The sequence below is a fragment of the Dufourea novaeangliae genome, unplaced genomic scaffold (assembly GCF_001272555.1).
Source record: "Dufourea novaeangliae isolate 0120121106 unplaced genomic scaffold, ASM127255v1 scaffold96, whole genome shotgun sequence".
Taxonomy (NCBI): domain Eukaryota; kingdom Metazoa; phylum Arthropoda; class Insecta; order Hymenoptera; family Halictidae; genus Dufourea; species Dufourea novaeangliae.
This window is the reverse complement of record NW_015373974.1, coordinates 1,109,989-1,182,077: the sequence shown is the minus strand read 5'-3', so window position 1 is coordinate 1,182,077 and position 72,089 is coordinate 1,109,989. Positions and strand designations below refer to the sequence as shown.

Genomic DNA, 72,089 nt, shown 5'->3' with positions numbered 1-72,089 from the left:
CGAACAATTAGAGTCAGTGTTTTATAGTGAATATGATAAAATATCGCGATCATTGAGTTGTTCTTTCGATTTTAAATATTCGACGTGGAGTTTTTAATGTATTTTTCGATATTTTTCGTTTTTATTTGAAGTCGCGATACCGGTTACGAAGTGCGCGTAGAAGCAGTCTTTTTTCAGCGTTTTTCGGTTTCATTTTTCGAAGACAACTGCTACTGCTTTTTAATTTGATCGTGTGGCAGTAATTTTTTTGAATTTTCGTTAAAATTTAAACACTTTCGATCGATGTTCGCGAAATTTCGACGCGTATCAGATGCGTCTATTTCGAAGATCAATTTTAATAGTCTTTCAACAAATTCATCGAATTTTCTGCGATTAGAGCGTAAAATTTTATACTTTTATCCCAATTTTCCGACAATTTTGACCAGGATTTCGTAAAATTTGTGTTCTCGGAAAGTGAAGTGAATTTTGTGCCGTTGAAGTGACGCGTAGTGGAATAGGCCATATTTGCTTCCGCTCTGATTTCTTACAAGTGCATCGTCTCAAAAGACGCCATTTTGAATTTATCATTCCTCTAACGGTCATTGTTCGGTTAGCATCGTTCGAAGCTTGCTCCTTTGATTTTTGAATTTTTTTACAATTATAATAAATGTATTGAAGTAATTGTGATAGAAAACAGTGAACAGTGAATTGCTTTCCTGAATATATTATTGTTGGTGAGGATTTTTTAGTATTTTTCTATTTTTTACCGTTTTTATTGGACGCTGGGGGAACGGCAGCGAAATGCGTGTAGAATGTTCATATATTTCCATTTTATTTTAAAAAACAGTTGATTTTCCATTTTATCGTGACGACGTTACAATAGTTTAATAGATTTTCGTGGATAATTATAAATTTTCAGGTATTTTAGCATAATTTCGGTCGGTATGGGATAAGATTATTTCTACAACAGTTTTTAAAGCAGGTCTTATTGTTTTTTTAATTGGAATCTAATTATTTTACTCGATTTTATTAATTTTTCCCACATTTTCTGGTTGATTGGTTGTGAAATTCGAATTTGTAAAAGTAATCATTTCTGTCCGTTAGAATAATGCGAAGGGGGCGTTGGCCATTTTGCCTGCTCAACGACCTGTTCAAACGGATCACCCTCTTTGGGGAAGCCATCTTTACTTTTCCTGCTAGCAGTCAACGGTCATTCCGCAGCATTCGAACAACGCTCTTCGAAATGTAAATTATTTCTGCAATTGCATTCAACACTTTGATATCCTAATGAATAATTACGAAGAATATGAATAAATTTTAGAAATATTATTACTAGTTCCAGGCAATTTTAGCAATTTCTTCGATTTTTACATTTTCGAAAGGGAAATGAACATACAATTTAAAACAATTTGCATAAATAAATTTAATTTTTCTTGTTATCAATTTTAATGTTTATAAACATTATTTGATTTTTTTGTTAGTTGCAATAGACATTTAATAATGTTAATTGTTTTTATTAAACATTATTGGAATTGTTTAATTTTAATCTTTTTTAAATGAAACTTTTTAAAAAATTTTATTTTTTTTGGATTTTAATTTTTTTTAATTTTCATTTTTTTTAGATGCTCAACTATTGTGTTTAACTTAGTCTATTTCAATTGATTATTCAATGGCCATTAAATTTATTAACAGCTATTGATTTTTCTGTTTATATTGCTATTACTGAATCAGTTTATATTTTTTTTTTTCATACTTTTGTAGATTTCTCAACATTTTCTTTTGTTGCTGAACCATCAACCAGTCAGTATACATTCACTACATATGCAGTCTTAGAAATGATCATCTAGATAGAAATATAAACATTTTCCAGTAAAAACTGCAGAAAATCATGGAGGTGAGTGCTATTCTACAATTATTTCAATGCTAACGTAATTTTATTTATCCTTCTTAACATATAATAAATTCTTGAACAGTTTTTTTAATTTGAACGTTTTCTACAATTTTGCAGGATTTCTGAATGAGTGCTTAGTTTAACTTTGTAATTTTTATAATAACAATCACTGATTGGACTTGAAAAATAATGGGGTATTATCTTTGGAAATACTTCAGGATTCTGTTTGAAAAAGTAATTATATTCATGTTATTTACTTTTCTTATATTTGCTATTACTCTTCTTACATACAATATCCCTTTGAATCTTCAGAAAATATTTCATTTGTCTCATTAAATTATTAATAAAATTTATAAAATCTGACTGTTATTCTGAACATTTTCTAATTTTTATTACGATTCGCAGATGATGACATTCAACGTGAACAACGATTCCTCGACTACTTGCAACACATCTACTACATGCAACACATTTACTACATGCAACATATCTACTACATGCAACATATCTACTACATGCAACATATCTACTACATGCAACACATCTACTACATGTTGCAAATCTACTACTTGCTGCAAATCTACTGTTTCAACAAATTGTCTTCGTTGGAATAATCAGCTGCTACTACAACTTCAGGTATTCGACGGTTTTGAACGAGAGATTCATCGACCGGTGAGTCCTTTCCATTACGCTTTTGTAGAAGTCTCATCAGGGGAAAAGAAAATTTATCGTATCAATTTGTTTAAATGAATTTTACATATACAAATTTTCTGGATTTTATTGATTTTTTATTGAATTTATTGATGTACTCATTTGCTGTGATATAAAGTTCAGTCTCTGAAATATTTGTGAAATGATAAGTATTGAAGGAATAAGTAGATTAGGGACTTCTTGGTCAGACCTTAAGATTTGACGAAGAATAGTCAGTTTTATTATATGTTTGAATATAATAGTTGAAGACATTCTATTGTCGAATTTGTAGTAAATATTCAGTCAATAAATTGAATTAGAAAAATTTTACAGTTACATGTAACTATTGATTTTCTTCACTTTTTTAGAATTTTGCTCTTGAAATATAAGTAGTCTAGTTTTTTAAATCTAGTTATTTAGATTTAGATTATATATAAATATGATTTATTAACAGACATTAGTTAAGTTACAGTAATGTTAATATACATTACCAATGATTAATTAAGAGAAATGAACATGCTAAATGAGTACTTCAATTGCATGTCTTGATAGAAGCGAAAAAGTTCGTTTCACATATTATTTACGGTATTTATGTATTATTTGTGACAATTTCAGCATGTGTTTATGGAATTTTTATATGTTTATGTTTCAATGTTGTGTCTATTGAATGATTTATTATGTTTTATATGTGCGAAATGATTAATTAACAATACATGTAACATGCATCAACAGCAGTAAAAAGACAGATACATAATTAGAGCATGTATTATTAGTCAATCATTATATTATCATGTCTATATGTATAATTTAAGGAGATTTCCACACACATTACATTCTCTCTTGAATTGATCAATGTAACTTCCAAAGAGTCTTGTCACGTGTACGATAAGATACAGAATATTTGAATTTACGATCGATGCAAATGGAAATTTAAATCAGGTCATAGGATATTAACATTTATTTAGACGTTTTAATTTAAAACGGTACAGCTATTTCCGTGGTCGTCGTAAATAGGCGTTAATAGTAGACAGAATTGAAATTAATGTGTCCAGAGATCACTTCACTTCTATTACCTGTGCACTACCTTCGATGCATTAAAGCGTGCAAACAAAACCGAGAGCACCAGGTGTAAAATATTCAACAGTTTCTTTTACGTCAAACAACGCTTCCTTGAAATACGCATTCCTATGTATCTCTCGTTTAGAACATAAACTTTAGCACAAATTTCAATCAACTAGCTAGGAAATAAACCACAAATTAACAGAAAAATTTATTTAATACAACAATCTTAAAAAATATTAATTACTAGTAACGATTCATGGTCCATCGTTTATCTGTATAGTACATTCATTTTATGAAATTACCAACTTATGTAGTAAACAAACATTCGAACAATCGACGTGTCAACTTTATTTTAGAAAATTTAATTTAAATTTTCTTCTGATTAAATGCTATAATCAAATACAAACGAATTCGTGTTGCATTCATCATGGAGCTAACTGAACTAGAAACCGTACACGTAGAAGTATTTTTGCTGTTACGTGACTGTCTCCTGTAAGGAGAACACCTACGTGACTCCCATTTTCCGCGCTCAGACCCAACACCTCGTTGGAACCAGCGTCGGTTCGAACAAGACGGTCGCGATTTTACGAGAAAATATATTCCACAGCATGGAATCGCTGGGAATTCTTGATAGACAGGGGAAAAATTGCTCAGAACTCCTTCATGATTGAAGTCTTTTCATATCTTCGTTGTAACTAACTCAAGTTTCTTATTATACAGGATTCACAGCTACTTGTACAAACTTTGGTTCACTTTGTCGATCTGTAATATTCTGGCGAATACAAACTTGCCTAAGACACCTGTTACAGTACGGAGAATCCTTGGAATTAACATATTTCTGATGAGTGAATTAAACCCTTGCCTTGTAACATCGGGGCAGACACGTGATGACGATTCCAATGTGGATTTAATAAACATGTATACTCTTCAGATGTGAAATTCCGTTTCATTATTATCAATATTTAATATTTAGAGTAAATGTTACAGTTGTCCAGAGTAGAAAATTCGTTTTGTATCTGGGAAATTATTAACGATAAATTAATGTTTGAGAGTAGACAAAAATCGTAAGGCAAGGGGTTAATACTGATGACTATACTGCGGATTTATGCATTATAGCAGAGGTCTTTAAAATTCAACAAAAGACATAAATTTCGTCAGATTCAACGAATTTTTGATTGTCTTTTTAACTCAATAAGATAGTAAAAGCAAGATAAAAATTCCAAATTCGGGTTTTGTGTTTATGAATTACTTTCGAAAATGTTATTTTGCATAAAAATCCACAGTCTACTGACGACTGAAGCATTTCAGAGGATTCTTGGTCTACATGTGTCAAATTTTCCTGTAGAAATCTTCAATTCTGGTCTTTTTTTGTAGAGATTAATTCCTCGCTTAGGAACGAATCGGTTTTGGATAGATCCATCCACTGGGCTGGTAAAATGGCTTTTGGGGGACTGGATAGATGGTGATAGCACCACCAGGTGCTGGTGTAGTAGCTGGTTTAGCATTCGTTATCGTTGCAAATATCGTTAGAATCGCTATCGCGATGCTAACTATCCTTTTCACTTCAACCTGAAACCATTTAAAGCTTTATTAAAAGGTGATTTATTTTTCGAAATTGGTACTGAGAAAATAGAACTCTGTTCAGTAATTTGTTCATTAATAATTCAAAACACTATGTAGATTCTGAGAGCGTAAGAGTAGACTGCAGATTTTATGCATTTATAGACTTTAGAGGTCTGAGAAATACAGTAGTAAAAGACAAAACTATCGTAGGATGCAACGAGTTTTTTGTTTTATTCTTAACTCAATAAGATGCTTAAGTGAACATAGAAATTCCTGATTTTGTTCTTGCCCATAAGAGTTACTTTATAAAATTTTATTTTGCATACAAATCTGCAGTCTAGTGATCCTAATCTTTAGTAAAAATCCACATTTTTTATTCACATCACGTTTTGATAAATGTTCTCGAGATTTATTAATATCTGGTTTAGATTTAAATAAAAATTATTTTTCACTCCATGATTTTTTTCTACAGAATGTTTCAAATAACTGTTATTTTTGGTCTCTGGTAATGACTTAGGGTATGACCTCGAGAATCGAGGAATTAGAAATGTGTACTTCAGTAGTCAAGGAGCGTTAGTGGTCAGACTTGAGGAGCATTCAGTGATTATCGAGTTTAATTCCATTAAGTATCTTCTGGAACAGGGTTCCTGGAATATATATACATTTCAATGTCCTAATTTCACGGTCCTACGTCCAAATGGAACAATCGTTCGAAGTTTTACAGCAAAAGGACTCGCGAACTGCAGAAAAATGCAATGAAACAGAGGCTGAACAATAAATTGGATGACTTATTGTACAGAGAGGAATGGAAACTGCAACTTTCGTGGAGTAAATATGTAAAAGAATGACAATCGAGAAAATAGAAATATATTTTAAACTCCCTTTCCACGTGAAATTTACATTTTCCATTCTGTCGGTGATGCAATAAAATTTTTATTACTGTTACCATAACGGTGTCAGGATCCTTGATATTTTCAAAATGTTTCCCAACTTCTTGCGTTGTCAGAACGTCGTGACAAACAGTCCATAGTTACAAAAGGCTTTCAGACTTTTATACCTGTCGGGTTTTTAGGAGGTGGACACCGATTTGGGTCAGAGTGGCGATGATGTACGTAGTAAGTGGAATTCCCATTTCGCTTCGTTTGGGTGTAGTGGCTTTCATTTTCATTCACGTTTGTTCTTTCACGCGGTATATCTGGCCTGTTCGGTAATTTAAACGCAAATAATCTCCATTCGATAACATTCACCTGTGTTGAATATCGATAGGATCGAATTGGATTATCTGAACTGTATAGATAACGATTTTATTCAATAATAAAATAAATCAATAATAAATTTATCGTTTGTGGCTTGAGGTGTGATTGAAAGAAATTTAGAATTATCAGAGGGTGTCGCTTATTTAAATTAGGCAAATAAAGATACAATTAGTTCTCGATGAGTGTAACGTACCAACTCTAGTCCACTTTGAAGCGTTCTTGGCAAGGCAGAAAGGTTTTCAGTCCCTTAAAAATTAATTTTTTGTCTGAAACCCAGTCTCTGCTTACTTTGTTTTGTTTGGTTTCATATGGGCTCTTCCCCAAGTATCACATTCATCCAGGGATCGCTGTACAGACTCCTCGATTATTGTCTTGAACTTGGATCCCAGTCAGGACAATAATCTTGTGAGAGGAAATGCTTCAAATCCTCGTAAATTCGACTAATTTAGATATAATAATAATAATAAGACACTAATTTCGACAATAATCGAGAGGAGTCTGTATGACGAACAATCTAGACAGATTCAGCAATCTGTTATCGTATTACTTAATTTTTTTGACAGTTTTATTTTCTTTTTTGTAAGGGTTTATTGTTTCACCAGATATTAATGTTTAATTTGTTTTAGGGCAGACGTAGTCGGTTGAAAATTCTGAACAGTAAACAATAATTCGTCGGTTGGGACCTTGACATGCTTGTCCACGACGGTCGGTGAATAACTGATCAGTCGGTCGAAAGTCAATAGCTTGGTGAACGTGATTTCGTATACGTGTGACGTGGTATTGTAATGCCATCTTTAAATAGCACAAAAACACAGCTGTTTGTTGATAGACCTGACACTCTTCCGAATGGATTAATTCGTTCTGCAATGAGTCATTGTAAACGCCTAATGAGATGTACATCTTAACGAGTAATCGTTAAATTGTGATTCATAGGTTTAAAAAAAATGTAAATCTCGGTCTGACGTGGATGGAAACTTGTGTAACCGGGAATATAACTTCTTGTAATCGGTGTCAGGGAATTGGAATTACACCTGTCTCAGAGGAAATCAAGCAACACGATTTGTAACAGTTTTGTAATACTGTATTTCGTCTGAACTTTTAACAGAGCTCGTTCTGAAATAGTATAAACATTGCCAGTGGTGATCTGAATGGTACAAATGATATACAAATTTACAATTCTTAACGTTATAAAATTTTCATTGTACATGATAGATTATTTTAACTGTTGTTATTTAAGTATAAAGTCTCTATTAAGTAGTTAAATAACGATATATAAACAGATGGAATGTAATATTCATTTAGGGACGTTCAGCTTGATGAATCCTTGGAGTCTGTCAATGTGTTAGGCTCTGATGAGGAAGACACATATGGGCAGTCAGCATCATTTGAAATATACTCTTCGTGAGTCATTACGTTTCTGTTCCTCAGGGTAAAATGAATTATTCTGAAAAAAAAAAAAAATTCAGACAGTTTGTCACTTACAAAACCAGCAGGAACACTGACACCTGAGTGGAGAACGTCAGCCAATAGATAGAACTGGGTGCTGTGTTAATAGTAGCATTGTAAAGTTGTGAATACAATATGCCACTGAACAATGGCACAGCATTGTCACAGACTGACAGCATCGCAAACACTTTTCCTGTAAATACAGATTGCGTAAAGATTGAAACAGCTGTTTCTAAAATGAATGTTAGTAAATTTATGTAGACGTATGAAGTCTCTTATAGGCAAGATTAAGCGAAAGGAGATTAATCTAGTAGCTTTGGTAGTGATATTGACCTCTTTCTTCAACTGGAACCAATTTCGAGGTCATTGATCTTAAAACCGGCGCCACTATGGGACCCAATGCAGCTACGGCAGCACCTAAATATATTATTTAAAGTTTGTACTTTCTGTTAAACGTAATGGAGTCAAAGATTTTTTTTATAAAGTTAATTACCAACGTAGAACATTTTTGGTATCTCTGCTAGCACGAATATTACTCTTCCGGCTGCGTGTGCGGTTGCGCCAATTGCTACAATTATAGTGTCCTTTATCCCCATTAATTTACTCATCAGTGGCACACCGATTAACATCGCTGAAATATAAGGTTTCACATTACTCTGGGTGGGAATTGTTTTTTCCTCCAACAGCTCGTTTCTGCAGAGAGATATCTCTTTGGCAGAGTGAAAGTTTCTGGTATCGTATAGGATTTCTCCTTTCACCTTAAATCACTTGGAAATTAGCGATACAGGCGAACAGTCGCCTGACAGCAGTTAGTAAATTCTCAGAATATTTTTCTCTCGATCACAGAATTTTCCAATTTTTTCTCAATTGAAGGTTTTTCAAATTTCAAATCATTTGTAGATTGGAATTGGATTTTCATCCTTTCGTTGATAACATGTACTCTTTATATGTAATAAGTTAAATTATGTTTTTAATTTAACAGTATATATTAACTTTGTACATTTTCTGTGTACTAGTAAGATACCTCTACACTGAAAGTATATACTGTACTTGTATGCTAAATATTTCTCAATTTAAAATTACATAGGAAATGTAGATGTTAACGTATAATATTAAATTGAACATATACATATTAAAAAATATACACCTTTCAAATAATATTAATTAATATAAATTTAGCGAATAGCAAAGTTCAACAATTTTTAAAATTCTCAGAAATCTTATGAAGTGGAATAACCCATCGTCGAGGACATGTATCGCTGGTGTAACGAAAGGATCAAAATCTGATTACTAGACTGCGGATTTTAAGCACTTATATCATACCCAATTGTCTGAAATCCAGTCTAGTAAGGAGTTTAATTAATTCTAGATAATAGAAACTTTAATATAATTAATTTTAATGTTTCTCTGTTTCTAGTTTCCATAAATTAATCTTTAAAGATTTCTAATTGCACAAAGATCTGCAGTCTACTGATTACTAATTAGAGGATAAATTTTCATAGTTCTATTTCTATGAAACTGACCTACGACAAACGTGATCGACTGGAACGTTCGGAAGTTACTGAAGTTGGTTACGTCCCATTTGAACTTGAGCTGCGTGTACAGGTAGCTCATCGGTTTCTCGTCCCTCTGGAATGTGTAGAGCATCATGATGACCAACAGCAGCCATAAATGTAGCTTACCGTGATTCGGCCTGGGCTTCGTAATTGTCTTCATGGTTGCGACTACGTGCTTCTTATCGAAGAAGTCCATTAACAGATTGGTGCCTAAAAGCGACTGTTGTCGCGGCAACGTTTGCCACTTTAGTTTGATCAGAGAGTAGAGGATGGCCAGGGCCAGTAGGCTTGTGTTTATGATAAACATGATTGTGAACGACGAGTTGGCCACGTTTGTGTACAAATAGGATCCTAGTGCCACTCCTGGAAAACGGAAATACATTAAAAATAACATCCTAACATTAAGAGAAGACGACAACGTCGTAAAGGTAAGGTATCTTTGGTAGTTTATGAAAAGGAAACTACTTAATGAATTTTTGCCAAATTTTCAGGGGTTTTAATAGATATACAAGCTTTAAGAATGCTTTAATCCTATCAATTTTTACAAATGAACTAACCAAAACTATTTTCTTAAAGCTTATATGTTGAATAAAAACCCCTGCAAATTTGAAAAAGATTCATTAAGTACTTTTCTTTTCATAAATTACTAAAGATACCTTTACTCTTCGGACCATTACAGTGTTGCCTTTCCTCAAAGGAGAGAACTTATTACAATAATTGTTGTACAATTCAAGTAAATATTCTTTACGTACAATCTGTCTCTTGTAAACAATTTCTATTATCTAACATCGTCTTTTTACCAACCTTTAAATTTTAATTTAACAAGATTGCTTTGTAATTTAGCTTCTAGATACAGTAATTTAATTTCTTTTAAGTCTCGAGAATGATTAGAAAATGTACCAGTGGGCATAGTGCTGAGATAAACAACGTCCAGAATAGTGATCCTCAGAGTTCTCTGTTGAACCGAGGAAATGTCTGATATGTACGCGAAACAGCTGCCAAAAATGGCAACATCACCGCCTAGCATTCCCATAGGGAGACTGGCTGTGTACACCACAGTATTCAAATTCCACGTGTCCATCATGGAATTGACTACTATCATGAAAGAATAAATAAATTTTCCGATTAAGCCCATAATCATGGGCAATTTTCGACCATGTCTGTCGCTCCAGTTTCCAAAGAACAGGGCCAGAATGATAGGCACCACGTGGCCAGCTATGTTGTTCCATTGGTGGAAGTCTGAGACTGTCACCTGCAATGAATTTCTCGAATTAATATATCGAATTTTATTTATAAATCGTCACGAAATACATATCAGGTCCGATTGCTAGATCTTCAAATGCAAGTGTTTTCAAGCACCCATGTGCTTATCTTGAGCATGGAAGTAAACATTACGTCACTGTGTACAGAGTACATACTCTGTTATTATCAATTTTTTTCTGTACCGTTTAATCGCTTCAGATTTATTTTTTGTATTTCTTTTAAGAGGAATTTAAAATTGGCAACATGGGAAGGTTGATCAGTGATGAATGGAAATGTTGTTGGTGTGTTAGGATGTGTGTTTATTACCTGTACTGCGGACTTGATGGTCTCATTGTCGTTTAAATTAGAACAGATCTCTTCGGAGTATCCGTGGTCGACGCGACAAGATTTATAAACGAAGAACGCTTGCTCGACCACAGAGGTTACCATGTATGCCATCATGTACAGCCACATAGTTGGCTCCACGGATATATCTCTGATCCATCTCAAGTATTTCCTGCACATTCTCTGCATCAGGCTCATGTTTATGTTTAACTGGAAGATGAAGGAAATTTATTCATTGCATTAGACATTGTTAGTTAGCTACTTTCAATTAGAATTATCTGAATATTTTCAATTATAATTTAAACTATTCCTCGTAATTCTAATTTTAAACAATGAAACTTTTAGTAACGAATAATAGTAACTAAATATTTTCTAATCATATATTATTAAATTGTTCTGAATATTATGGTAATATAAATTTATTATAACTTAAATACTACTTATAATAAATTTATTACGATTTATATTATAATATTTGCTATATATTTTACAATTTTTTAAGTAAATAGTGGACAGTAGTAATTTTTTATTAATACAATTATTAATTACTATCTGAATGATATTTGTTACATAATTTAGAATTTTTCAGTTAGTTAGTCAGCATAGTTGGATTAATAGGCTTACCTCGTCATTCATTATCGTTGTTTCATTTTCATCAGACAATAAAGTTGATCTGGTTGGCTTTCCGCGCGCTTTTTATCGATCATTTCACGTGATCGTTCTCGCCTTGTGTATAGGATCTTATGTTGTTCGAATTTATATCTACAGTTTCTCACGTGGCCGAGTCCTGCTGCGATCTGCAGAAATAATTCGCAGAGATTGCGTTAAACGCTCCCTCTAGCTGTAACAAGCAATTTTTCATAAATTCATTGTATAATTTTGTTTTGAAAAATGCTGCAAAGTATCAATGATTACTAAGGGAAAGTCTAGCGAGGATAATTTAAATTATAATAGTATTAATTATAAAACATTCAATTTATTCGTACAACTATTTTCCGATGATTCTTACATTTATTTTATTCGTTTGCAATTTTTCTATTTCGTTGTTTACTCGAATTAAAGTTGCGAAATCCAAAAGTAATTAGTTTTTAACATTACAAAGTCTTGTTCCATTTAACTGAAGCAAGGGCGAAATAATCTCCAAATAGGTGATTAGTTTGCTTCAAATCTCCGTTATAGATAATTCTGATGCAATCACGGAGGAAACCCGTTTCCTTCAGTTAACAGTCAAGTAACTATTGAATATAGTTTCATTAAAAAAAAATTAAATTTTCAAAATTTTACAAACCATATATATATTCTCCTCACTTTTAATCTGTATTTCTTAATAAATAATAATTAAAACAGTCCAAATTTTCCACAATCCTATTACTGAATGGACTCTTGACTATATATAGTAGTCATCAACGAAAAATTACCACCAAGTTTCAGTCATTATTATCATTCAAACAACCATTAACAAATCGAATAAATAAATCAGCAAAATGACGAAATTATTATCTCGAATAAAAAAAAAACAAGACTTCTGAATCGGTTCAAAAGATAACATTAACTGGGTCGCTGACTGTCTTGTGCAACTGATAGTCGATGGGAAAACAGTTTTTAATTATTCCTAAATAAAAGGTATTCTAACACAGCAATTCTCGAATTTCAGACCTTTGGAGTGTCGTTGTCCCTTGGCAGGTATCATTGTCCCATAAAGGATAGACGCCTTTCCCAGTCTTCGACGGTTCCATTGACCTCATCTCGTGGAAATGAAAGTTCAAACTGGATCGAGAAAAATCCTCGACTGGATTCCAGCTAGTCCACTGGCAATAGACACGGAGCAAACACACACACCACGTGCTCACTCGTTCCACTGGATTCTCTGCAATTCTGAGTCTGTTATTATCGACTGTACCGGATTTCAGTCAGTGGTGCCAACATTGGAGAAAAGATAGCGCTGAGATTTCGTCGATCGACGCGCCATCTATGCTTCTGGAGTTCGAATTTAAATCGTAGTGTTGGAATTGCCCAGTATTTTCCTTTTTCTTCTGTTACATTGTATCGACTATTGTATGAATAATTGGCAAGAGAATTCTGTCTGTGTTAGATTCTATTTTAATTTATCCATGGATCTGTACTGTCTATATCTGGAGTACGCCCAAAATTTGTATTATTTGAAAGTGAATCTTAATGGAGGATATTGTTCTTTTGGATCTTCGATATTTAACTGGAATGAAGTTCGTTAACTTATTCGGATATTTTGGTCTGTAGATTGATGGTAGTTTCTTGAACATGTTAGGGGATGTGACTGGGCCTGTGCTCTCAAAATTTATATCAGTAAATTAGACCAATTGAGGTATTTTTTCTTATGTTATAATTTGAAAATATTGTTCTGTGGAATATTGTGAATATTCTGTGAAATATTGTGTGTTGATTAGGTTGAAATTGTTAGTCGAAAAAAGAATTTGAGTCAGTACATAAATATCAGTAGAGAATATTGAGGAATCGAGGTGTTCTTTGATCTCATTATTTATCAAACAGTCCCAGTTTTTTCTTTTCATTTTTCTTTTGTCCCATAATATTCTAAAACGTGTTAAAATTACGAATATGTTTTTCGTCTTACTTAAATTTTACTTTTAATAGCAAATGCAAATTTTATTTCTGCAACAACGAGTAAACTTGTCATAAACATTTAAAGGGTTCAAAAATACAATATTAGAGAATATTTGAGAAATATTGGAAGCAGTTTTGGGAATGGTTGAGGTGTTCCACAGAGGTGTCTTTAAATAAAAATTTATTTCATATTATATCTGACAAATCACATTGCGCGGACAGAATTATGGTACAGTTTGCCAGTGTGTTTCATGTGCACTCGAAATTATTCCTTAGGCCATCGAAATCGCACGCGAAAATAGTTTCCAGGTCGTTTACGAGACCTGTCGTTCAGGAGTTGACGAATTTCCTGAAAATTCCATTCGCCCTTATAGACGTGTGTATGTTGGGAACAGCACGAAAAAGGACACTCGATATCGTTGTGACACTCGAGTGTTCCCCCTGTATTTCTTTCATAGGAGATCAAATGTCTGCTCTGACTCGACAAAGAATTTCCGCACAAACAATCACACCGGCTATATTGGCTCAGGATTTTTCCTTGAAACGATTATCGCTAGGAAGCTAACAATTTTTCGGTTAGGCTTATAATAACACTTTTTCACGATTAATTTGATATGACATTTTGTTTCCTATTCAGCTCGTTCGAGGAATACATATTTCCCAAAAAGAAATATTGTAGATGCTTCGAAGTACTTTAATCTGCGAAAGAAAACTGCGAAAAATTAAAACAAATCATAAAAAAATTTACTATTTACAGTTGGATATATAAAAGTTGTTGAAAAAAATTTGACAAAAATTGTGCGTTCACATATTTTGGAAATACACTTGAGCTTCTTTATGGTATTCCCTCAACAAGGAGTTCAGAGCAAGATAATATAAAAAATAGGATTGGTTTATATGTATATATGGATATATGTTTTGTGAAATAAATTGCACGACTGTAGATCGAAGCAACCACGATATTCGAGTTACATACCGGACTCGCTCGTATTTGATCGCTCATTTATCGTTTTTTATCACGTCGATTAAAACATCTATTATACCTGGACCTGCCAGAAACATCAAAATACTTTTAACATTTTCGTCGTGAGAGAGATAGAGAGTAAGAGAGAACATTTAATTAATTCGCCTCTATTGGACAAGATTCAATTGACTGGTGACTAATTGAAACTCTTTGGAAAGTTACATTGATCACAATATTATTATACGTATTTAGTAACTTTGTAATGTGTCGCTTGCTTGGTAACCATCTTTTGGAGCCAGGCAAAATAATCTCATATAAGCTTTTCCCCTGGTGAACTTAATTATGTAGTTGCAAAATGTGTGTGAGTAGTTAGATATTTTGTAGTTTGCACTATTCATCGGCGCCCACAATGGTACCCAAAATGGTACCCAAACTGGTACTGAAAATGGCACCCAAAATGGTACCCAAACTGGTACTGAAAATGGCACCCAAAATGGTACCCAAACTGGTACTGAAAATGGCACCCAAAATGGTACCCAAACTGGTACTGAAAATGGCACCCAAAATGGTACCCAAACTGGTACTGAAAATGGCACCCAAAATGGTACCCAAACTGGTACTGAAAATGGCACCCAAAATGGCACCCAAAATGGCACCCAAAATGGCACCCAAAATGGTACCCAAAATGGTACCCAAAATGACGCTCAAAGAGGCGTTCAAAGTTTGTGGAACCAATTGCAAGAAGGTTCGAAAATAAATCTAACTATAATTCGCGTTTTTTCAGTTCAATATTTTTTAAAATTTAAATCACGATAAAATTTTGATTAAATCCACGTTCAAGTCATTTCGGGTTTTCAGCTTAGAAAATTACAGAAATTGCGTCCAAGTCATTTCGGGTTTTCAGCTTAGAAAATTACAGAAATTGCGTCCGAGTAATATTTTTTCGTCGTGTAATTAAAATTTTAGGTCAAGTAGTTGCGTCGCGTGAGAGATCGCTTCGTTGCGTGTTGGATTTGATTTTCATTTGAGAAATGATCCGCAAACGGTATGTTAATCACACCGTCAGCGTCATTCGATTTTGCCAATTGCGTTAGAATCTCAGTTAAACCGTATTACCTGTTTATTTTAATAAAAAAAAAAATGATTTAAAAATTTTGTTCATTTGCGATGAACTACGAGTTGGATAGGGATCCAATTATTATAATAATCTAGTTGCGTCATTTACGATTTTTAATATCATTTTAAAAACAAATTTGAAAGCCAAAGATATTTTTATTTACAGTTTCATTTTTAAAAATACTATCCGCTTTAATAATAATGATTAAATTCGCGTGATACAACATTTAAAACAATTTTGCGGTAATTTCGAGTGAGAAAGTGTATGCCACGTTAAAATTTCGAGTTTTTTTAATAACTAAATTGCGTTAGCATACAGACTGCATCAGAGTAACTGCATTTTATTGAACCGAATAATTTTTCAAACCGTGAAACGCGCCCGTTGGTGTCGCGAATTTCCATCTTTTGGATATTCGTTCAATTTACATTTCACGCGACACTGATGTTTGTTTAATACGTTCACTGGTATGTATATAAATTCATCTGCATGTTCAGTATTTTCAGGGAAATTCAGACAAAAAGTCTGTGACAATATTGCATAAATTACGTAATCATAGTGGCAGAACAAAGTGTGTATGGTGTTCAGAATTAATTAAACAACAATAAGAAAGTTACCATTCCTATGAAACTTAAAGTACCCCATTTAATATTCCATATCTCTGGTAGACTGGATTTTACGCATTTATACGTAAAAGACAATAATATATAATAAAATAAAAAACAAAATTTTTCGATCAGATACAACGAATTTTGTATTGTTTTTCTGAACGGAATAAGATAAGAGTTCTTTCTTTTTTATATTTGCATGTCTCAGTTAATTGTAGGCTTGAATTATGAAAATTATTTTACCAGACTCCATTGAGAGAGTTACTTTACAGAAGTCTTCATCGTTATTGACTATTAGAACATCCATTTTTGTTATCTGTCGCATAAATCGCGTCGCTATATACAACTATTTGTTTGTCGAGATAGCTTACACGTGAAATATGTATGTTATGTACATACACGTGTCCGTCGCGCGTGCAGGTTTAGTCGATGCGTCGGATCAGGGTGAAATTACTTTCGGTACGTGCGGACTCTCGAATGCCATCCACGTAAAACTATACGCGTTTGATCGAAACGCTTGCGTAATTTCATATTCATCGTGTTCATTTTTAAGTATATATATACGCACACATGTATGTTATAGAGAAAATTTCTTATTGAGCGAGAGGTCTTCTTAGACATCCCAATTGAATTGATGTAGATCGAGGATAATTAAAAACGAATGGAAATATTATGATATGAAATGTAAATTATACTTCGATACCGAAGGAAATTATAATTGGGGGACACTAGGATTAGGCGAAATGATAATACCTAACGGTGTGCATAGATATAGAAGTTAATTAATTTTTGGATGTAAAATTATTTGAATTCTTGCAGTAAAATCTTTTTGAATTCTAGAAGCAAGATTCTTTGAATTCTTAAAGCAAAATTATTTGAATTGTAGAAGCAAAATTGTTCCAATTCTAGAAGTACAATTATTCTTAGAAGCAAAATTGTTTGTATTAATGAACGATGAAGAATTGAGGTGACATCTAGGGAATATTATGATAAACTGTCATAATAGAGAATGAAATTTTTTAGTCAAATGATTTTTTGAATAAATATTTGTTAACATCGCAAGTTAGGTGAGGGTGGTTCTGAGTACAGGACAGTTTCTCGAAATATTTGAAACATTGTATTTTTAATAAAAATTTTTTATTTATTTTTACTTTTTGCATTTGGAAAAATAGGGCAGTTGTGTAAATTCTGAGGATTTTATTATACGTTCATACATGATCCTCAGTTATTTACATTACCTTTCGTACTAATTGTTACTATTTTCTATACTCAGTTTCCTCATCATATTTAAAGATAAATTCCATGAGAGATTAACGTTCTACTAGATTTTCCATGTACTCAAAATAGGTTTCAGTACCTCATTTTTTGTTAAGTTATGAAAGTTAATTAGTAATCAATAGAACAAAAAATTATGAAATATTGGTAACCATATGTCCGAATATTTCTTCTAATTACAACATTGACATCTACATTGTCAATAGAAACCTGCTGTGGTCCCGTACCTTTCGAATGAAATATCAGGACGAACAGGAATGAAATGAATGAAGATTTTCATCGCGGTTTCGTTGTGTCCAGCATCCCTCGCTACGATTAGTCTCTCAGATTTTCTTTATTGACTAGAAATACTATTGACCACGCGTATCAATCGAACGAACAGTGAGATAAATGTATGAATTTTCCAGTAACTTAAACAATTCATTAATTTTATAAACATTCTAGTAATAATTTAAATTCCATTGGAAATTGTGCAGTTCAATTTTTCCTGAAATAATTATTTTTCAGAATAGCATTGATACCACTAATAATAACAATAATAATTCTATTTATTTATTAATCATAGAATAGTTTTTAAAAATATTTCAGAGTAATGTTAGTTATTGTAGACATTTTTTTTTATGTAAAATTTATGGGAACTCCATTGTTTCTCCCAAGTATTTTACAACTGTTTCCAAATTTCGAATTTCAATAAGTTCCTGATAATATCAAAGTTAGAACAGTTCGATTGAAAGGAACAGAATAAAATATTTTTTGATAGTTCAGAAATGCATCATGATATTAATATCATTTTATAAGTGGCTCACTGTTCGTTTAGAAATTGTTTAAGCAGCGTGTAATTGTTATTTCATAACGGTACAAAGTCTGGAATAAAATGGTTCGAACACCTAATCACACACACGAGATATGGCTTAAGTACAAGGTAACTTTCCTTTTCTTGGGGGAATGGGGGGACATGGAAGAAAACTTGAGCTTAATTTACCAGGAATAGACTTTTTCTGCTCGTTAGGTTTACTTACGTCTACGGAATAACTCGGTGGAGAATCGATTGAACCGTTTTCAAGGACGGCACTCGATGATTGTGTTCCAGGCATTCAATTGAAGAAGAAAAATAATTGCTCGGCTCGATTCCTATTTTTCTTCCATTATTGATTTTGTATATCTTGTTTCCTTTCTCAGATGTATACCACAAGTACTTTAAATTCGGTACAATGGTGAATTCGAAGGGTTCACGAATAATCCTTTTTAATTCTATAGATTCACGTGGTTCCCTTGCAACTTCCTTAAAAAATAGGACATCATTTCTTGAATGTATTTATAAATATAATTCTCTTAGGCTCCAGAGTGATCCTTCCTGATAGGAGTCCTTGACAAAATATTATTAGACTCTTATCGTTCTTAATTTACAAATCTAACATCCATTAGAAGTTCAAAACACGTATGTAGACCATTCTCGACTATCCGAATTACCTCTATCGATGATATTACTCGAAATAATTCTTGGACCAGTGATCCTCTGCTTGAATTTTCACCTTTCTCCCATAAATAATTTGTTCAGACTTTAAAAAAAATCCTGGTCTCACGAGATCTTCAAAATCTCTTCTGCTCATTTTCGTATTCAATCCTCCATAGATCTCTTGCTCAAATTATTCTGAAAAATATTCCAGCCTCCACTTGCACAAATTTGCAACAATTCTTCATCCAGAAGAAAATTTTCACCAATTCTTCGACCAGAAGAAAATTTTCCAAAATTCTCTTTTAGCACACATGGCTGTGCAACGAATGGTACAATTTTTTTCTTCGTTCCTTCGTTCATTATTTTTCATAAGAAAAATGAAATTTTCTCTCAGACGTTAACGACTGACGACGACACCGTTCCACCAGTGTTGCTGTTGTTGTTCGAATTGATTTTGTTGTCGACGTTCTCGTTGGATCTCGGTTGGCTTCGTGGTCCGTCGAGGAAGTGTGTGACCATGCTGCCCTTGCCTTTTACCTGAATGGTGCCCCGACACGTTAGTGGGTATCCTTTCGCGATCAGGATGTCGCGGACCTCCTGGGTGACCTGAATCCCGTCCAAGACGCCGGTCGACTCCATTCTCGAGGCCACGTTTACCGCGTTACCCCAGATGTCGTACTGCGGCTTCCTTGCCCCTATCACACCTGCCACCACCTGTTTCGAACATTCAGATTATATATTTTTTTTTCAACTGTTGATATTCAATAATAGCTGACTTTCGATAACTGTTGATGCCAGTAGGTATAGTTTTTTAAATTGTTGATATTAGTAGGTATACATATTTGTTCAACTGTTGATATTAGTAGGTATAGATATATTCGTTCAACTGTTGATATTCAATAATAGTTTATTTTTTCAACCGTTAATATCGGTAGGTATATTTCTTTCAACTCTTGATATTAGTAGGTATATATTTTCCTTTAGATTTAAATTATTTACTTGGAAAATTTCATTGGAAAATTTCTACACAGATCTTGTGTCTGTATGATCGTATTAATTTACAGTACTGGAAATATTTATTACATCATTCATAAATTTATATAGTACTCACAATTCTTATTGTAATGTAATGAAATTTTGTTTGAAAATTTTTGGGTGGTCTTGTTTTTAATATGTTCATGTTAATATACAGTACTGGAAATGTTTATACACTATAAAAAATCCAGTAAAACCACGACTTCAACTTACATCCGTTGGTCAATATTTAATATATTCATAGTCATTATTATAAATTTATAGGATTAATAAATTTATAGGAAAATAAAGTAGGAATGAAGTCAGTAAATCAATTCTACTTAAGTAGCTTACGGTAGCTAATAAGCAATCATCTGGTCGACTGCACCTGACAAGGGTACCATTTACCTAACCACCTGAGTGGGGTCCTCAGGTTATTGGGCCTTCAGACCACTACTGGTGGGCGTGACACCTGTTTACACCTGCTGCCGTCAGTTACTACAGATTATTTACGACCACATTATCAGCTACTTTAAGGTTGAATAGGTGGTCCCATAAATCATAGAGAATCTATTATTCTCATAATTTGGAAAAAATGTATATTACTTAATTTTTTAAGTAATCAGAAATTCAATTATTCTTAATACGAATCCTATTTCTATTATACACGATCTAGTTCAAATATTTATAATTATGTAGGACGATACAAAATTAATAATTCCTGTATGTTTTTTTATAGACTCATGAAATGGAAAAGTATATTTTTAGTTATATTCCATTTGCTTTTAAATAGGAAGATTGTAAATTAAGATAAAAAATGGCTAATATTTCAACTAATAATCAATTAATAATTATTTTCTTAGTCAATTTTCCCACAAATCTTATTATTTTCCCTTGTTTCTCGAGAGTTTCTCTGACATATTCAGGTTTAATTCAATGTCGAACCGCGGAATAGCGTGTCGTGAACACCGTGTAACGGGTTAGGACGAGATTGATTGACGTTTACCGGTCCAATATTGATGCCCACACGCAACCGGAAGTTGTTGAAGCTCTCTTTATTAACGTAGGCCAGCTGTTCTCGTATCCTGAGCGCGTAGTCAGCCATCGCGGTCACGTGCGTGTAATCTTTCATGTCGCAGGTGCTTCTCGTCAAACCTGAGGAAAAGAGAAATGGCCACCGTGAAAATACCTTAGCTACCATAAATACCCTTTAAATGTCCATTTTCTCTCATTTCTTCGCGATTTTCAGAATCCATTAACCCGTACCAGTGATTTCTTCCTAGAATTCGGAAAATCTTCGGAAATATTACAACAGACGATGGAATTTGTTAGTTACCTTATTTTCTACCAGTGTTGTTGATCTTTTTTGTTATTATTTTTATATAATTTATAAAATAATGACATTCTGTGGTAGTTTGTATTCCTAAATGAAGGTAGATAGAAGAGTTTTTGTAAATTATATTTTTATGTAAACATCAGGGCCGTAGGAATATTTGTTGAGTTGATTGTGTTTTGTGTGCATGCGATAACTGGTATGACCCTTGTTGATTTTACCACAATTTTAATTGGGAAATAAAATCAATTAAAAATGGGAGATTTAAAGGTACACGTGGTTACTGAAACTTTGAAATTTAGAGAAGATTGGTTGGGTGGATACGAACCTATACACAAGAAATTACATTAATATAAAAGTGTTTAAAAGTTCCTACGAAAATTGAATTGAAAGAACTTCAAAAGAAATTACCATGTTTTGTTGAATATTTTCATAGACCTCTGAACATATTTATCTTCAGTTTGTGTTTCAGTAGGTATTTCCAATAAAAGGATACTGTATTCAATTTGTGAATAGAATACAAGTTTACCTACAGAGAAAAGATTCCCTTTGTTTCGAACTTTCATAATCATAAAAGCAACTACCATTTACTTGTTACGTGGAATCTCTCCAAGTTCTCCTTATATCTCAGAAATATGAAAGTTTAGAATGTTCGATTGAAAAATGCATGCACTGCACACAAGACGAAATCAAGGATTTAAATTTCTCGAAATCTCCAGATTTCTAAATACATCTCTGACTAGTGAAAATTCAGTAAAATGTCGAGTCCTCGTTAGACTTACTTCAAGTACCGCACAGAAACTCCACCGAGTACACACCTCCATAATTTTTCAAAATTTAAGTTCCCTCACACTTTTAATTGTAAAGCAGACGTTGTGCACATGGGAAGTAAAAACTTCTGTAATTAATCTAAATTCCAGAAAAAATTCACCTCCATTATTGTCAAAGCTTAAATTCTCAAATTTTTAATTTCAAACCACACATCGTTCATATAAGGAGAAATAATATTTTCTACAATTCTATAATTAATCTGAATTCCAGACACGAGTTCACGTCCATTATTTTCCAAAGTTTAAATTCTTTTATTTCAAATCGGGTAAGGTTCACATAAGAAGAAATAAAAATTCCTGTAATTCTGTAAGTAATTTTAATCCTGGAAGAAATTCACTGCCATTATTTATCAAAACTGTTAATATTAAAAAGAATCTTAATATCAACGGAAATCAAAAGTCTCTGTTATTTTGCAAGTAATTAGAATTTAGAGGAAAATTCAAAACTACAATACCTACAGAAAGAAAGTAAAATTTCCTTTCACACGATTCAGTTGTTGCCTGAAACTTTTCCCGAATCATTTTCGATTAATTTCTCTGAACGCCGCACCATTTTTTTTTTTTTGCATTGTGTGGGAAAAAAAGTTCTGGAAAAATAGTGCCACGCTACCCGAAGCGCGAGGAAAAATAGAAACAGAGAAAAAAAACTGGGCTGTAGTTTCGTCGAACTTTTGCAACGCGGAAAATCCGATGAAAAATGTTCACGAGGGAAAGTAAGGCCGTGTACACGGAGTTGAATTTTAATCGACGCGAGTTGAATTTAATTCACGGCAAAAAAAAAAACAAAAAAGAATGAAAAAGTTTCTCACCGGAAGCTGCCATATATGTGGCGCCCGTGCTTTTAATTTTCTCGATGTACTTGTACGGTTCCTCGGCCAGGAGCTCGTCGAAATCGGCGATGATCTCGTTCAGCAGCCTCAGACACTCGACGCCCTCATTGTTTGCCTCGAGTTCCACGTAGAACTCGGAAAAGTTTGGTATCGACGCGAACATTATACAGACGAAGTCGCACTGCTCGTGATACAGCTCCTATAAGTATTCATTTCAACCCGAAACATTGATTTTCGATATTCTGAGATTGGTGGTCCCTGGTTTTTTTGGTAATTGACATGTTTCTCAGAGTCCAGAAACGTCTTAGTATGTAACTCATTGACTAGAAAATGCAGTAATTTGATGATGAGAATAATTATTTCGATATCGTCATTTCGACATAGTCAGTTGGATACATTTATTCACTAGAGTCGTCCGAGTACATTTGGTGTTATTTATGAAAATATCCAATATGATTGAAATATTGACTAAAAAATGTTTTTCCACGATGTAAGGTATGTTTAATATTTTTAGTAGTTGCATTGCCACTTATACATAAATTTAAAATAAAAATATATTAAATTTGCTTATTATTTTATTAGAATATTTACTTCAATATCAAATTATTACGTAAAGGCTGAGATTGAAATTTTGTTTGCATTTATACGTCCAATGTAGTTAATAATATTCAACGAAATGCCATTGCCAATGTTCAATACTTGGCGTTATATTTCACTAACATAATTGTGAAGAATGTATGTTATTATGTAGATTAACAATTCATAATTAATTAGAACACACAGAAACACAATGCCATGTTATTCGAGAACAAACACAAAAATTAATTGGATGTATTTTCATAGAGATGGAAATATTCGATCACTCACGTCTGAATTAACGGTGGACATGAAATGGGCTGCAACGTGTTCCGGAAGTATGTTCGCCAAGAGCTTCTGGTTGTAGGCCTTCAGATGCTCCATTTCCTCTTTCTCTTCTGTGGCTTGTAGCTTCCACAGGAAATCCAATCTGTACATCAATCATACAAAAAAAAAAAATTCTATTGATAACTAACTGGCTGAAATGATCATTAAAATATACATTATATTTAATGTTAAAATTTTTATTGCACCTGCAAGGTGAAGCAATAACTTTGTACTACCTGAACTCTCAAATCGGTCCATCAATTATTCTGAATTCCCAAGTACATTAAAAATCATACTTCAGATTTATAGTCGACTATATTTCATATTAATATTGTTTCAATCTTTCCAATGGTAAATTAATTTCGTTACTCGCCCCTGCCGTTATATGGCACGAAGGTATTTTCTATAAATTAAACCACGTCGGTCTGACAGCCTGTTAATCAAATCCCGCCGAAGATATTTCACCTGTACGTAGCTTCCGTGTGCTGGGAGTGGGCAACAAGACACGCCATAAAGAAAACCACCAAAACGCCTGCTAGCCATCTGCCAGTCAGCTCGACGTCTTTTTCGTGCAGGGCCTCGTATATACTGACGCCCAGGTAGGAAGCCACCACCAGGCTGAGTATCGCCACTTTGAACACAGACGTGAGGATCTGGTAGACCGCGCAGGTTATCATCACCAGCATCACCAGTACAGGGAATAGCTGGAAAATTAATTTCCCCTCTGTGAAGTATCCAGGCCACCCCCTCAATCTCAGGGAATTACTTAATCCTATTTCCTATAGGACTACCATCTGCACTTTCTGGGGTTTCTTAAGTCTTCTGTGATATGGAGGATCTCTAGTCTTGTAGAAAAATTGGATGGACTCTATTTCAGAGTTAGGACACTGTTTAGAGTAAGTGTTGAGTCTGAAATTGGGATAATTGTAGGGAACTAATTAATTCTATTTTCTAGAGGATTACAATTTTAATCATTAGGGATTTATTGAATCTTCTGTGATATGGAGAATCTCTAGTCTGGTAGAAAAATTGGATGGACTCTATTTCAGAGTTAGGACACTGTTTAGAGTAAGTGTTGAGTCTGAAATTGGGATAATTGTAGGGAACTAATTAATTCTATTTTCTAGAGGATTACAATTTTAATCATTAGGGATTTATTGAATCTTCTGTGATATGGGGGATCTCTGGTAGAAAAATTTTATGGACTCTATATCGAAGTTAGAACTCTGTTTAGAGTAAGTGTAGTAGTTTCCGAGTATATTTTCAGCAACTCCAAAACATATTTTAAAACAATTCTATTACACCTCCAAAATATATTTTAGGAAGACTCCGAGTAAATCAATTACATGCAAAAAATCTCTTATATCCTGCTCCAGTGTAACATGGTTCCAGATCTCGAAGCTTAGATTGATGCCTCGTCAAAAAAAAAAAAAAAAGAAATTGCGATCTTAATCACACAAGATTGATGGTCCTAACTTACGTCAGCGAATACAGTATAGTAACAGACATCGCCAGCTGTCTCGATACTCGTGTACGTCACGCTGGAATTGTCTGTCCATTCGACGAAGGATGTCCCGTTGCCGCACACTCGTATCCCTTCGAGCGTTAGCTGCAATTGATAAAAGAAAGCCTGGAATAAGACGAATCGTGTATCTTCTTTGGGATGATGTATATAGACGATGTATGGGGATCAAGGTGATCGTAACGTAGGGGATTCCCCATTAATCAGGAAGTATATGGTGTGTGTGTGTGCGTTCTCTGTTCTTGCGTTGCACGAATTTTATCGATCGATCCACACATATACAGACACACCTATGGTGTGATTGATCGTGTCCATGGTTACCCGTTGATTCTCTACTTGCTCCGCTAGCGATGATTGGTGATCCCTGGTATTCGTCGTAGCCATACGTAACGGGGTACTGTCTTCGTGTTACCTATTGATAGATTCTCGACATGTTTCACGATTTCTAGCGGCGAACTAACCAGGATGGAAATCATTCGAAATCAATCGCTGTTCATTCATCAGCATCTTTAAGGTTCTATGGTATTCTGAGTGGTGTAATATTATTATAGAACGTAGTGAATGTACAGAATGTAATAATTATTATAGATCTTTAAACAAATTTAAACTACATAAACATATAGATACGGTATCATTAATAGTACAAATTACAGTAGATGTAGTCCAACTGTACAGTACAAATAGTTTATATGTATAGTCTGCATATAGTCTGAATATAGCCTAAGTATAGACTAACTATAATCTAAATATGCAGATTAATTACAGTCTAAATATAGTCTAAACATATAGTTCAAATATATAAAAACACTGTCCAAATGAATAGTCCTTACGAATAGTCTAAATATATTTCAAATACAGTGCAAATATAGGTTCTATTCAGTCCAACGTTAATTCATTGATTACGTTACCATTATACTACTATTGAGCAGAGAATATTGTCGTGATATTATTGTTATTTAACGAAAATGGATCATTTACCAGTGGACTTAGAGAAGTGATGAACGTCAGGAACACGACACATGTGGCCAGTGCCTGTGAAACTCCCCTGTTCTCGAAAATGTGCACAGCTAACTTTCTAAGGTTTTTTGGAACCATCTGAAACACAATAGTACCTTTGAAAATTACAATTTCGAAAAGTCCCTGATATTTTCAAAGTGTTTTAATGTATATTAAGAAACAAAATATTTCACTGTAGGATATATTTTAATATTCTAGTGATGATGAGCAATCATAAATCCTAAATAAAGTTAAGTTCAGAGGATCAATGATCTCAGTTTCTTTGCCGCAATGATACAGTATCGTTCACTCTATAATTGGTGAATCGATGATGCCACCACTGACCTGGAATCCAGCCACGAATTCAAGGTTAAGAGGAAGTGGCAAGATTCCAAACAGCCTTACGATTGATCTAGTTTCGCTGGAGATTGTTAAAAAAAAAAAAAAAAAAAAAAAAGAACCGTTTCTCTATCGTGTCCCCCGTGATTTCTGGATCAAATATGAACTAACCTACCTCATTTTTCTCGGCCAATAGGATTCCGTTGATCAACGCTATCAGTACAGCGCTCAGAGCTATGCAGGCGTAGAAATAAATGCTCCTGAAAAATCATTCATCGAACCGTATTTCGTGCAGAAAACTACATAAACAATTACTAGATCCGTTAAAAAATGTTTCAATCTTTTTTTCTTTTCATTTTTAATAGTCCATTGAATTTGTGGAGTTGTCAGAATGTGTTTCGAGGTTGATTAAGACTCAGGAACTGGTTAATTGAAATCGGGTCGGTTAGTCGGTGATTGGAGGGAAAGGAATATCGATTTGTAGAATATAGTATTTGTTTCGATTGCATTGTTTACCCGTTCAGAGTGATTGCTATGGCGATCACGACCACCATGTACACGAACCCGGAGCAGACGAAGTACGCCGAGAGCATTCGGTCCCGTTCGCGAGAATACTGCAACAAATTGTCGAAGGAAACAGAAAAACACGTTAAAAAATTTCATCGTCACTATATGTACATAAATTACGCGAAGAAAAGAATAATCTTCAGGTTCGGAAATGCTTTGTGATTTATTGGAATTTATTTTTTTTATGGATTTTATTTTTTATTTTCATGAAAATCTTGTGGAAAATTATTTTTTCAGTACCTTCTCCTCAACGTCAGGTCGTCGAAATGTTAGAATAAACGGTGTACAGTATTCTGCCCTTAATCGATCTATGCTTCTGGCGTCTATCGCCCTCATCAGGTACTCGTTCACCTCGTCCTCTGGATCCTTCTTTGGCTCGTTCGTCTCACCGAAGCCAAGCCTGTCGTATAATCGACAATCGATATTGAGAAATGGTAGAACGTACAATTACAAACCTCTAGTCATTTTACAATCATTTAAAAAGAAAACATACAATCTACTATGTAATTGATTTTGAGGAATAGTAGTAATTTTTAGGTGGTTCAATTTTTAGATTACTCAATTTTCTATTATTCAATTTCCAAGTGGTTTCAGTTTCAAGTAGTTACCATTCTTCAATGGTTCCATTTCTAAATAGTGTTATATCTAAATACTGCTATTTCTAAATAGTGACTTTTTCAAATAGTGCTGTATCTAAATAGTATCATTTCCAAATAGTGTCGACTTCAAGTAATGGAATTTCCAAACAGTGTCGATTGCAAGTAATGGCATTTTCAAATAATGTCGATGGCAATTAGTGGCATTTCCAAATAGAACAATTTCCCACTTTCGAGTAATTTAATCTTCAATTTTCGAGTGGGAGAATCTCGAAGTTTCTCGTCAATTCAAAATATCGATTTTCTGGTCGGGCAGACAGACAGGGGAGTGTAGGGTGCACTTACTTGGACTGTTTGCCGTGCTGCGATCCGTGTCCCATCACCCTCATCTCCTTGGACACGTTTCCGTTCGCGGGCAGACCCTTCCTAAGTCCAGTGGACGGTATGTTGCCCTTAAACGAGTCCCCGGGGACGATCAGGTACGTTTTGATATTGTTCTCCTTGAGGTACGTATTCCTCTCGCCCCCGTGGCCCTCCTCCACCTCGTAATAGCCGCCCAGACAGTCGAGTGTCTCTTTCGTGATGTGTACTCGCCTAGAACCAGTCGATTAATTGTTCGTTGAACGTACCGTCGAGGACAATTAAACGTTTATTTGTTGATCATTTCGACTATTTTATGATCCTCGATTTCATTTCCACTTATCTTTCGAACCATAAAAGAATTGTTAAATACAATTGGTCTTCCAGGGAATTACAGAATTTTCAAATAAATTTTTTCATTCTCAGAATTTGTTGTTGCTAATATTGCAAATTGGTTGAATCGGTTTAATTTATTTATGAACGAAAATTTTCATGGTTCCTGTATATAAAATGTATGATTAGGAAGAACCTGGTTGCAATTTCGTACCAATATGATTAAATGGGGATCCGAGCCCAATTTTCTGGTATTCTCCACATTCATTACTCGTCTCAGGTGACACGTGATATTGTGCGGTCGACAATTGCTTACCCAGGCACACCGCCGCTTTCCATATAATTTGCCAGAGTGACGTCGTTGCTCCAGACGTCGAATTGCCACTTTCTCAGCCCCAGAACCCCGCAGTGCACCCTTCCAGTGTGAATTCCGACCCTCATGTTCACGTTCACAGCTCCTACCTCGCGATATAGCCTGGAAAAATGGTCAATTAATTTTTATTCCATTGTAGCGCACCATGCCATAAATTAACAAAAATTGAAGTCGAAGTCGTACGAATTAGGCTTTCGAAATATTAATTATTTGAATTCCAGAATATCTAATCATTTAGAAATTAAATTTCGGGTCGTTCCAACTAGGTATTTCTAAAAAATTATTTAAGTCACTGAATATCTGGTCGTTTAGAAATTAAATATCAAGTCACATTAATTATGTTCCTTTAAAATATTAATTATTTAAATTATTCAATATCTGATCGATTCAAAATCGAAGTTTCGTTATTACATCTATATTGGTGCCAGTTATAAATAAAAGAATATATTAATAAATTCAATTAGTTAATATTGTAACAGGAACTGGAATAAAAACGATTTTTTAATCGGGATTTCCAGTACAGAAATTTAATTATAAGTATTGATTGTCTGCCATTTAACTTCATCCCTCCACGTACAATTTCATTCAGATTCATTTTCTGTATGGATACGATTTAATTTTCACTAGAAATACAACGGTAGATTTTCATTTTTAAATTGTGTATTTTATTAATTAATCTGTACTTCGAATCTCATCCCGAGTTCACCTGTAGGATTAAATTACCTGGACGATTCAGACTAGTCATTCGAGAATCAAGAGTTCAATATCGTTACAATGATCCATATAGATCAGTTGATAGATCAGACCTTTCCTATACATTTCGGAATTCACATTAATCTCTTCTTAAGAATTCTATTTATTATTCTTCTTTTATCATGATTGTTTTTTACTTGTAGGAATATTTTTATATGTTGTTTATGACTTTGGTAGATTGCCTCTGCAATCAGTGTCAATGTTCGTTTGGATTTTCTGCCTCCTGGCGGTTGAGTAGAAGAGGAAAAACGTGGTAGTGGTGGTTGGTCGGTGAGAAACCGCCTTAAGAGCCGGAAAGAAAGTAAACGAGTCAAAGTAAAACGCGGACTCTCGAGACGACTGTTCTCAGCTCAGGCTCTCGTTACGGTACTGACGGGAACAAAAAACGAGTTGCCGTGGTCGAAGGGTTGATTTCCTCAGAGAGTAAACCACCGACGATCTAATTCTCCCACGTAAACGTGAATGTCAGGCCGGTGTCACCTGATCAAAATGTACCTGGATACGAGTGGTGAATTCACAATTACCTTAGTTTCCGTAAAAAATAGTTCACTTCCAATAAAAAGATTCTGTAGAATTTATTGTTTGAGAAAACTGAGAATACTGGATTATTGGAGGGTGGGTTTTAATGAAGTAATTATTAAAAATATTAAGATGCATCTGAGAGGTACTAATTATTCATGAATTTAATGGTCTTTGGTCATTCTTCGTCTGATCTTGTTCATTCAGAGCTAATTTGACCTCCTTCATTCTGAGCTCATTTTAATGCATTTATTTTGAGTTGAGATGATCTTGTTCATTCAATTTATATTTTTTTTCTATTCTTTTATTTGCTTTCAGTCTGATTCGTGGACAACTGTTCTTCTCGTCAGTGGTCACATGTTGGTTAGATCGATAATCTTGCGGTCAAATTAAACGTCATTTGTGTTCGTCAAATCTGTTTGTTGTTAGTTTATGATTGGTCTGTGGACAGTATAGGGTCAGCTCACTGTAAGCTCTGAGTCGGCTTCTAGTCATCCCCGATTCAGCTTAGAGTCATGTCGGTCGTATCAAAGGTTCAGATTACGGCGATGTTAATCCCGTTATCAATCTATAGTCAATCCATCATTGTTCCATTGTCTGTTTTAGGTCATTATCGGTTATGGATTAGAACGTGGTTATCTTAGTTTTTCGCTAACCCAGATCATTAAATTATTATTTACATAAAGTTAAACAGTTGATTAACATAACACTTTCTTAACATAATATTTAATTAATATAAAAAAACGTAAGTGTCTAGTTCAATATTTTATTAATTTGGTATTTGATTATTATAATATTTAGTGAACAGACTTAATCAATTCATTATTTTATTAATTTAATATTTGATTAATATAACATTCGATTAACATGCATCCTCCAATTGAATATTTTACTAATTCAGTATTTAATTAATATAATGTTTCATTAATCTAAAATTCTTGTTTCTGTATAAATATTTTTAAGGTATTGCAGTATTAGTTTACTCTTCGTATAATTCAGTTGTTCCTGTTTTTTTTTTCCATCGATAAAGACCTAATACTGATTCAGGATAAATAAAGGGTGGCGTGGAAGTCATGAAAGCTGGGTTGTAACGGCGAAGTCAATCCGACAGGAACTCACGTGATTGCGCTAATCATGTCCAAACCCATTTCCACACAACATCGCGCGTGATCAGGTCTCGGCTCTGGCAGCCCTGAAACGCAATAGTAGCAGTCCCCTAACAATTTGATTCTGAGACAATGGTGCTCCGCCGCCAGAGTGTCAAACCTGCAAAATATCACATCACAATGCCATTTTCATTTTAGTATTATCTCTAGATAAAAACATATTTATAATTACAGAATTTCTGATTACTTTTTCATAATGTTATTGTCATAAATTAAATTCTGAAATGAGCTTAAACTTTTCTAATGATAAGAATTTTATTTTTGTCTTCCCTCTAGATAAAATTCTTTTAATTACAGAATTTCTAATCATCTTCTGACAATAGATCTTCAAAAATTCATATCTAGTAGACTTAAATTTCCCCAAAGATGTTTATTTCACTATATCCTCTAGATAAAATTTTTCTAATCACCTTTTTCATATTAAATCTTTGCAAGCTAATTTCTAATGGACTTTTACTTCTCCACTTAAAAAAAAAAAAGCAACTTCTAACAATTAATTTGCTCACTACATAACGTGTCCACCCATCATTCAATAATTATCGTGGTTATTAATTTTTAATCGAATCCAAAAGAATCATTCAGTTAATTTTGTTGTCACTCACCATACGAACAATTTGTTCAGCAATCTGACGACCTCTTCGGCGGTGCACTGATCCGATAACGACGTGAATCCGCAGATGTCTGCGAATAGGATGCTGTGGAACAGTTTCAGGGTTAGAGTCTTCCGAGGGGATCCAGTAGGTTTTTATTAAGTGACGTAGGTGTTAATTGGAATTCGTTAGTGGGGAGGGTCTGGTGACTTTAACGAGGCACGAGTGTCGGACGCGTGTTACTCTAACGTATGACGGACGCGTGTGTATCACCACTGATGCATTATGGAGCTCGGATCTCCCCGGAGACAGAACGTACACTATCCTTCGTAATTATTCGGTACCCTCGTTAATATCAATTAATTCTCTCGAAATCTCCAGACGTATAATTTTCGTATTGAAAATATACTTTCTCCGTCAGATCTTAATTTGGCGTTAATTTAGTAAATCTTTAATAACATTTTAAATTTGTGAACATAAATTTTTATTTATTTTGTTATTTTTGTATCGATCCCAGAATGATTTAACAAAAATTGATGAAAAGTAAATGAATTAATTTTTCTATTGGCTGATCAATACACTAAATGAAGTTCTCATTTCTCCTGAAATTCAATTCTGATTAAAATAGATCAAAATTTATTGCACTGTTCTTCTAGGGATTATGATAGGGGGTATACTGATCTAATGAAAATATATCAACGGTTTATATACATATATATTTTTTTACCGATAGCGAAATGACCAAACAAAAATTATTCAAAGATAGGTCAATGGACCTTTGGTCCACCGTATCCCCTTATCGGTGTCCCGTGATGAGCTCCCATGTCCCTTGACGTTCTTTTTTTTTATTTTTCGAAACAATAGTATCGTTCTGTCAGCATGTTTCCCTTTCGGGGTTCGGCTCGGGAAATGCTTACCTTACGTTCTCGTGCCTTTGAATGTAAATTTTGTAAAACATGGTATCCTTCGGCTTGCCGGCGATGTCGGCTTTCATCTCCATGGCTACGTGCCTGGGCAACACGCTCAATAGGAGCCGTTCCTGAAAAAAATCAGAGAAAATTCCCTGTGTTACACACGCCATGGAGGAACACGGAACGCAATTTGCCCCGGCATATCGTATGGGAATTTCGCGGTCGATGTCCCGTGCATGCTTGAAGACACATGATTTCCTCCTGGAGGCTATGTATCGCGCGGAAAATCACATTCCGCTAGCTGTTTTTCGGCCGTGCTCTTTCACAGTTTCACGCAACGAGAATCCTTCGTGTTTTCGAAACATCTTCACAGAGCTATCTGAGATGTTCCAGTTGAATGTAATATTATTCTCTGTTTGTATTCTGAAAAGTTGGAGGGATTTTTTTGAAAATTATATTTTAGTTAAGCCATCAGTTTTAAAAAATTTGCCTATCAAGAATAGTTCGTAGGAAGTTTTGAAAAATCTGCGTAGGATATATTCAAAAGTCTTCACAGGATATATTAAGAACTTTTTAGAAGATATATTAAGAATACTTCATAGGATCTATTAAGAAATCTTCATAGGATCTATACATTTTGATAGGATTTATTAACAAGTCTTCGCAAGATATATAAACAAAATCTTTATAAAATCACTCAAAAATTCGTCATAGGATCGGTTTAATGATCTATAGGGATCTATATTGATCTATAGCGATTTAGAATGATCTATTCATTATTAAACATTATTACTATTTATTAAACATTTTTCATAGGTTTTATTGAACATTCTTCATAGGATTTATTCAAAATTCTTCATAGGATCTATTAAAAATTCTTCGTAGGATCTATTAAAAATTCTTCGTAGGATCTATTAAAAATTCTTCGTAGGATCTATTAAAAATTCTTCGTAGGATCTATTAAAAATTCTTCGTAGGATCTATTAAAAATTCTTCGTAGGATCTATTAAAAATTCTTCGTAGGATCTATTAAAAATTCTTCGTAGGATCTATTAAAAATTCTTCGTAGGATCTATTAAAAATTCTTCGTAGGATCTATTAAAAATTCTTCGTAGGATCTATTAAAAATTCTTCGTAGGATCTATTAAAAATTCTTCGTAGGATCTATTAAAAATTCTTCGTAGGATCTATTAAAAATTCTTCGTAGGGTCTATTAAAAATTCTTCGTAGGGTCTATTGGGAACTCTAAGAAAAATTTCATACCAGATAGACAATAAATCTGACTTGATCCGTAGGAAGATGCGAGTATTCACCAAATACGCCTGTCTTATCAAATCAGTGAAGAATAGGAATTACGCTATGCAGGTGTGCAAGGTGTTGCCTCGTTGGATCGATTTGTCCCACGTCAAATTAGCCGTATCAAAGGGAGGAGTGTATTGTAATTTCAGATTCTCCAGTTGATACAAGAAAGCCGGACCCCGACGTGGATTCTCTTGTCATGTCTCGATACACTGGGTGCCTGGTATTGAATATTTAATATCCTTAGAGCTTGAATGCGAGATACCGTGGCCGGGGATTGCGGTTTGAAGTCGACCCCCGCGCATTGTTCCGCGGTGAAATGACTCTGTTAGTGTCGGAATTTCGGTAATGAAATATTTCAAAGTTGGAAGTTTCATAACGTGGGCTTGTTAGATCCCTTGGTCCGTCGTTATTTCAGCCGACTATGAATAAATCCTCGATTGTATGGTTTTTTTTTCTACTGAAATCAGTTTCATGCAAGCAAAAAGTCTTTTCATATTGAGATGCTTTTGCGTAACTGTTTTTGCTTGTTTTAATATTTAATCCATTTGATATGATCAGAATACGAGGACGTAAAATATTATGAAAATGATGCTTTCGTGTAATTTTGATATCGATACCTCGTGGATATTCACTCAATTTAATATCAGATTCGTGTATTAATGATAAATGTAATCGAATTTAAAATAAGAAAATCAAGTTTAAAATGAATTAATATTTCCACAGTTTATCGTATAATATGAAAAATTCTACTAATCATTTTTGTTAAATTATATTCCATTTACTACATACAATAAAACAATTATTATTTGATAGTTTACAATTACAATTATTATTTGAAATCTTTTTCAGGTTAATATCACAGTCGAGTTTCCAATCTGGAAAATTATACTTACAAATCTTCATCAAATCCTCGCATAAAAATTGTAACAAATTGGTCTTGTTACATCAAATCTTCGAAAAAGTGATCCAGGATGATAATGATCTATGGGCAACAATACTGATCTATGGGAATCTATAAGATCTATAGTATCCATTATGAGAACTGTACATTTAGACTGTTATTGTTCGACATCTAATTTAATTATTCAATGCTCCTACCATAATTGGAACCTTTAATCGGATAAAACTAAGAACAACAAAACGATCCAATATAAAAGAAGGTCTGATCTACACACCTAAAAGTCTACATCCTGGTGTACCACACTTTATCCCCCTGCACCTTATCCATTCCCAAGGGAAATGAATAAGGAACCTCGCGGCGTCCCTATTATCGCAAACGAGAGCAATTCCGTCAATTCTCGTTGTGTCCCCCTCATAAAAAATTAATATCCCGATGAAGGTTGGGAGGGAGTGCAACGTTTCCCATTGATTTGATTATTTCTTCTGGCGTCCCGCGTCTACTAGCCCAGGAGGGATTGAAGAGGCTTTCTCTCCGTCGAACTTCTTGGCGCGAGGAAGGGTTTAATTTCGTTAACGCGTAGAATTCCATCGCTAAAACGAACGAAATCTCATTTCGTTAAGGAGATCGTAATTCAGTTCCCCTAGGTTCCGTGAAAACAGGAGAAATTGATTCTTTAATTTCTCTCCCTCCTCTATCTTGTCCCCCTTCCTTTTACGTGTGTATGTGTGCGTGCGTCAAAAAGATCTCTACTTGGTCGGGCTGTATTGCTTCCAGAGAAGACTGTGATCGAGTTCTCGGGGATTATGCATGGGGTTTCCTTCTTCCTTCCGCGATCTGACGTGTAACGTAATGGATGGGGCGGCTGCATTTCGACCTTGGTGGGATGATCATCGAGCTCCCAGCGGGCTTATCAGACGGGCGCAATGCATTAGACAGCTTCGAGTGAGCACGGAATACTGATGTCTCTGGTCCACGTGTCACGGGGGGAAAGTGGAAGATGTTGATGCTGGTGAAATATTAAGATCCTTCTGTGGGGGGGGGGGGGGATGTTGTCTTCAGGTGGGTGGGACTCTTTCAATTTGGATGGATTGTTTAAGAGGATTGGACGGTGCATGCTGGCGATGGGACCGTTTAGGGGAATTGAAGTATTGAAGTCTGTGCTAACACAAGAAAATTGAGATGTCGATATTCTTATTAGAAATTTATGGAACTCCTTGGTTTGAGAGAGATCAGGGACATTGTACGGTACTGAGATGATGTACGAGGCATTGGAGACCTTGGTGCAAAAATTAACTAATAAATTAAATAATTTCTTCACTTTCCACTTCACTAAATCATCGTATAAGAATGGTATTAAATTAGTTTTCTTACAACACCAAACCTTCAATCAACTGATCCAGGGTGAAAGAATGTCTGACCAACGAATGGGACCCAAGGAATCTATAATGATCTATAATACTCTATGGTGATCTATGGGTATCTATGGGGATCTACGGGAATATATAATTTCATATAGGGATCTATGGGGATCTATAATGATCTATGAGGATCTATAATGATCTATGGGTATCTATAATGATCTATGGGGATCTATAATGATCTATGGGGATCTATAATGATCTATGGGGATCTATAATGATCTATGGGGATCTATAATGATCTATGGGGATCTATAATGATCTATGGGGATCTATAATGATTTATTATGATGAGACCGTGGTGCAAAAATGAACTAATATGTAACTAATGTCTTCACTTTCTAACATAAATTACCTAATTTCGTCGATCATCATCAATATTTCCATGAAACCAATATTTTTGACACTTACCATACTACATCCAGCAACTATTAAATGCTGCCTGTAAGTATTAAATCTTATGGCATACATACATACATATGTACACTGCAACAGAATGGCAATAACGTTCAGTCAGGTCGTAGAATAGTTATCAATGTTGCAATTCAAACAGTGGTTGCACTGAATCAAGCCCACGATGACAGAAATACGGTATAACGTTCCGTGAGGATCCGCGGGTGTATTCGCGCTGGTGCATCCACACGCGATTACATCGTCTCTGTGGGAGTAGTGTGTTAAGTGAACGGCCAGGCGTCGCATTCGCTTGCAGTTTCGCGGCTTATCTTCGCCGAGCGATGCACACGCATCACTTGGCTCGTGTGCATCCATAAACTCCTCCTCCTCTGCCGCAGAAACGTGTCGAAAGCTTACTACTCGCGGGTTCCCGTCAGAGATATTAGGTACTATCTCCATCTCTTTCTCTCTCGTGTCTGTACGCGGCTGCTGAGCGCACGCCAAGATGCACTTCAATGCGAATCAGATGACCCCACGGATGGAGTCGTTTCGTCGCGGGAATTTTCGCCGTATCGATGCGCGGAAATTGCAAATGTAAAAGCTTCCTTCGACTATTTCGCTCTGATATATGGAAATAGAATTTTTTCCTTCCAGGTTATATTCTGAGGTTTTTCATATTTTATTTATCTGTTACATCATAGGGGCCTATAATGATCTATAATGCATAGGGATCTATAATGATCTATAGGGATCTATAATGATCTATAGGGATCTATAATGATCTATAGGGATCTATAATGATCTATAGGGATCTATAATGATCTATAGGGATCTATAATGATCTATAGGGATCTATAATGATCTATAGGGATCTATAATGATCTATAGGGATCTATAATGATCTATGGGGATCTATAATGATCTATGGGGATCTATAATGATCTATAGGGATCTATAATGATCTATGGGGATCTATAATAGCTTATGGGGACGTACAATGATCTGTAGGTACTTGTATGTATAATGATCTGTAGGTATCTAATGATCTATGGATATCCACAATGATTTATAATTTATGGGGATCTTTAATAATTTAAAAGTATATATAAGGATGTTAAAACAATCCCAACTATAAAATCAGAGCATTATTGATTTTGTTCGATTTTAAATTATAATTGATTCTATAATTAACTGAACTTTCTCTATCTTACTTATATTGGAAAATAGTCTATTTTATGTAAACATTGAAGGTAGCCAATGTACATGGTTCGTTTATGATCTAGAAGTCATGGAACCCGTCTGGAAGATATTGTCGAGGGTGATGGGGTGGAGTTAGGGGTAGCATCGAGGTTGATGAACAAGCAGGCCTGGACAATGGCCGATTACTATCGCGACTGGTCACGGATTCTCGATTAAACCGTACAATGGTCCCGGCCACGGGTGAAACGTTCGTACAATAAGTGATTCCTGATAACACGCTATCCTTAACTGGCTTCCGGCGGCTACTAACAATTATTTCCCATGCTCTCTAAAAATAACACAACCGAGACAGTAGCCTCTCGACTGGTCGAAGGAAATCTTAGCTTTTTACAGTTTTTTTTTTTTATTTTTCGAGGAAAATTGTTGTTGCAATCAAGGACTTTTTTTCTCTGCAGAGCAAGTAAACGCTGCTACGTTTACGCCGTCTCTAGGGGCAGTCGTCTCGGGCTGTTTGTCGGCGCAGCGCAGTTTACTTAACTTCGATGAAAGCTTTTCGCGGCTGTTTGCGGAATCTCGATGCGAAACATCGCTTCCTTCTTCGTCCACGGTTGTTTGATGTTTTTACGGACGCGAGAATTGCGACGAAATAATTTCGATGTCGCTCCGGGGTGACTTTTTTTTTTCATTTCTTTCTCGCGGCGATCGTTTCCGGTTTATGAATCTTCGAACTTCGTGTGACTTTTTACTTCTTGTTTTTAGAACATACAAGTGTCTTTCTTTGTCAGAAGTTAATAAATAGCTGGATTAAGGAGAAATAATAAGGTTTTTGCTAACTTTCTTTTGAAACTCACATGGTACTTTTAGTGTTGATGGTTATTTCTTCATTTTAGAAATTTTTATTTCTGTTAACATTTTTCAATTAAGAAATGTTATATTATTTACTGTTATTCATGGTGAATGGAATTTACATCCAAAATCAAAATATAGTATTTACCTTCTTGCATCATTTTATAAATTGTTTTTAAAAATGTATTAGATTGTAGTAATTTTTCATATTATTATCGAGAATTTATTATTCAATTTTATCATTATTATTGTGTATGATCGTGTCAAGAAGTTTTTCTTATTGTTATACATAATTGTCCAAGGTGAATTTTGTACATGTGGTATTCGCTTACATCATAAATAATTATAGAGCTCCATTAATTAACCAGATGCTGGGCAACGTGAAAGCACCGCGAACTATAATGACGTCAATTTCGATAGGTCGATTCATCAACGACGATCAAAACTTTCCAACTAAGTTAATTACACGTTGTGTATCGATTTACCAAACTAAAAATTTCCATCTCTCTATATGAAACACTTCAATCATCACACTCGAAACTGCTTTTTTATGGCATATATAAATTCTCGTTTGACAACCAGTTGTTCGAACATTAAACAGTTAACGATCCTTTATTTAAAAATCCCAATGTAAACTCTGTAAAATATTTGAAAAGTGAAGTTTGATTTGAAAATATTGAAAAAATGAAATATTTACTTAATACTGAATGAAATATTTACTTAATACTGAATGAAATATTTACTTAATACTGAATGAAATATTTAATTAATACTGAATGAAATATTTACTTAATACTGAATGAAATATTTACTTAATAAATGAAATACTAGAATCATTTCATATTTACTTCTTCTCAGTTTCCTGTGACGAGACAGCTTGTTTCAGAAATAGCGTTATTACTGGGCTCAAAAACGTTCTCTAGAACACAGACAGAGATTCGCGAAGTTTGTTCCGACGAGGGTCTTGTTAAAACATCATAAGCGAATCACGGTAGCTTTTATTACGTCGACGGTAACACGGCTACTTCCTCGAGCTATCAAGAATTTATGGAATTCTGCGTATCCTCTTACCTGTTGCTGATTTTCCCTCTGTGTAGTAAGACGAGCCTCGACGCATTGTCTCGTTTCCAGGAACGCCTGCCTTTGCGCCAGCTCACGTGGGTGGTGTGTCAGAACACCTGCCATGTTCGTTCCACCGACCACCACTATGGAACTTAGTAACTAGAACAGAGAAATAGAGAAAAAATTACAGCATCCGTCCCTGGATATGTTATATTTACTTTTATATAGTCCGGTGGAACGTAATTTACACTTTGACACTGGTGATTTGAGATATAAGCGATTTGTTTTACTATGGAGTGACTTGGGAATTTTCAATCTAGGGAATAGGGGACTTCAGAGTCCAAGGAAATATGGGACTTTAGGGCCCAAGGAACTTGGGAATTCTATGGTCCAAGGAAATAGGGGATTCTGGGGTCAAAAGAAATGAATGAAAGAGTGCTCAAAATATGTGATTTCAGAGTCCACAAAATATGTGATTTCAGAGTCCACAAAATATGTGATTTCAGAGTCCACAAAATATATGATTTCAGAGTCCACAAAATATGTGATTTCAGAGTCCACAAAATATGTGATTTCAGAGTCCACAAAATATATGATTTCAGAGTCCACAAAATATGTGATTTCAGAGTCCACAAAATATGTGATTTCAGAGTCCACAAAATATGTGATTTCAGAGTCCACAAAATATGTGATTTCAGAGTCCACAAAATATATGATTTCAGAGTCCACAAAATATGTGATTTCAGAGTCCACAAAATATGTGATTTCAGAGTCCACAAAATATATGATTTCAGAGTCCACAAAATATGTGATTTCAGAGTCCACAAAATATGTGATTTCAGAGTCCACAAAATATGTGCCTCGGAATTCCAAGGAATAAGTACCTCTAGAGTCTACGGAACCAAGTGTCTTTCGATCCACCACGAGATCTCCCAAGTCCACCCTAAAACTCGATCTCTTTTCGCCATCGCGAACCCACTAAATCAGACGAAACTCGAAACTGCCGAACGTCCCTCAGAGTTCCATTACATATTGAATAGCTCCTTTAATTAGAATCCCTGTTATCTAGTTAATCCCTACTGCTAGCAGTGCTACACTCTAAGTACTAGTCTCGTTAACACCAGACCTTGACAAACTTCCCCATCTGGGTCGGTCGCGTCAACGAAAGTCCCGACGTAAATATACCCTGGGCGAATACAAGGAAATTTTGTCACATAACAGTTCTCAGGGACTAAAAGGATCATGGGATCGGAGTCTGGTAACTACAACACAGGATTATCAAAGTATTGGGATAGGGTGGAGTGGATTCGAAGGAAAAGTGGATAACAGGAGAGTCAGTTCTGAATCGGGAATATGGCTGCAGAAGGGTTGCTAAATCTTTGGCTTTTGGTGATTCCAGTTAATGCCCTCTGACACTTCCCCTGTAATAGGCCGCTTGTTTTGGGGGACCATTTAGGGATAATCAAGTTAGCCCCACTGGAAGCTATATGGTGCAGCTTGGGGTGGAGCTATACAGATCGAAGTTTCCCTTCCCTGGCCGAGAAAAGTAGCCGGCGAGTCAAAGGACCCGGTTTATTGAGTTTAACGGAGTTTGTAGAATACCGATACGAGAGAGTGTACTAATTGCGGTGGCTGGTTTAATTAAACTGATGTCGCCGGTGAATAGGGAAACACTTGGTACACGTGTAACGCCAGGGTCCTCTGATGGGGCTTTGAGATGGCCCCTCTCTCAGATGAATTTGGCGTTGCCCGTTCCATTGCCCCTTCTGACGTTTGATATTAATCGTTTCCAGTGGTCCTATGGGTGCTACTAAATTTCTTCTTTTGATGACGTTTATTTAAATTCGTGTTCGATAGAATCTGAGGTGGGTTTTGGGAATATTTAGAGAACTGAACAGAAACTGGCCCATTTAGAATTCATAGAAATGGATCATATTTTTCTTTTTTTCTTTCTAGAAATCTGCTTTTGCATGTTTGTAAGTATTGTAGTGTTGATTAAATGGTTATGTAGGTGTAGTTTTGGTTGAATGTAATCAGAGTGGTTTTTGGAATTGGCGAAAGAATAATTGACGATCCCTGTAGTGATAAATTCCTGAGCAAACCACCTGTAGGATCGCTCTAGTCCCTTAGGTGTCCTTTGATTCAGTAGAAACTTTTATTTCCCTGTTGCTAGTACAGGTGAGCAAGAATTATAGTACCATAATCAAAATCCAGTTTTCAATTTATTGCTGTGAAATGTGTGTCAATGATTTAAAAATAATGATTATTGCAATAACTAGATCTCTAGATTCTAGACAATAAACTAGAAAATTTTCATTAATATGTAATATCTAGTTGACTAATTTTAGCGAAAATCAATTTATTAGTTTTGTTCTCAGTATGCGTATAATTTTAAAATTTATTATAAAGGATATAGTTCACTAATTTTCCTGGCTCCCATAAAAATAAATTATTCTCGTAGTAATTATGCCAAGGCCACAAAAATTTTTCGAAAAATTCTTTGAACCATTCTGAATGTTCCTCCATGTATTGTAAAAAGTTAATTAAAAAAAGTTCTTTTCTCGGTTTGGGAGGAGCGTATATTCGTACAATTTCCGTCGAATGAAATATTAAGAAAGATTAGGGAACCTAATCACTGAGAAAGTCTGGCGTGGGACCTGCCAGATAGGAATTATTCACGAATTCCGCGGGATTATTCGTTGCATTATGTACGTCAGCCCTTTACATTAGGGTCCATTTTCGTAAACGAATTACAATTTGACCTATCCGGCTCCAGGGGGTTTCATCCTGTATATTAATTATTCATACCGCAGTGAGTCGATCCGTCTGGCTCACGAAGACCAAAATCTGACCGTCTGTCCTTCTCACTGGGCACTATAATTCCAAATTGTGTTCTTTGTATTATCATTCGTAGAGTCGAAAATTATTTTCCATTGAAAATTTTAACGTTTATAGAGTCTAGTGTACGGAAATATAAATTTGACTATCTGTCCATCTCATTCTGGAAAATAATTCTAGATTAAGTTCCTCTATATTATTATTCACATGGTAGAAAATTATTTTCTATCGATAATTTTAATATTTATAGAGTCTTGTTTACGAAAATATAAATTGGACCATCTGTCTATCTCATTCTGCAGGATCATTTCCATATCATGTTTCACGTATTATTCGGAAATAATTTTCCATCGAAAATTCGAACGTTTATTGAGGGAGTATAATCGGGGGTATGAATTTTTACGCAATAAGTCGAGTATTCGGCGTATTTATCGCCGTTTTTCCGAACATATTTCCGATCAGCGAGAGGAGGCTTTCGTTGCCCCGAAACGCCAATTGAATCTTCCGGTGCTACGAACACAGAATATCACGATTTTGTCTTTCACGCGAGATCCTCCGGGTGTATCGTGCCTGGCCCCTCGTTTTCGTCACTCTGTATGACAATTTTTATTTGAATAATCCTCTTGAATATTTATTTATCGAGAATACTTTCTCGCAATGGGGTGAATAAAATTATTCCGCTGTATTGAAATCTCTGGTGGACTATTTTCCACGGAATATTTCACTTGTGAGAAGAAACACGAAAATCCATCCTTGTTCAGTTTTCATTATTATTTAAACTAACAACCATGGTTCTCAAAAAATTGTATTCAACCTAGCCAATATAAATTTAATTCATTTTTTAATTTTCGCGACAATTTCGGCAATAGAATTCCACCGAAAATTTCATTTTCATGATCGTGATATTTATTAACACTTTAACTGCCACAGTGGAAAAGTTCGTGCATGATCAGACACGCGTTACTTCATTCTTTAAGTCATATTTCATTGAAAATATGTAGTTCTATATATTCTTATTTAAATAATCCAACCCATTTGCAATGTACGTGTTACTCATATTTGGGTGACGTGGCAGTCAAAGTGTTAAATATTGAATATTGTTAATTAAGCTCCAGGAGACCTCGAATTTAAGTGATCCATGTCAACCACAAGTCAGACAGTCCTACATCCACGAATTTCATCCCTTCCTGCTTTTATCGTTGTCACAGCGGAAGTGTCTTAAAAAACAAGCTGTTAGTTCAAATATTTACCATCAGTGTTTCAACAAATTCAGTTGTTTCGACTTCCATTAGCGTAGACTCCGAGGGGCTGACGAATCCTTTATCCGCCAGGGACACAACGGCTTTTTTGGTCGCAAGTTACCGGACGTGTCGTCGTGAAAAAAAATGTCCTCGAACAGGAAAAAAAAATGTACACGCCTCTCGCTCGCCATTCCAAAGGAATACGTTACTTTGTATTCGATGGTCGTGTGTGTGTACTCTGACGGAATCCAGATACAATCCGTTGCTCGTTAGCGGTTTCACTAAATCCGTTTTATCACAACTAAAACACAATTGTTGGCTCGGGTTTATGTGTGCTTCAAGGCTGGCGGCTGGGTCAATTGTGACCCTTCACAAGGTCTCACAGGTAGACGTTGAGTTATTGTGTATATGGAACCAGCAGAGCCGATGGGTGGGTCAATTGTGATTCGTGAGAAAATATTACAAATAGAAGTTTCGTTTCTCTAAATTTAAACAAGATCAATTTTTAAACAATGTCAATGTTCAATTTAAAGTTTTTTTTTCCATATCAATTTTAAGTTCCAAATTTTCTACTATATCAATTTTCAGTTCAAGATTTTCTATTATACCAATTTTTAATTCACAATTTTCAATTCAAAGTAGGGTCATTTTTGACCCCCGACAGGATCTCTTCGATAGATTCTCACTTCTTCTCTATGTCCTGAATGAAACGGTTCTGTTCATCGTCGGGTCGCCGGTGACCCGGCCATAGGATCGTTAAAGTTGAAACCGATATAAAATAAGAATTCTGTAGCAATCTCGTGATTCATCATCTCTTGACAGTAGGGGTGGACCCAATACAATCAAATCGTATATTGATTCGATATGACTTTTCGTGCAGATCGTCGATTGGAATCGGTTCGGGCCATTTATCGATTTTCCGCGGGGTCGATATGCTACACATATGTACGTATCAACTCCAGCAATAGCATCGTGACGATGAAGGACGTTGAGCAAAGCGTGGAGCCATACTGATCGAAAAGTTAATCGAGTTTCGTGAGTCACTGTCGAGAACGTTCTCCTACGAACGTTCCCTTCCAGGTGTTTTCTCTCCTCGCAACGGTCTGTACCTGAAAATCTCGACGTCTGACACCTGTACCTTCGTTTTTCGTGAACTGGATCGTAGCTACGTCGAGCATTCATTCTACCGGACGTTTAATCGATTCTGCTTGCTCCTGTGTCTGGTACAGAATCTACCTGGTTAATCATGTAATTTATCTCTTCATTAAATCTTCTTGGAAATTACCCTTCCACGTCCAGCACTTTGGTGTTCATTACTGTTGTTGCAACGAAGAATGTTTGTCGATATCGAATTTAGAGAATTATTCGAGGCTCAGTGTTGACAGAATTTTACGGAAAATATGTCGATGAATATTGTATAATTACTCAATTTTAGCACTCGAAATTCACCTGTTTGCAAATCAAATTCACCCTTTTGCGAATCGAGTTCTTATACAGACTTGTTTTCTTAAGTTTTTTTTTTTTATAAAAATAAAATCAAGTATCAATTTATTGTTAAGAAATTCAAAATTGTATTGTATATAATAGAAATATGCATATAAATTAACATAATATGTGTATATAATAACTTTCGTGAATTCTTGTACACATAAAAGTTTCAAGTATCTATAGGAGATTTTTTTAATTGTGACTACTATACAATGGAGCCACAATGAAAGTACATTTTCAGGTGTCCAGGTTGATTTCTTGGAAATTTTGTGTCGAGTGTCGTTCATTAAGTTATTTTCAAGATATCAGCTTGGAAGATCGTTGATCGAGAAAGACATTAACTTGGAAGGTGTACTGTCAATCAGTGTAAATTACTGTGCGTGTTCCTAGGGTCTGATATTAGTAAAAAAAAAGGAAAAAAAAAGAACGAGGGAGGAAATTAATCGAGGGGTTGATTTGGACGACTGATAACGTCATTTGTCACGGACTAGAAAGGGAAGATTCTTGAAAGCAGTCCTCAAATCCCAAGCGTCCCTTAACCGCTCGTTAATCGAACAATTTCGCAAATTGTTGCCAAGTCCATTTTCCATTTCGGTGCGGCTCAACTCCCCGACAAAGGAAACATTTTCGTGGTATTAACTGTAGATGCATTGAATACAATCATTGTCGATCGATTAGAATTTCTGATATTATTTTGGAATTTCAACGACTCGCTTAAGTGTCCCATCAGATTTATACAGGTATACAGTTGCACAATATTTTTTAATATCGATGCAAAATTGTTTTACGCGGCAAAAACATATTTTATCATTTTGAAACTGTCTAATGCCATTTTTTCTTCGTTGTAATTTCACAAATTTTTTACATTTACCAGAATTAAATATAATAATTTCCATTACAATTCAATTTTTCTTATCTTTGATCAGAAAGTTTCTTGAAATATTTGAACTCCGACTACGATCCCTCGTACACTATTCTTTGCAGTTTGAACTTTGACACGTCGTTTTGAAGTTTCGCAAGAATATCGAAACGGTTCAGGATAGTGAAAAACTTTTTCCCCCGGGAAAAAGTCGTGTAACTTTCTTTCGTTGGGAATTATTGTGTCGCTGGAGGTATAAATGCACACGATTTTCGACGTGAACACAGCTTTGTTCGATGCCCGTCTGTTCACATGTTCCCTTTGCAACTGTACTGCACTTTCGCAAATTGTCAGGCTCTCTGCGAGCGTCGGGCAATTTTTTTTTTCACTCCCGTTTGCGAATCGAACGAAATTGGAACGTTTATTTCCTATTTGCTGTCACGGTAACTTTGCCCATTCGTTTGATCAGTTTTGTTTCAGCTTTCATTTCTCATTCACTCGTTTGGCTGTAAACACTCTTATTTCAGTCTATTAATCTTTTTTACAATCGTCTGTGGAAGATGAATGAAGTGGCATTTCAATTGGGATTTACTGGATACTTTCAACAATCTTCTCCCTCTCTATACATTACATTTTATACCTTTATTTTAAAGCTCAGTACATTTATTTTTAATAATGCTATTTAATATTGCTCTACTTTTATTCATATTTAAGAACGTTGTGTCATGTTCAAATTAATTTCAATGTCCTAACGTAATTTTCCATATTCTGGTTAAAATAATCTTTCCTCAAAGAATTCTCTTTCAAAGAATTTTCCTCTTCATTTTTTTTATCTTTCCTTTTCAACGTTCTCTTAATTTTCCTCCATATAATTTCCTAAATCCTGTTCAGAATAATTTTCTAAATTCTGCTTTAGTAATAATTTTTTAAAGTCTGTTTAGAATAATATCCTAAATTTTCTTTAAAACGATTCTCCAAATTCTGTTTAAAATAATTGTCTAGATTCTATTTAAAATAATTTCCTAAAATCTGTTTAAGGCGAATTATTCCTTCCATTATCATTGTAGGTCAGGGATATAATATCAATGTATACCTATAACCCTTAAAAAAAAATTGGTACATGTAACTGGGAACAGGTTTCTGATGCTGGACGTTGGAGACCCAAAGGTGGAGTCCTGACGTATTCCATATTCAGGCCGCCTTATAACGAATTCCTTTTGCACGTCGTCGTTCATTCCTGACCTGTTAACATGCAGTCGACGCTTTGACAGGCTGTATAACCAGCTCTGTCGGGATTGAACGGTCTGGGTTCAAAGGGGTGTCGGACACCCGGTAGACACGTCGAACAGAAGATGTCTCTAATAGAGGTGGACGTCACGTCCTAACCGTGCGCGGTGTGATTGCAGCCAGCGTCTTGACTTCAGATTCGTGCCAGTACCACCAATCCACCCCCAACAGCTGAGTCACGTCGCCAGTCAGGATAATTTGTCGTTCTGTGAACAGTTATGAACGAGGTTTTTTCGTTCGTGTCTTTTAAACCTACGTGACTAGTTCGTCCGTCTATTTTTCTTCCTGTTCTCAACGTCTGGGCGACCGTTTCTCCTGCAGGTATTACTTAGGGGTAGTTAGGATTGTTCGAGGATAATTTAATGTGAATTTCTTAGTAGGTTCTTTGTAGTCTTGAAATAATATTTATATTAATTGGGTAATATTCTCTGGATGAAAAACAGTCTGATGACGAAGAATAGTCATTGGACGAAGAACAGTCATTGCATGGAAAATAGTCCCTCGGTGGAAAATAGTCCCTCGGTGGAAAATAGTCCCTCGGTGGAAAATGGTCCCTCGGTGGAAAATGGTCCCTCGGTGGAAAATGGTCCCTCGGTGGAAAATGGTCCCTCGGTGGAAAACGGCCCCTCGGTGGAAAACGGCCCCTCGGTGGAAAACGGCCCCTCGGTGGAAAACGGCCCCTCGGTGGAAAACGGCCCCTCGGTGGAAAACGGCCCCTCGGTGGAAAACGGCCCCTCGGTGGAAAACGGCCCCTCGGTGGAAAACGGCCCCTCGGTGGAAAACGGCCCCTCGGTGGAAAACGGCCCCTCGGTGGAAAACGGCCCCTCGGTGGAAATAGTCTTTGACTGAATAGAATTTCAATGAATTTTATATCAGGCTACAGTAGAACATACATATGCACATCAATTTAATCGAAGAATATCTGAAGATGTAAATGTGAGTGTTCAATCGGTTGGTCAGGGTCAAAGTATCGGTGCTTCGACGAACGTCGATGTATGTAGCATCGAGCAGCTGCTTGGCCAATGCTTTCAGCATAATAAAACTTAAATAAATTGCGCCGCGGAGAGGGGGCCATGTGAGTTGATGGATGAAGACACAAAGCTAGCAGGAAATCCAATAACTACGAACTGTTGCCGGGAGATTTCAGCTACGACCTTGTCTATGCTGTCGGCTTTATGCTTTCCCTTGCTTGCATCGATCTGTTTTCTTATCTTTTATCGACGGACGCATATGTCCCCTGCGGTGTATCGACGATCCTCTAACGTCACATCACCACTATAAGTTCGACTGGAATCTTCTACCATTCTGCGTGAAATGAATTCCCTTTATTTCTTCTGTAAGGATAGAAACAGGACCATCAATATTTTGACAATAATTTTCTGTCTCTAGGCTTCTTCAATTTTAAATTTATTTATAATATTCTGCAATTAATTACCTACGTCCCATTAATTCTCACTCGATCGAAATATTAGATGAGTGGAAAAGTTTTCATGGGTTTTGTTCTGAAAGAGTATATTAATTCTAATGAACAAATTTTTCGAATATCATTGTTATGGAACTTAATTTTACAAGTTTACCATAGAGTGGAATTTATATAAAACCTTCCTCGAACAAATTATAAATATTTTTCACAATGTCTGTTCTCGACACATGATATTATAACACAATTGTATCGATCGCATCACTTCCGAAAAAATCCATCAAAACTTTTCCAACGACCCAATATTTTTCTCACCAATGGTATCACTGTATAACTTACCACATGATATCACCACTATAAATTTAGTTTCTTCTTTTCGGTTTAATACACTGTAGACTCGTTTTCACGAAAATTCTGCCACTGACAGTTATTGAATAATTCAGGCGGTAGAAGTTGGGAGGGAGCGAATTGAAATTTTTCCAGCGACTCTTGGCTCTGGGGGTGGCGGCTTGAAAAATGGAGTTTCGCGGAGGCGTCGTGTCGCCGCAGTTTCTCATTTGTCCTCGTGTGAGAGGGAGGAGGACGTTGGAAGCGTAGCAATTCTACCCTTTGACACGGTTAAACCTTCCGGGACAAAGGTGGCCCGGATTAATCGAACAAAACACGATCAGCTAGCGTGGCTCGAGCAATGCAACTCGCGCTAATTAGACGTCAATTTCAATGTACGGTAATTTCGGTGGGTCCACGCCACCGTGAGGACTCCGTTTCGTTCAAATTAGGTCGATTGTACCGGAAAATTTATTTTTCCGTAATTGCACGACTTCGGAAAAATATTCATCTTCGGATAAGATATATTTCACTGAAATCGTTGAGGTTGTCGATATTCTGTTATAGGTAATCGTCCATATAGAATTGTTCTTTTATTTTAATTATTGAACTACAAGGGACAAATTTATTTGACTTCATTGTCAAGAATATTCTACTTTTGTAAAAGATCATTTAAAGGAATTAGTTGGTATTTTAGTGTAGGTAATCGTTCATATGGAATTTTTATTTTATTCTAATTATTGAATTAGAATGGTCAGATTAATTTTTCCTCGTTTAAGACTAGATGGTATTGAACAGTTGTCTTCAGAGGAAAATACCTAAATGAAACCATAACGTTGATCCCATTATTCGTAATCGTTCATATAGAATTGTTATTTTATTTTAATTATGGGTATCGGAACTGTTTGGTATAATTCCACCATGATTTGCTATGCACGCGAATCTCGGTAGCCACGGTATCGAGGTTGGTATCTTCTATTCATATTCTATATCCTGCCCCTGTATCGATCACAGAGTTTTGGTTAATAATCCCCTGGATCGTTGTGCTGGCTAGGCCAGGCCGCTTTGTAGCTCGTTAACTAGTTCGCTCGGCCATTGTTGCTCGTTCAGTCGCACCTCGAAGATTTAGCGTCCGTGGAATTTAATGAAACGAAACGCAATTGTTTTCTATCTCGTAAATACAACACACGTGTCGATACCTCGTACAAATGTACCAACAGAAATCATTGTTCAGTCACCTTGTTGTATTGCATTGCTTTGTACTGCACGTAGAACCCTATTATTATCATTAATAAAGTCACATACATATTCTTGAACTACTAATTTTTATGGTAATACTATTTCACATTAGGAACCATAATACACTTTCCTTTGGACTTTTTGTAGTCAACAAGTCGAGTCACAGATAAGTTCTGTTATAGACACAGAAACAATTGCTAAATAACATTTAAATAGTAACGTTTAAAGTGGACATCGATGCTTATGATTAGTGGTAATCAGGAAAGTTATATCGATTCATATTAATTCTTAAAATCTCTCGAATAGTCATAAATTTAAAAACGCAAAACGGAAATTCTTTACAGAATTTTTTACAAATAGGTATTTAGTCAAATTTATATTTTCGTTACAGTGGTGCTCTTAACGGGGGTCAGGTAATCAGTTCAGTATCGATAGCCGATAGTCGGGTAACCAGATCAGCGTTAAAAATCGAGGGTCAGGCAATCATACTAATATTGAATAGTCAGAAATTCCAGGAGTACTAATTTTCATGGTAACCCAGTACAATTAATTATACTTTCCTCAAAACTTTCTCTACTTACAATGTCTACAATAGTCGCATGCCAATGTAAAGAAACAGCTGCTTAATGATGCTTTTAACCAGGATCGTAATCCTCGATTTAATTTCCCCCACGAGTGTAAATCTGCACAGAGGCAACAGTACGTAATTTCCAAGTGCCTGCTCAGAATTTCCTCAAAGTATGCGGACTGTCTTGTGTGTTCCATGAACCATCGTATTAATATCTGCACATCTTCGTGACGGCATACAATTTTCACGGTGCATCGTTCTAGATCGTTGACTACGGAGTCGTTATCAACGAACCGTCGGAACAGACCAAGACTGTAACCGTTCCCTGCAAGATTCTCTTCCAGCCCTCGTCTTACACCTGATCCAACGGTCTATTATTAACACACGATATACGGCGGGTTGTACCTGAGGGCGGGCATGTTCCTATTCCTCGTGTCGTGATACCCAACGACGCAGAACCGATGGCAACGGTTTCGCGTGTAATAATCGCGTCGTTACTGACACCGACGCTTCCGTGCATGGTTTACTCTCATCTCGTTCGCCCATTGAAACTTCCGTCGGAGGCGATAACCGGGGGAGTCATGGTATTCAAATTTCTCAAAAGGCTCTTCCAACATTCTGTTGGGAAACCGATGGTTTCCGCGTCAGACTTTCATCGGGAGCGTTATCCGTGGTGGCTCGTAAATAGGTTTGATATTTATAGTTTCTGCTACAGGGAACGATCTCCGTATGAAGGATAGTCCTTTCGAAATTGTTGAAGGTTTGTAGTCATTACAGTCTACCTTTCGAGAGGTTCTATTTAGTAATTTAGACACTCTGGAGTTCAAAGTCACTCCGTGCTGACTATTTTCGGGGTTTATAGTCAATGTAGTCTACCTTTGGGGGTTTTATTTAGAAATTTAGGCACTCTGGTGTTCGCAATAATTCCGCGATTACTATTTTGGAAGTTTGTTATCATTATAGTCCCCATTCTGACTATTAGCCCAGTAGAATAATAAGAAACGACGCTACCAAATAGTAAAGTGATAAACTCTGAATTGTCACCAATGTTTCCAGACGATAAATTATGAGGAGTCTGAATAGTCACCAGTAATCTAAAGGTTCTTTCGATCAAAAATACATTTTGCCGAGGTTTTCTGATTCGAAGTGTTCGTCTAAAAAATTGTAGTTTTTGTGCTACCATTGGCCGGTCAATTATATTCCAGGTGGACGGGTTCGATAAATAAACGATTTCGTCTTGATTATCGTGACACGCGAAACGAAGATTAGTAGTCATTTGTAGCAGCACTCACGTGTTCCATCATGGCCGGGTACTGGGAGGGGTAGAGGACGAACGCGCCGATCAGGTGCGCCACGGAGAAAATGAATCCCGCGATGCAGGCGTAACGCAGTCTAATCGGAAGGAGGGCGTAGGCCATGTAGATGAAGAAACAGACGGCCCAGGCCGCGGCCAGGGGTCCTCCACTTCGATGCTCCTTGGAACCAAGGGCCAGGTGTATGTTCAGTGCCACCTGTAGGGCCAGTAAAGTCACCAGGATGATACCGCTGACTCCGGCCAGCCATATTAAAAATTGAGGATAAGTCAAGCATACTAGTATTGAAAAATCGAAGGTCTGGGTGTTCGGATTTCTATTGAAAATTATTTACCAGGCATTCAGATCTTTATGAAAAGTAAATGGCAGGCAATAGATAAAATATTCACCATTACAAAATGAAATCTGTGAAATTTCACACTATTTTCTTTAACTGTTTTCTCAACTATCAGTTAAAGTAATACTACTATTATAGGATGATCATCAGTTTCGAATGGCGAGAATTTCCGTCGACGACTATCCGTTACCGTTCGATTCCATTTTCCCCGATGGCCCACCATGGGAAACCGGATAACGGGCCATTTTTATCCGGCTGGTTCCACCGTGTAAACGATCGCGACGCGCGTTTTCGAGCCGTCGGCAAATGGGCCGAGCTTTGTCACCGTCGTGGAAGGGAACGGAAGACGGAAGAAGAAGCTTACGGGCTTCTGCTTCGAGGGATTATTTCGCCCTCGTGTCTGTTTCGATATGTTCGTGCTGATAATTCCACCCGACGTTCTTTTATTTCATTTGTCTCGTCGACACTAGGGGGACGATCGTGGGAACAGAGGTGGATTTATCGTTTAGGTTTTTCTCGATCGTTCGTGGGGGGGTTGATATGGCGAAATTTTTTTTAAGTAGTATTTCCAAGTGAAAGGCAAAGGAAATAGCGAATGAACTGCAACATCAACTATCAAAGTATTAATATCATCTGTATAAATTGGGGCTTTTACAATTTTTACTGTATTTTTATGAATACAGAAGCGAAGTATATTTTTAATGGACAATTGTTCATTAATTGTTATCCAAAACGTTGATATTGTGATTTTCATTCTACACAAAGATAAAGGAAGATATTTTTTGCAGGGTTAAACAAAAAATAAAAGTTCATAATTTCTGGGACAAATAGTACTTGCGAAATGATGAAAAAAAATTCCTAATAAACATGGGTCGAAAAATTAAAAATTTTAATGTTATACAAAATTTCTTGTTTTACCCTGTATAGAGAATTTTAATTTCTTTTTTGTCTGACCATACACTGGCATTATCCACTTGGAGATATAGCTTAAAGTAGCATACATTCTCGATTCAATTTAAATGTGTTGGTATCGATTTCTCTGTGTTATTTGTATCTTATTATTTTTATTATTATAGATCGTGAATTCAAAAGTAACATTGATGAAAATTAATTTTTTAATTACCAGAATATACCGCGATGCAGAGAACCAGTGTAATAGCTAGTGAAAGGTTCTCAGGCCTCTCGAGCATGACTAGAAACTGTTGATTATCTTCTAGAATTAGTCTCAGAATTAATAGAACGCCCAGAGCTAGTGCCAGTCCCGCCAGCAGGCCCAGTACGTGCGTCATGTTGCTCTGGTTCATTCGAAGGAAGTATCTTTGGTACAGCATTTCCACCTGGAAATAATGACGGGAAAAAACATGTATTCTGTCACTCGTTAAAAACAATTTTTCCCGAGAAAATAACGATGAAGAAAGTAATTATTCCTTTGATAATAATTATAGAAAGTAATTATTTCTCTGACAGTCGTAAAAAATATAATCCCTCTAATAATAATTGCGAGAAAATAATTCTTTCACTGAGAATAATGATAAATAATTTTCACTGGTATGAAAATTCTCTTGTTAGTTCCTAGTTTTGTCAATTTTCAGAATATCGTTTAAGGAGATTGTAACCCATATTCTTATAAAGGGTGTTCGAAAAACAGGGTCCAGAAAATATTTGAAAATGTAATTTTGTGTTTAAATGAGAGCAAGATATCGATCACCTGTACAAAATTATGAAAACAACTCTTCTGTGTGTTTCATTGAAAAGATCGATTTTAGAGCGTATATCGATTAAGTATTTTCCACTCCTCTTGGAGAGCTCTAAGAACCTTAGATCCTTTTCTGCTGGACACCCTTGTGTATAGAAATTTCTAATTACTAGATTGTGGATATTTATGCATTTATAGTGTTCCCAGACTTACAAAATGTAAGAAAGTATAAATTCTAGTATAAATTAGCAGTATTCAACATATCAAAACCCATTGTCCAGCGAACATGGTTCTATTCAATTTCGTTTTTCTTTACATACAAATGTCCAAAATTATAAATTTGCATAAACATCTGCAATCTATTGATCAGGTACTTTGTAGTCGAAGTAAAATTACTAGAAAATTATTTCTGGTAGACGGGTTGCAAATGGTTGTTTAAATCATAGAAGACACATTTTCCCATAACTCGACGCAGCTCACCTGCACAATGGCGTCACGGAAACGAGACAATGCGTCCCTTGTAACATTCCCGGAAACATTGCACCTTGCGGGTTGGTGGGGCACAATATTCATCTCTGAGAGCAGGTTCGCGAATTAAATTGCATAGTGCAGTGATATCGTGCACACTCGAGCGAATAAATTAATTAAAATTAATTGGTACACGCCTGCTCCAGGTTTCATCCTTCTCATCGATCGTTTTACGATCCAGCGATATTCTTCTAATGGCGGGAGAATTAATTTATTATTATTTCACCATATTTCTGGAAATTTAATTATCCTTGTGTCATGTTACCACCACTTGTTTGTTACACTAGACCCTTACTTTAACAAAGTAAACAAAAAAAAGGACAAAGTATTGTAAAGAATGTTTTTAAATAATCTTAAAATGGTTTCATGTTCTTGATTCTATGAAAAACGACAACATTTTTGTACAAGATACCAAAAAGATGCAATGAGTGGGTTAGTGAATATATTGTAAATAAAATTACTTGTTTAAAATTTTCATTTTTTTTTTCTGATACCAAACGGTTTGATAGACTGCTTCTTATCGTTCGTTGTTGTTGGATTTTGTCAAGATTGCAGTCACTCTCAACAAAAAGAATACTACATTGTTGCAATATAGGGTGGCGTTGAATGAAGGAAGCTAGATCCTTTGGGAGAAGATATTCTTGGATCTCCAGGAGCGTGGGAATGGAGTCAGGTTGGCTTAGCTGAGATTTGCGTTATAGGATACGTCGGGAATCACGATTATGGAGCTGAAGATCAACGATACCGCGCGGCTCATCCGCTATTATGACCCAGCGTGCATTGCTCCGGACGACTATCCACGATTCGAATTTATCCGTCCTTGAGTGTATGGTCGCGTTATCGAGCCACAATTACTTTATGCTTCACCGTAGAGACACAAATTGGGGTATCTATACTTCTTTGAACTTTTTTACTTGATTTTTTACACTAGTTAGCATTAACTAGAATTAAGTAAAATCAAGTGAGAGTGACTGAGAAGTACTGAAATCTACTGAAGTCTATTGAGGTCTATTGAAGATTACTGAAGTCTACTGAAATCTATTGGAATGTATTGAAATTTATCGAAATCTGCAGCAAACTAGATTAACTAAAATATAACTATGTAAGTCTTCCCTTTTTTTCTCTTTCACGATTTGTAATTAGTTTCCAGGTATTACTTGTACAGAACAAAATTTATTAATGTTAACTTGGCTTCATTAGTATGGACGTTTTAAATTTCTGTCATTATATTTGAAAAAACTGTGGAATTTCCTCGAGAATGTAGTCCGGATCATTGTAGATTCCAGCTTGATTAATTGAACCAGCGAATGTTTTACTGGCAGTTAGTTTATTCATTGTTTATCGACGAAAGTTTTCCAATTTTTGCTCGTCACTCGGCGACTATTTTGTTCGGCGCGCTAGGATTAATTTAGCCTCGGCTGCCCGTGTTTAAAATCGTGTTCGGGTTCGAGGTTCGATAGTTTAGCGACGGGAAAAAGAGAAACGAAAAAAAAAAAAAACAACGAAAACAGGCGGAGTTTAAATTTACTTTGGAACGTCGGAATTAGTGAGTACTAAAATTAAAGGAGGTGCGAGAATACGTCGACAGGAAGATTGAATGGCAGGGCGTTAATCAGGAGGACGCGTTGACAGTGACAGTTGGCTCTGGTAGAAAAAACACTACTTTGTTCAGGCACATTTATTATCAGAGTTGGGCAGATGGTGCTCTACGGGATTTAATACTGGCATTATTATACCCAAACGTTACTCAAGTTAAATTCAAACGTTAATCCAGTTGAGCTCAAAACATCGCTCAGATTATGTTCAAATTTTTATTCGAATCGAGCCTAAAAATTTGCTCAGATTAAACTCAATACTTTACACATATTCAGCTCATAATCTTACTGAAATTAAACTCAATATTTTATTCAGATTAAGTTAAGTATTTTACTGAGGTTAAGTTCAAAACCGTCCTTATATTTCACTCAAATTTTGTTCAAGCGATTCTCAAATTACTTTTTCTATAGTACTCATATAGATCAGGTATAATAGAATGGTGAGCACACATAATATCCAATCTGATAATATTAATTCTTAATGTCGAGTTTCGTTCTATTTTCAATCGAATTGCAATGAACCATCAGACATCTAAATTTAGTACTAGAGGGAACATTTTCTATACACGTCAATCATTGACTAATCAGAGAAAGGTTGGATCCCCTAATTAGTCGACGATTGCTCAGAAGATTTATTTTTGTCCGGTCCAGTCGAATGGTCTTTCCTAAAAGTGTCTCGAGTAATTACGTTATACAATTCGAGTCTGTGAGCGTTCGTCGATGAATCAGAATTTAATTTTCACGCCATGCGATTGGACAAAGGTTTCCTGGCGGTCCTATACTGCCAATCAGACAATGGAGTCTCCGTTTGGATCAATGCACTGGGAATTATCCGATATTCTGAAGGTTCGATTAGGAAGCCAAGCCAACCGCCTTGATAGAAGCTCCTCAACGACTATCCAGCGTCCTCAAAGTCGGATACGTAGAACGGATTAGGCAGGCGTAGCTAAGAACCGGTATGGGAATAATGTTGCAGGATTACTATCAGGTTTCGAACGGTGGTATAATTACTACAGGATGTTCTAAACAAAAAGAAATTACTAAAGTACATATTTCATGGGTTGATGAAGTTTTTTGGCAGATAAAAGTTTCCCTAAATTTCATTATTTACGTTTCATATTTAATCAAACTTTTTGTATCAAATATCATTTTTTATGTTTAATATAAGACTCAACCAAGTTTATTGTGTCGAACTTGTTGGGATAAAATATAGTATAGTTATTCATTTTCATAACCTTTAGATTTTAGATGGGTGTCAATTATTATCTACTAAATTGGAATTTTAATAATTCTAGACTGCGGATGTTTTTGCAAATTTACAATTTTAGTCTATCAATTATAGTCTACTGTGATGGTTAAATGTTTCATGGTCGGCGAGTTCAAGCCATAAATTTTAATAATAAATATTCCAAAAACATTCATGGGATATTTTCTCGAATTACCTGCAAGTTTTTGAAGCGGTGAGATGCGCATAGCGAGTTTAGAAACCGACACAGAGCACATTTCCTCGGTGGTTGTGTTATCGACGTGTTCACGGCGGTTTCCTGTGATGTTTCCCGTCCGGTTGTGAGTCCGACCCCAACTTCCGAGCCCCTGCCCATCTGTGGACAGTTTCAAGATTCTCGTTGAATCAACGTTTACCCTTTTCACAGGTTTCAAATGTTCCACAATGATATCAGATCGTTCACGTATTCGTGAAACATTTAATCAACTGACATTTAGGGATCTTCTGATAATGGCACTTAATTCGACATATTCCTTACTACCTCAAAATCACATAATTACTAGTTTTGTGACTGTATATTTCTGTGAATATACATTTCTAGTACATTTATTAGAGTGGGAATAATAATAGATTTTACATCGAAAAATGGTTGCACGCCAATTTCTGTTTTTGATTGATCGCTAAAATTTAAATTAACAGTTAGAACTACAATAAAACAACCCTACAAATTTCAAACGAAACTGTTCAACAATGTTTTTTTTTTTTACAAAAAATTCGCAAGAATATTACGTTCTTAGAACCCCCTCCCCTTAACACTAGAACAACCGACGATAAACGCACGTGTATTTCGATCGGTCGATAAATATGATAAACTTTTGAGAAATTACAAATTTATAAATTGACTAATTCCTTCACTTTCATATCGTGATAAAAGTTGCAAAATTCCAAGAAAATGTAATGTTATAAAATTTTAATCATCGTTGTAAGAGACTTGTACTGACAAGTCGTTTTGACTTGTTTGGTAGTTCTAGTGTTAAGTCCTTGTTCTCGTGCCGATCTTTTCGACGCGACTCACCGTGATAATGGAGGGTCTTGGCGCACCGGTGAAGTGCTCGATCACCTCCCAGTTGGACTTCCTGATGGGCGTGTGGGGCGTACGGGGTGTGTTCGGTGTGTGCGGCTGGGAGGAAGGCGTCGAGGACCTCGATCCTGACGGATTAAGGAGCAGCTCGACTCTCGGTTTGCCGGCCTCGTTGTTGCTCACGTGCTGTCTCAGGCTCGCCCATCGTCTCGTGCTTCTCACCGATCCGGTTACCGGTTTGTTGGCAACCTCGCCCTAGAAATCGGGAGAAAAATAAGGGGTTGAAGATCGAGGGAACGTTTCGGTTTGTATACAGTGGATTCGCGTTATTGATCCTGATGGGGGTGACGATGGGGTTTATCTAGGGTTGATTGTGATGTAAGAGCTTCTGTTCCGTTCAAATGGACGATATCCGTCCTCGAAGGTATGATACACTGAGATTGTATGGTTGGATTTATCGATGGTGTTGCTGTTCGTTTTTTTTTTTTTCGGGGTATTGTACGTTGAGGGTATTGTGGTGGTTAGTTTGAAACATTCGAGGATTTAGGGGACATTAAGGAGTTTGAGGTATATGTAGGATTGGGTCTTCTGCGAAGTTAATGGAACTTGAGTCATCTGTGATTCTAGATTAAATTTAGTTATGTGCGATCACACTTAAGTTTGCTTAGGTTATATGCATATAAATTTCAGTTGACTTTGATCATATACAAACTTTAGTAGACTTAAGTTATGTACAAACTTAAGTTGACTTATGTCATCCACAAAATTCAGTTGATTCAGGCCATCTGAGAGGTTAAATTGACTTAGGTCATCTACAAAGTTAATGTAACTTAAATCATTTGCGATTCTAGCTAAAGTTAGGTCACCTGCGACATGATAAGATCAGGAAGCGTGGATATTTCCACTCTATAATAGTGTTTAGGTTCCCAAGATCTTAAATTGTCCTAGTTCAATTTATGTCCATCTACAAATCTGCCATATTTTCCTTTAATTCTACACGATTATCCTCGTCGTAATATCTCGAAATCTCTATAAACCTGCTACATTTTCACCTCTGACAATTCTCTTCACCTGATTCCATATTTCCACTGTTTCTATTCTACGCACACGAGGTAAAACCTCTGCAATGAAAACATAATAGTATACCTCGAGCCTGTGGAGAATTAATTGGAAATTATTCTTCGCCTTCATATTCCAACATCTCTGAAAAATTCATCCCTACAGAGGCCAGAAATATCCTGAACGATTTTCCGACTTCATGAAATATTATTAAAGCCAGAATAATTTCGTTTCATTGAAATAAAGTAGAATTAAAAGCCCGACCATGTATATAACACACGTCCCATCAGAATTTCCATCAGAGAGTTGAAGTGTGTCTGTATACTTGCTGGATGAAATTTTAAATTCGAATCTTCTTGAAGAGGTCGTCTCGAAGACCAGTTCGAAAATTTCCAATAACAGAAAATTCTCGAGTTTCTCGATCACCATCAGCAAGACAGGATTAATAAAATATCCTGGAACGATTCCCACGTGGATATGGACTCGTTTGAAAAGGAAGTCGGTCTGAAAAGACACACCAGACTGGTAGGATGGGTGTCTTCGACTGATTAGGAGACAGAAATCTAGTCTGCCTTCTTCCAATTGAGACTCCCCAGGGAAGATCGTTTGAGAATTCTTTTTTTTTTTTTATTTTTGTGTAAAGGATCCTGGATTGTATTAATTAGATACTGGGGAAGCTCCTTTGTCTTTGTATCTCTGAGATTGCACTTGATTCCCTTTAATGTTTAATTACATCCTGGACCCTTTTGTGCCATGCATCCTTCTTGCGATCGTCATAGTGGCTTATCCGGGTCTTGTCTTTTATTACGTTTAACATTATTAATTAGAATGTTCCATACTGTGTTGGGGCTGACTTTCAAGAAGACCTTCTGATTCGATGAAGAATTCCTGGTGATGGGATTTAACTAAAGAGGATCTGAAGATGAATCGTGTGAATAGAATTTATTCATGAAGTCTTTTTCGAGAATTATCGATGGGGATTATTGATTCTGTCCATTCGTGTCGCGGAGGGTCAAGCGAATTGCTGAGTGGTTCTGGGTTTAAGGTAGAATTTACATTTTTTAAGGCTTTGGGAAGTAATATTTTCTTCGTCAACAAACAACAGTTGTGTTATAAATATTGTAATAAGTATCTTTTGAAATTAATTAAATTATATGGTAACTACGTTTTCAAAATTCGGGTCAAAATAGACCCAGGTATTATCGATCAGGATTTAAATAAACTAAATGATAAATTAATTAAAGATTAAAACTCTGGTCAAGATGTACCCAAGCATCGCCCTAGCAGATTAATAGAAAGTTGATAGAAAATTAATTTCAAAAATCAGTAGAATATCAGTACTCCTATTTTTATTAATTAATTTGTGCCCCTGATGTCATCCCAATTTTCAAAAAAATGATATCAACTCATACAAAAAATGATCCATGAATTCAACAATGGTATCTATATCACAATCACCTGTATGTTATCCACAGAGTCTATTAAGGACTATATATCTTCAATTATCCTTCATAATGACAGAATCACAGATTCGGAATCGAAGCACTTTCCTTACTTCTTTTCTTTTTTTTTTCGATCTCGTGTCAACTGACCGGCCTGATGGAACGCAAATATCCGTTCAGTCTTGTTCAGAACATTTTCCGGAGATCTTCTTCCCGTAACGGAAGCAATCATACCAGGCAGCGAGGGGATCTCATTAATTCTGCCCAACCGATCAATAAAGTTTCGTAAAGCGTGTCATTTCCGATCGTGTACTCAAATCAACTGGAAGAGCTGTTGTCCACCTGGAAATTCCTTCTGAGAGAAATTAACTGTCTTTCGTGCTCGACTTTCTCGTGTTTGGAACCTTACTTGCCTAGATTTTCTTTAGTGGAATTTAATGATTGGTCGATCGACTATTTTCAGAAAAATTAAACAAAGATTTAAGAAAGTTTATTTTTACTACTTGCTCATGTATTATACAGGATGCATTTTATAAGAAATTGTTTCAGACAAAACTTGTTTGGTTTTGAGGGGTGAAAATTTGAAGATCAATTTCGTTTTTTTAAATCGGTATAAATTATTATTGTTGTAGATTCTTTGAATTAATCCCGTAACTTTACCTCGTGAATTAAGCTTTATTTCTATATAGAGGTAATTGATTGTCGCCATTGAAAAAATTAATTTTACTACAAGAAATAGATAATTTGATGAATAAATATTTAATTAATGAATTACTCTTACTAGTACATTTTTTATAACGAATTTGTTTAATTAGTGTCGTAACTATCGAAGAATTAATTTTTTTTCTGGACAGAATGCACGACCAATGATCGTGAAGGTGCGAAACATTGGATCTCACGTGAATAATTCTCGACGAAATTGTTTCTACTGCGTCTAATACCTCTCGAATGTCTCGGAATTCACACGTAGCAAAAGTTTCGGTTACCTTGTTAGTAGTTCGCTCGAGACACCTGGCCCCTAAACCGCAGAACTTGGCACACAGTATCGTGAAACTTGATACTGATTCGAGTCGCGCATAAATTAGTCGAGTCTCTGTTATCGAAGCGTGTCTAGATTACAGATTCGCTAGCCAAACCGTATCTCGGCACACAAACACGTACGAACCAACACAATATACACAAATCAACACATATTGATACCGAGAGGAAATTACAAAACTCATCCAGTATTTTGATGACACCTATAAATTGAATGATTTTCAATTTCGATAAATCTGATGGTCCTCAAAACACTCAAAAGTAGAGTAAATTCAATTATACCACATGTAATATTGTCCTTACACGAATAAAACACAAACACACTGTAAAGCAGGGTTAGGCGAAGTGTAATCTGATTGCAAAATTGAAATCACAATAGCAATGTAATTGTAAATATCTGTTTTTATGATTATCAATTATTTCCATGTGATTATTTATATCAAAATCGAATTGTATAATTATTTAGGGTAGTAAATTGTTAGTATAAGTGGAGGGAATAGGAAACGAAACTCGTGTTCAGTTTTAATGACACTGGAAGTTGAATGAAATTCAATTGGGAGGAGTTTCACTGCTTGTTCAATATTCGACTAGTGGAATAAATTCAATTGTACTTCACTCCATGGTCGGTTATCGTGATCTCCTTTGCCATTATACGAACACGAACGAAATGAAATGCAGAGAATCTAATGGCGACATTGGAGGTTAATTTTGTAAATCGATATATTGCTCTGGCTAACTGCCACCTTGTTAATTACACGAAATTGATGATCATGGGACGTTAATTATGAGCAAATGCCACCAGGGATATGGTGTCTGTAATTTCTGTGTATTGTGAGAATTCCGGGCCAGAAAGGTGATGTTTCAACACTTCCTAAAATCTAATCTAATCAATGTCAATTAGGATGATTATTACACCGAATAATTAAATAACTATTTAAATAATAGAAATTTTCAGGTAGTCATACTGTATATATTCGACACCATCTTTTTTTTTTTAAATAAAAAATGCACTTAAATATTGCAAAAACGTTTGCACATAAAATTATTACAGAACACATTATTAATTATATTAATAACCTTGAGTCCTAATTATATTAGAATATTATATAGTATTTAATTATTTAGTGTCGATAGTATATTTATTGCTTTCAGTTATTTTGTCCAAATTGGCTTATTCACCTGTCGCGATGCAGGTCCAAAAATACCTCGACGATTTGAACGACCCTTATCGTTCGTCAATGACTGGGGCTCGGTAATTCAAAGCACTCGAAACCATCGTCACGATCTATGAATTCTTTGTCACTGTGGAAAGTCTGATAACGTATCATTTGGCACAAATTTTCAAACTATTTCGCGGTATCACTTTAAACACGTTTCCGCTTAACCTACCAAAAAGTTACTTTTCCCATTTTCCATCGTCGCGTCGTTGCATTCAATTTCATCGTCGAGCTGGGTTATTAGGTCACGTTCCATCCCTTACTGTTATCAAATGATAACGTTAAATACATATTCATTCTAAAAATATTATTATATTTTATTCCTCTAAAAAATTGGCATTCATAATTACTCTGGATTGTTCCTTTAAATGCTGAGATCGTTAATTAAGCGAATACGTATTTACTTTTTCTTCAGTTTTACTTATCGTATTATTATGCATTGAATTACATATTAATTCAGAAAAAAATCATACACAATTAGATAGGAATATGGCTTTAGAATCGAATAGAAATATAGAGAATTAATTCTTAATATGGGATTAAATAACAATATGAAATAAAGTAATGATATGGAATTCAACAAGATTATCGAATAAAGTAATAATGCAGAATTATATAACAATTATCCTACTTGGTGAGTACCTTTCAGTACATTGTACTATTTTGTACATCCTGTTATTCTCTGAACGTACGTAATACAAATCTGCTTGCTCTTTGTGGCACTAAAACCATTGTACGATCACCGTCACGGCTTTAAACCTTAAGCTCTCTATTCAATTCTTTCGGCTGCGTGGAATCACGCACACAGCTTTGTTCGGTGTTCACCGATCTCGCGGTTGCTTCGTACCGAATTCGACCAATAATAATTGCTCGTTGAAACAATGCGGTGACACGTCACGGGAATCCTCTCTATCGTAATGTCGACCGAAATTTTGCTTTAAATACCGTGGTTCCCACACGACCAGGTTTTCCCGCTTGACCGAACGAATAATCCATTTTCCGTGAGAGCGATTCTTGGACTGTTTTTGTTTACCTCTATTTGTTTCCCTTTCTTTTATTCGACAACTGGAAAAATCAGGGCGCTGGAGAGTTATCGTGTTACGTTTTTAATTGAAGTTCGAGCAAGAAAATTTATGCAATTAGTGTGCAGTGGTCCTTGGAATTCAGTGTCGAGGCAAACTCGGTTGTCTGATTAATTGGATAGTAAATTGGGGAAGATGTACTTGATTTAATTTCGAGCAATTTATTCTCGACCCTTTCTGTTGTTGATTCTATTTAAAGGGAATTCAGTCGATGACATCTGTCGTCGGGGTTTTTCATAGTTTTAATTGAATTTATTATTATTTATATTTTATTTATTATATAGTCCAGTGTTCCATAAATCGATAAATTATTCTGTGGTTCATTGTTCTGTAGATCAATCATCTATGGATCAGTGATCTACGAATCAAGGATCTATGGATTATTGATCTATAGATCAACATTATATGGATCAGTCAGAATGGATGGCTTTGTGCCTGCTAGGTTGGTACAGAAGAATAAGTTGGCATTTCTCCATTCATTTCAATTATGACAGAATCAGGTTTGATCACTTAACAAATTGAAAAATCTCAGGATTGATCAGCCTCGAGTCAAGGCGTATCGATCATTTAATTCATCGCGAAAGCCAGATGATGTTTATGCCCCGGGGATGGATTCGATTTTAATTTCGCTTTAACAAGATTATCGCTTCTTTCTCGCCCCGTAATTCGTGGACGCCGCCGATGTAATAACGTGTGACTCTTCGCTTCTACCGGTAGAATGAACTCGTGAATAATGAATGAGTTGCGTTGTTGCATAGCCCTTTTGAATAGCCGGTGACGTGGACAGCCAACAACATCGTGATGCTGGTTCCTGAATTTAATCCTGAAAAATTGATTGATCCTTGGTTCCATTGACGTTGAAATTCGCGTAGCAAAATCTTGTTATATTCATAATGGAAACATATTTCAGTATCTAGTGTACTCAAAGACGGATACTTCTATGAACAACGAATTTTCAAATTTTCTTACTAGTACAATTCATTCTGTGCAATTAGCGGATTAATTTGTGATATCCTATTATGGGTCACAATTGGCCCAGCCACCGCTTATCAATTCTTAGTCCTCATTGACTTCTCTCTCTATTCGCAACACACTAATTGAAAGGGAAATGATATTGCAAATACTTTCTTATACCATATAACTTTATTAACTTTCCAGTTCCTATGCACCCACAGAATTGTTCTTTCAGGAATATTTTATTTGAAATTTTCTTATGGGTGTCATTTGACCTAATAAATGTCTTCAGCGTTCCATGATTAATCATATCTGACACATTGTTCATGTTTTTACTCATATCCCCAATAACAATAGTTTTTCTCGATTGAACCAACAATCTGCAGTTCTCCATAGTTTCTACGTCCCTTGAATCTGACTCTTCGACCCACTTTCCACGACCTAACTCTGGATCATCCCACCACTCATACCCGTTGCAATAGCAACTTCGTTGAAGCTGTTCGGGATGGGAAGCTCCTCGAAAACTTCCAGGTAAATCGTCCATTATTCACAGGCGAAAAGAACTAACAAGATAAGAGAACGGGGGATCGATACCACCGGGCATCGAAGGCTCTGGGGTTATTTGACTCCGTCGATCAACGCTTTTACCAACGCGAATTTTACAGCTACTTTCTGTTCTAACTTACTAAAGGCCCATGTGCGAGATTTCCCTTCAGACAACTACGACGTCACCTAATCCTTATTTTTTACATTCATTGTTCTATGTTGAATATTCAATTCTGAATTGTTCTTCCTTTTATTGACCCGTTAACTGGGGTATTCATCCACCAACAATGTTATTTGTGCGTGATACAGGAACACATTTCCAATGACGAATTAACTCGTCTTACTGAGAAGGTGGTTTCCACTGACGAGTTAACTCGTCGTTCTCTATTAATGACACGTTTTCCAATAACGAGTTAAATCGTCATTCCCCATAAATGACACATTTTCCAACGACGAGTTAACTCGTCCTCCATGCTTTAAAGCTATTTTCCAATGTCGACTTAACGCGTCTTTTCCAATTATATCAAATTACATATCCCTAAGCTTCGTAAACGTGGATAAAAGTATTTCGAAAGTCATTGTTGTAATTACCTGATGGCTCCTTCGGCTGGCACGCAGGCTCAGTCGGTGGCTCCACTCGTGCTTCGGGAACTCAACCCCGCATTTGTCCATCTCGGTCCTGTTTCCTTTTCCTTGTCTCGCTGGTGAAAAACCCTACGGGTCAATGGAACACCGTCGATCTACTTCATGCTCCCCCTGCCAAGCAGAAAAATATATTTTCAAGCTTCACGTGTTTCCACGGTGTCGCGTTCTTCTCCCCTTCGTCTTTGAGTTTTTCTCGAGAAAATCGCGATGCTCGACGCCGCGAGGAATTATTCCCGTTTTTCATCTCAAGACCAGGAGAGCTTTTCGCTGTTTTTTAATTCGCTACTAAAGGTGTGTGTGTGTGTGTGTGTGTGTGTGTGTGTGTGTGTGTGTGTATGGCGAACGGTAGATTCGGGTAACTGGGAAATATTTTTTAGGTTCTTTCACAAAGAACACGAGCCAAGATACTATTTCGTTTTATTATAATTTGATGGCGAAATCTTGCAGAGAATTTCTTGGACATTATTAGGATATATTTTTGCAATAATTTAGGTAATTTAGTAGTACTATGATCGGTTGTTATATGTTATTTTGTGGACAATTGATGTCTGTTTTTGTTGGTGTTACAATTTATTGTACAAAATATACATTATATTTAGATTTGAAGCAAATTGGTATTTTGCATCCGTGAAGCTAGTAGTACGTGTAGACTATAAGGTAGACATTCTTAATCAAATGGATGTACCTTTAATAATGATCTAATATTTGTAAATATTTTTCTTACATTTGGAGTGACTTTAAAAAATTAAAAATATTACGTTAAATAAGGGTTTTTATGTTGAACATTTTCCTGAATCTTGAATGACTTTAAAAAATTGAAAACAATATGTTTGGTGAATGTAAGTAAATTTTTCGGAGTATTTTAATTTTTATTAAATTACAAATTTATAATTTACCGTGTAAGAGGATTAATGCGAAATTCATGGGGGTTTACTGAGTTGCATAGATCAAATCAGAGGATGTTAAAACGATGTTTTTCCTAAAAAGTGCTGGAATTCCGTGAATTAAATTTCCTTGGGCGTGAAAGTAATTTCGTGTGACGTAGAACGCTGAAAACGCAGCGACGTATCGCGTTCTATCATCCTATTTTCAATTTTCCTCCTTAACCGTCGACGACTTGCGCACTCACGTACACACTATGGACTATAATAGCATATTGTTTGTTCAATGGAGATGGTTACAGGTGCTTTAAATCCCTCTGAGAACTTTCGAAATATATTCCTGAAAATTTCTCTATGTTTATGTCCTAGTTCATTGACATCACAATTTCAGAAAAAAAAAAAAAAAATCAATTCTTACTGTAAATATAAAACGCCTGGAGCATATAGTTTTACAAAATTCCATTGTTTTCTGGGCATTCTGAAACGTCTTTAAATCCTTTGAAATATATTATTCATACAAATTAATTAACATCACTATTTCATAAAGAATTAAACCTAAGATAATAAGAAACTTATTGGTACTGGAAATATTTTTACAAAATTATATTTCTACAAATTCTATCCTAATTTTCCTGATAAATTTGAATTTCTTATGTTCTGAACTCACTTGAGTCGTAATGTACACATGTGTATACATTTCATATCTACAAAACTATGGGACATATTATGAGTTAAAATATGTAATAAATTATTTTTCTTAATTTTAAAAGAACATTTCTAAAAGGGATAGTATAAATATATACTTCCCCAATTTTATTCTCCTTTCTTATTTACTAATATAAATGACAAATTTTACGTTAGGATGGACGAATCATCGTCCAATAATCGAATAAGGAAATAGACAGAAATATTTGTCGCGAATGTCGAGTCGACTGAAAGGGGCAGAGCGTGTCGAGTGTTCGCGATCCACGAGAATAGATCCTCCTTCGGGTGCACAGTTTCTTTTTTTCCCTCCACTGGCTGTCGTGGAACGCTCGTTGGGCGACGAAGGACAAATTGGAATCTTTTCATAGCCCTCGAAAATTCTCGACGTCGACTCGGCTCCGCCGCCACTCGATATCGAAAAATCCTTCTTTCCACGGTTGGATCTCCTCGATCTCTTGGCCACCCCGTTCGATTCACCCCCAAGATTGTTCATTCTTTCTTGAACAGCTTCATTCTCATTTCAGTTGCTTTTTCGTTCGTGGAAATCACGAATTATTATTGATAACGGTGGGAAAAAGTCTGCTAATTCCTCGTCTGGGACGGTTTCTCTCTATTTCCGGCTGAAATATGGTCGAGATCACCACTGGGAGAATTATCTTTGCAATCTCTTGGGTTCACCTTTTTCTTGATATTTTTTTTCATTAAATAAGTCGCTGTTGGTACTATTTTATAAATTAATCTTGAAAGTCCTGGATATTTTTCTCTATTTTGTGAGGATTTCCTTGATATTTCTCAACCGTTTATTGTTGCTTTCGTACTTAACAGTTGACATAAAATTAAAAACGATTGCTGGTACTGTTTTGTAAATGCATCTTACAATTCCTGGATATTTTTCTCCATTTTTTTTTATAATTTTTTGTTTATTTTTCCCTGTTTGTTATTCCGTTGACTGTCTATACTAAAAAATTTCTAAGGGTATTTTTCAGTTTCATTCAAGTATTTTTGTCTACATAATTTTTGGTTAAGGTAAATTTCATTTGTGAATCTCAGGGTAATTTTTAGAGGGATATTTCACAAAGTTATAGGCTTCTGCGATTTATATTCCACGTGATCGTGTACCGAGGTCCACGACCGAGGCACTATGAATAGCGACCGGAAGTAAAAGAACGCTTTAAAAATTGACGGCTGTCATCTGCCAGGTGGAACAGATCGTCGTAGACAACGTCCCCATATTCTATCACGTGGTTCACTTTCACTTTTACGATCCATATGATCCAAACATTTTCGTCAATCTTTGGTAAATATTATCATTCGATTCACTTTCTTTCGAAATTAATAAATAGGGACATAAACTCATCTATTATTAGAGATTCATATTTATATTAAATAAACAAAATTTATAGTTTTAATGACAAGTGCCTGAGAGACAGTATTGCTTAAAATGTACCCTGATAGACACAGTTTGTTAACAAAAAGGAATAAAAATTGTGCAATACAGGATGTTTAATCTAAAATACATTTTTTTTATTTTCCCTAAAAATAAATGGATATCACATTAGGATCGTTCCAATTTTATTCGACCATGGAGATGAATGAATACCACCATTTACAACGAATTATGTAAAACTCGAGGTCTCGCCGGGGGGGCGGGGGTGTAATTGGGGATTAAAGTCTGTCGTTTGGCCCAATTAGTGGCAGTAAAGCAACGAAAGTAACGATAACGATTCACGCAGACACCTTACGAGTGAACCCTCCGGCCGTTTCTCAGGCTCAGAAACAAGGGTTGGTCGAAGTTCGTGGTGGGCGGTAAACTTTCGCCCATCCCCGAAATTTTCCAGATAAATTCCCACCCCCTAAGCCAGGGAAAATATTTTAAAATTTTCCCAGATAGCCCCATTATCGTGGTTGTCCTCTTAAAGAATTTATTCCGTAAAGTGCACCTGAATTTTCTAGCCAGGAATTACCGGTCATAACATCAGTTTCCTTTTACAAATTTATAAAGAGTGTCTAAATAATTTTGAAATTTACTTGACACTTATAAATTAACGCCACATAGTGGGTAATATTAATGAAGATTTATTTTATTCATAAACCCTGGAGGATGGATGTTTAAGGAATTTATTATTTGTGATTGTTGTAATAATTTATATTAATTTATAATAATCTAACAATTCTGTGAAACATACTGTACATTTCAATAACAATTTCTAAATTGTAAATTTTTACGTAATTACAATTATTTATTAGCAATTGTAATTATTGCCTGAATCAACAGACTTGTTTATTTGACAATAAAATATCCATAAATTTTTCTTTATCGAACTTAAAACATATTATCTTGTAAACATAAAAAATCATATAAATGCTTTAACAAATTTGAAACAACTTATCTTTTCAAATTCAAAAGAATCAAATCAATATTTTTTATTAAGTTTCAAACGAAGACAGCACTAATTCACAGTGGTTTGTCCCAAATCTTCCCATCGGAAAAATCACGTTCGTAGGACAACGAGATCACACTAAAAACATATTAAAGAAGCTAAAAAAGTGCTCTGCCCTTATACTTAATAATTTTGCCCTCATTCAAAAATTGTCCCCTAATATACAAATTTTCCTTCATCAAATTTAAACGAAATTATAATTAATTGCAATGGTACGACCCAATTTTTATCATCGGAAAAAATATGCTCATTTTCTGAAAAAAGAAAACTTCATTATCGTTTGGAAAAATTTTCCGACTGCAAATTGGGTGGCTGCTCATCGGTGGCAATCGCGCGTGAAATTGGTCCACGAATTTGTTTTTCCCCCCGAACCACCCATGAAGGATAGGGATTTCCCTGGACGCGGAGTCGACCCATTTCCGCGGAGAAACGCTTCGAATTTCCGGCATGTTGTGGACGGTCCACGGGTTGGAATCGTTTACGCCACCGTCGAACGTTTTTCCAGCCATCCCCCGAATGGCGAAGTTATTACCGACCCGTAGGGTTCCTTTTTTTTCCTGGACTTAACCGAAAACTTTCCACGGTTTTCGTGAACTTTGGCGCTACTTTGGGAACCTGGTAGCTCTTGAAGTTTCGACTGGAGAAAAAACTCAAATTGAAGTTTTCATCTTGGATGAACACTCTCGGGAGTTCTTGAGGACCTTCAGGGGAGACAGAATAATTGGCATCAATTCTACTTTGTTGAGTCTTTAATGTTTTATCCAGTTTGCAGGGTTTTTAGCTACAGTAAATACTCGATTAGTGCTCGATGGCTCCTCGACACTGAATGTTAAATATTTCATTTGTGGATGAAACAAATATCATTGGAATCGAGGATTCACTGTACTTTAATATTCATCTTGATTTCTAATATTTTTTTCAACTGTTCGGTTGTC

At 35.6% G+C, this 72,089-nt stretch overlaps 2 protein-coding genes across 2 annotated transcripts; both read right to left on the bottom strand.

Moving 5' to 3' along the window:
* Positions 1 to 7,749: 7,749 nt before the first annotated feature.
* Positions 7,750 to 12,891, bottom strand: LOC107186956 (proton-coupled folate transporter). Its single transcript, XM_015574929.1, has 9 exons — positions 12,687 to 12,891; positions 11,655 to 11,871; positions 11,013 to 11,240; positions 10,344 to 10,695; positions 9,411 to 9,806; positions 8,381 to 8,518; positions 8,221 to 8,304; positions 7,924 to 8,080; positions 7,750 to 7,885 (listed from the first exon to the last, which is right to left on the bottom strand). Exons 2-9 carry the CDS (start codon positions 11,664 to 11,666, stop codon positions 7,750 to 7,752), a joined length of 1,503 nt encoding a protein of 500 aa, XP_015430415.1. The 5' UTR covers positions 11,667 to 11,871; positions 12,687 to 12,891.
* Positions 12,892 to 19,435: 6,544 nt separating this feature from the next.
* Positions 19,436 to 67,154, bottom strand: LOC107186955 (adenylate cyclase type 6). The gene is made up of 21 exons (XM_015574928.1): positions 67,074 to 67,154; positions 59,139 to 59,399; positions 58,281 to 58,439; positions 54,143 to 54,356; positions 52,662 to 52,969; positions 40,112 to 40,261; positions 32,987 to 33,108; positions 32,082 to 32,174; positions 31,433 to 31,579; positions 28,985 to 29,143; positions 28,321 to 28,569; positions 27,620 to 27,779; positions 27,329 to 27,426; positions 26,988 to 27,072; positions 26,456 to 26,572; positions 25,436 to 25,564; positions 24,421 to 24,659; positions 23,920 to 24,058; positions 23,032 to 23,251; positions 21,066 to 21,214; positions 19,436 to 19,759 (listed from the first exon to the last, which is right to left on the bottom strand). Exons 1-21 carry the CDS (start codon positions 67,152 to 67,154, stop codon positions 19,436 to 19,438), a joined length of 3,603 nt encoding a protein of 1,200 aa, XP_015430414.1.
* Between the last annotated feature and the right edge of the window lie 4,935 nt (positions 67,155 to 72,089).

Bases quoted from the DNA above. Each gene is read 5' to 3' on its own strand.
- LOC107186956 (XM_015574929.1), bottom strand. The intron at 8,305-8,380 runs GTAATTAACTTT...TAATATATTTAG, and splicing joins ACCAAAAATGTTCTACGTTG to GTGCTGCCGTAGCTGCATTG. The intron at 8,081-8,220 runs GTCAATATCACT...CTGTATTTACAG, and splicing joins GGTTCCAGTTGAAGAAAGAG to GAAAAGTGTTTGCGATGCTG.
- LOC107186955 (XM_015574928.1), bottom strand. From the start codon at position 67,154: ATGGACAAATGCGGGGTTGAGTTCCCGAAGCACGAGTGGAGCCACCGA. The intron at 59,400-67,073 runs GTAATTACAACA...CCCGATTTCTAG, and splicing joins CCAGCCGAAGGAGCCATCAG to GGCGAGGTTGCCAACAAACC. The intron at 32,175-32,986 runs GTAAGCATTTCC...ACTGTTCCACAG, and splicing joins CAAAGGCACGAGAACGTAAG to CATCCTATTCGCAGACATCT.